At 40.4% G+C, this 64,391-nt stretch overlaps 1 long non-coding RNA gene and 1 pseudogene across 1 annotated transcript; both read right to left on the bottom strand.

Annotated features, from left to right (window-relative positions):
* Nucleotides 1-39,315: 39,315 nt before the first annotated feature.
* On the bottom strand, nt 39,316-47,716 carry LOC134735159 (uncharacterized). Its single transcript, XR_010117944.1, has 3 exons — nt 46,478-47,716; nt 45,028-45,149; nt 39,316-44,852 (listed from the first exon to the last, which is right to left on the bottom strand). It is a non-coding gene; the product is annotated as an uncharacterized lncRNA (long non-coding RNA).
* Nucleotides 47,717-54,501: 6,785 nt separating this feature from the next.
* LOC129470656 (carboxy-terminal domain RNA polymerase II polypeptide A small phosphatase 2-like) lies at nt 54,502-58,810 on the bottom strand (annotated as a pseudogene).
* Nucleotides 58,811-64,391: the final 5,581 nt, after the last annotated feature.

Raw genomic sequence — 64,391 nt, forward strand, 5'->3', positions numbered from 1 at the left:
TTTGTGTGCATGCCTGCACAGCTATGTGAGAATATGGAATAGTAGAGAGCCCAGGTAGAAAGTAGAGCTCACGGTTTTCCAGGACTTAGGGGCTCTCATTTCCAAAGCAAACCTGATGGGTGGGGTGCATGCAAGGTCTAGGAACTGGCTCCTTCCCTAATACTCTGTGTTCTGCCCAATTTTTGTGATCTGGACCAGTCTTTGGCTGTTTTGGGGCCTCAGTCTTCCTGTTGTAAAATGAGGAGTTGGACACAAAACTGTAGAAGCACATGTTCAGCAAGGAGAGGGTGTCATGCTCAATACCAGATAGAATATTGGCATGTGGTGAGTTTGGGCAGACTTAGGTGCCCATGGGCGTTCAGGCCTCCAGACATGGCCAATGCAGGTGAACACAGAGCACGGGGCGGCCAAGTTTTCTTTCCAGGGATACGGGATAAAACAATGAACCACGGGCTTTGCTCTTGAGGCTGGTCCCACAAGATTTGCCCACCTTCAGCCACCAATTGTTTGTTGAATTTCATGTCCTGTTAAGCCCATGCCCACCCCCATTACAATGAGTGGCTCAGGCCACTGGATCTGTAGGATAATGTCTTTTGCCTTTTTAAAAATTTTGACTGACTGGATGTTTCTTTTTTCTCTTTTTCTGTTTTGTTTTGTTTCTAATTTTTAAGAGGTCTTTACAGGTCGGGCGTGGTGGCCCATGCCTTTAACTTCAGCACCTTGGGAGGCTGAGGCAGGTGGATCATTTGAGGTCAGGAGTTCAAGACCAGCCTGTCCAACATGGTGAAACTCCGTCTTTACTAAAAATAAAAAAAAAAAATTAGCCGGGCGTGGTGGCACAGGCCTGTAGTCCCAGCTACTCAGGAGGCTGTGGCAGAAGAATTGCTGAAACTCAGAAGGTAGAGGTTGCAGTGAGCTGAGATCAGGCCACTGCACTACAGCCTAGGTGACAGAGCAAGACTCTGTATCAAAAAACAAACAAACAAACAAAAAACAGAACAAAAACTCTTTATATAGCGGAAATGTGAGCCCCTTTGTAATTTCATGAATTGCAAAAATTTATTCTAATTTTGGAAATTCTTTTCTTATTGTTGTGCTCTCTTTAAGTTTGATTTAGAGGTTATTGTTGTATTGTTTTGCTTTGTTTCTATGTAACTTCTTTCCAAATTGATTTGCAGATTTCTATTTTCACAATACAATATTTTGGCAGAAATCTTCTAAAAACTGTCTAATCAATTTAAAAATTTAAACACATATATAAAAGCCAAGAACTATAAAAACTATCCTGAAGAATAACAAGGTTTGTGAACTTAAAATGCCAGATATTCAGACTTAGATTAGAGCTATAGTAATAAAAGCTATGAATGGTAGTAATGCAAAAATAGGCACAAAGAAAACTAGAAAAACTCGAGAGTCCAACTCAGACCTGCACATTTGGACATTTTGTATATTACAAAAGCGGCACAGAAGAGCAGTGGAGAGAAGACAGTCATGTCGGTAAATAGCCCTGGGTCACCTGGTTACTTACGTGAGAAAGAAATACTCCTATCTTACATTATAACAAATTTCAATGACAGGTGGATTTTAAATTTTAAGGTGAAAGTTGAAAACAATATTTCTAGTAGATAACACAGATAAATATGTTCACGACCTTGGCACAGGCCACGACTTCTTAGGACACAAAGTGCATTAACCATCAAGATAAAAATATAACAAATTGGATCTTATTAGATTTAAAACCTTCTCTTCATAAAAAAAACCTTCAAGAGAGTAGAAAGGAAAAAACACAGTGGAAATCAATATTTGCCATATATTTATGTGGCAAAAGCCTCATATCTAGATTATTTAACTAAATCCCATTAATTAATAAACAAAGATGTAATACATTGAAGAAAATTGGCAAACATGTGACTAGGAGTTCCACATATAGAACCAAAGGGCCAAAACATAGATAAACATATCCACATCCTTATGCATCCGAAAAATGCATATTACAACTACAATTCAATACCACCATGCAATTGTTAACATTTTTGAAAACTGACAAAATTAAGTACTAGTGATGATGTCAAGCAACTGGAACTTTCTTACACCGCTCTGTGTGTAAACTGTTATAACCGTATTCAAAACCTCTTGAGTAGTATCTCCTTACTTACACGATGTGCATAAGTGCGCTCTAGGACCCAGCAACTCCACTGTTAGGTATATACACCCAACAGAAATGCCAGCATCTTGCGCAATGCAGAAAAGCTCGAGGCAGCATTATTTGGTAATTTTCCAAACTGAAAACAACTCAAATGTGCATCAATAATAAAATAAATAAATAAAACAACTGCATATTCCCTTATAAGGGGACATTATACTGATATAAAATTAATTACAGACATATTAAAATATATAAAAATCTCACAAACACAATTTAATTAGATTTAAAAGTCCTAGACAGAGCAATCAGACAATAGAAAAAATAAAAAAGTCATCCAAATAGAAAAACAAAGCTGAATTCTCTCTCTTCACTTGCAATATGAGTCTACGTAGTGAATGCTGAAGTGTCTCCAAAACTGCTTTTGGAGAAAACTTGAAAAGCCTCCTGAAATGGAAAAACAAGTAAAGTTTTAGGACACAAAATCAATGTACAAAAATCAGTAGCATTTCTGTGCACCAATAACATTGAATTCCTGAACATTTTCTATTTTTATTACATTTTCAATTTCTTCCCTCAGTTGCCCATATATTTTTTGATTTTTTAGCTAAAATAATTTATTCTTCTGTGCAATTTCACCTGGTTAATAGGCCCCAGGGCCAAAAAGTGAGAATAAAGTATTTGTCTGCATCCTGTTTCCTCATTTTGAAAACTAGTCTAGATGAAACCTGTACTTGTTCTAGGGAGTTGGCATGGAGACAATTTATTTCCATTCTCAGCAGAGATGCCTGCCAGAAAGAGGGAGTTCCTGAGAGTGAGCCAGTTGTCCCATACATACGGGGAATTCTCAGCCATGTTCGGTGACAACCACAAGCATTTTCACTCTGGTTAGACAGGACTCTGGATGGGTGTATGGGAAAAGAGCCAAACTAAAGGAGTCAAATACGACATTGCAAAGATTTGTGCATTTACGCAGGGAACATTTATTGTGTTAAATTATGTGCAAAACACTGTGCAAAGAGCAATTAAAATGAAAATTATTAAGGCATTACCTTTACTTCGGGAAGCTCACATTAATCAGATTCTCTGAACCCCAGAATTTAACAATAACCTAGTAAAACCTTGTTCAGAGGGGATAGAGGGTGGGGGCAGGAAAGTAAGATTAAAAATCAGGCTGGGTGGATGAGAAAATTACCCCTGGTAATGCACTGGAAGTATGGATGAGTTTGGGATGGGTGAAGACAAACGAGTCTCAGCAGAGGGTGCAGAAAAAAAAGGCAGAAACCCAGGAGGCTTATGCAGGAAGAAGAAGGAGTTTGCTGGACTGGGGAGAGTGACAGTAAAAAGCAGAGGATAATAGGCCTCTGTGATCATCTAGGGACTATGGGATGTGTTAGTTGGGGGTTACAGAACCAGAGAGGTACTTTTGAACAGTAGGGTGGGTAAATAAGAGCTATATTTTGGAATAATTATGTAGCAGTGATGGTTAGGAGCAATAGAAACTCAAAGTATTACATAAATATGCTTTTTTCTTATTATTCCACACAAGACTTTAGCCTTTCCTCTTAAACTGAGAAAGGAGTGGTTTTCTATGATGTTTTTAAATTCTTACAGGCAAGCATTACTCTTTGCTGCCTTTAGTAAAACTTTGTTTTAACCAAATCAAAGAAGACTGAATGGATTTTCTTGCTCACAATGGTTCAGTGCAACATCTCATACCTTCTACTAGTTTTCAGAACATTTGACATGATGCTTCTGACAGCCCAAAAGTATCCACTTGTGCAGAAAGAAACCAGCATTGATGGAAATAATTGGCTGAGTGTCAATACTCCATGGAGGGGTGCTCTGCTTGCTAAGACTCCCTCCTCTGGGCTGGGCCTACTACACCATGGGTGTCCTGCTGCAGCAGGAGCTGGAGCTTGAAAGGACCTCTATGGGTCTTCCCAGCACACAATATGTGCCCAGTTAGCGTGGCAGAATCCAGCTGCTCCCTCTCACCATTTTTTCTCCATTTGTCCCTTGTTGGGAATGGAGAGTTTTGCAACTGAGCTCAGCACAGGGTTGAAGTTCAAATCTCAGCTGATACTTGGTGCATGTGACTTTTTTGAGAGCAACTTGGGAGAATAAAACATTAAAAAGGTCCTGGCCAGGCAAGGTGGCTCATACCTGTGTTCCTGGCATATCGATAGGCTGAGGAGATAGAATTGCTTGAGGACAGGAATTTGATACCAGTCTTGTCAACATAGTGAGACCGCATTTATACAAAAAATTTTAAACATTAAAAAAGCTTGGCCAGGTGTGATGGTTCCCAACTGTAGTCCCAGCTATGTGGGAGACTGAGGCAGAGGATCACTTGAGCCCAGGGATTCTAGGCTGCAGTGAGCAATGATCATGCTACTGCACTCCAACCTGGGCAACCAGGCAAGATGTTTCAAAAATAAAATCTTTTATTATTCTCCACCCCTATAATCTCTCCAGATCTTGTGCACTATGTGGCAGAAAGAACCAAACTCCCCCAAGAGTTTGGTTCTTGCTTAAGATTTGGTTTACTGCTGCTCGGCTGCCCCCTAGTGTCCTCATTTTGTATAAAATAAGAACCCCCGGGTGAAATGGAGTTTCTCCCCAGCAGAGGGTCTCACCAAGTCCCCAGGATTGGCACTTTAGGTGGAGGCTTGCTTTTCAACCTCTGGGTAATAATTGACACTAAAATTGAGAAAAGATTTCCAGACACCAACTCCCTGAAAAGGGCATCCGGTCAGAAGACAAGATGTGGTCAGTGGCGAAGGTGATCCAAGCTTAGTGGGGAAGTCCACCAGCACATCTGAAGACTGAGCTAGGGGAGGGTTGCCCTGATGTTCACCCCTTCTGCCGTCCATACCTTCCTCTACTTTGCCCAAACTTCCCTCTAGCCTCCCAGGGCTTTCTTGCCAGGAGTCTAATGAAGTAAAACTTTAAAATTCCTTTGATTATAAAAAATAATTTTATCAATTCTCAAAATGTACTGATATGAAATTAGAATATCCATTCTTGAAATGTTTAAAAAGTAAATTAAGTGTAAGTTTATATTTAACTTGTTTGATTCCTAATTAAAATAAAAAAATTTGAAACAAGGTCTTGCTCTGTCACCAAGGCTGGAGTGCAGTGGTGAGATCTTGGGTTATTGCAACCTCTAACCTCTAGGTTCAAGCGATTCTCATGCCTAAGCCTCCCAAGTAGCTGGGACTACAAGTACACATCACCAAGTGGCTAATTTTTGTGATTTTAGTAGATATAGGGTTTTGCCATGGTGCCCATACTGGTCTCAAACTCCTGGTCTCAATTTATTCACCCGCCTCGGCCTCCCAAAGTGCTGGGATTACAGGCGTGAGTCACCGCACCTGACCTTGACATTTTTTTAAACTATAGGCAAATTTAAATTACTCAGAAATAGCCAGAATTAACAGTTGAATACCCTGAATCTATTTCTCATGCATAAGCCTTTCTAATCTTCCTATCTAAATTTAAGATTTGACTCAGTTCTAGTGTTTTAAAACCTGCTTTTTTCTTTCAAAGAAATGCAGACCATCTCACAGGCCAAAGGACATCACGGACTCTCTGATGTTTAGTGGCTGCCTGGTTGTTTATCTATGGCCTCCCATAATGTACTTAAGTAACACCCTCTTGATGATGGGGTTAAGTTGTTGAAATTACCGTGTCCTTTCTGAAGCACTGCATGCACAAAATTAGATCCTGAAAGAAATACACAGACCCATAGCACACCCTTCCTTTGAACTTCTCTACTGCTTATTTAAAGAGATGTTTACTCCTGACTAAGGTCCTATATTGCACTCTCTGTAGAACTTTTGGAAATTATAAAAGTACAAGAGAATCAATAAAGCAATTTAATTTCTCACGGGATCCTGCTTCTTATAAGCAACACCTCAATTCTTATAATTTGGCATATTTCCTCTCAGTCATTTTTCTACACATTTTAAATTTTGAGCTCTAATGTATAATTTTGGTTATGCATTTTAATGTATGCCTTTAATTAATATGTTTAATGGTATATCATGTCATAAGCACTTCCCCATGTCATAAAAAAATTCTTTTTACATCCCATTTTTAACACATATCTGTAGCTCCAAAGAAGGGATATGCCTTGTTTATTTTCTAATCCCCTATTATTAGAAAATTTTGTTTTTCCAATTCTTTGAGATAATAAAGTCGTTAAGGTTAGTATTTTGGTCCTCATTTAAATTTTCTAAGAGTTGCCTTTCTATCAGTGGCTAAATGACTGTTACAAGGAGAAGAGCCCTCCTGCAGCAGTGTGCCTGGGGTTGAGGTTTCCCTGCAAAGTGCCTTCCTTGTGGCAGGTCCCCAAGTGTCTTTCTAAAATCAGCACAGTTAGTCTGAGCGTGCTTGGAATTCTGCAGCTGTGACCCCTCTCGAATCTTCCTTGAATTCAAGTGCAACTAATCTCCTCCATGGTGGACACCAGGAAGTAGGCTGTAGGGAATTCTGTGACCCTGAAGAAGGAGACGTTGTCCTTGATAAAGAAGGTGGAAATTCCTGAAGGAGAAATAATGTTTCCTCAACAGTAGAAGTAGATGAAGGGTCTATTCAATGACTGGGTCATGGAAAACCCTGTTCTCTACCGGTAGATGCTGCCTTCCAGGCAAACCCACAGCCTAGGTGCATGCCAGAGGCTTCAGAAACACAAAGGAGCTCATGCAACATAAGTGCCAGGTAGTAATGGAGCCTCAAGAACTTCCACTGGAATAGGAGGTAACAACTTACTGTCCAGAATTGTTTGCATCTCCCTGCCCACCCCCTAACCACTGAGTGCAACTATGCAACTCAGTTACATGCAACTATATATAGCTGCAACTATGAAAAGAGCTGAGATTGTAAATCACAAATACAGACAACTATGAATATAGATGAGATCAAAAACCACAAGTCTTCTAAAGGGTGTGCAACATGTAACAACAGCTTTCATTAACTCATGTTTGGGTACCAAGGAAATAATAGCAGTAATATTTTATGTTCACATTACAATGAAAACCTATTATCATTCATCATCAATTCATTTAGTCCTACTTTACTAATACTTGTTTTACTCTATCTTGTAAGCACATATGCTTCTCTGCTAGAATTAGAGAAATAACTTAGCCCACTGATAGTGTCTCAAGATTATTTAAGTCATTCTATCAGAAGCCTGTTTATAAGAGTACTTGGCACAGTTATTTCTGTGGGTCTCTGAGACATCCTTATTTTGTTGAAGACAAAGCCCTGTGGCCTTGCGCTGATTTGCAAGCACTTTTAGAAAAACAGCAGAGTACAACCAAAATTATATACTAATGAAAAAGTGAGCCATGCCTACAGGGATGTAGATAGTTGATATCACTAAAATGTTGTTTTATATAATGCAAACAGCACTAATACGTTGACAAATAGATCTATATTATAAACAGTGAGGGCACTGGCAAATTTTTTAAAAAAACTTTAAATAATTTCTGGATTATTTATGTTAATAACAATTAAGTAAAAAATTTAACCTAGGGGAAGATAAGAGTATGTCTGATTATTTAATATAACAAAATGCAAAATAAGCAAATTTCCATTTATGATAGTAGGACAGAAACACTTTCTTTAGATACAAATATCAAACAGAAAATGTAAGTAAGGGCCGGGCACGGTGGCTCACGCCTGTAATCCCAGCACTTTGGGAGGCCAAGGGGGGTGGAACACGAGGTCAGAGATTGAGACCATCCTGGCTAATACAGTGAAACCCCGTCTCTACTAAAAACACAAAAAATTAGCCGGGCGTGGTGATGGGCGCCTGTAGTCCCAGCTACTCAGGAGGCTGAGGCAGGAGAATGGCTTGAACCTGGGAGGCGGAACTTGCAGTGAGCAGAGATCGCACCACTGCACTCCAGCCTGGGCAAGAGAGCGAAACTCTGTCTCAAAAAAAAAAAAATAGAAAATGTAAGTAAGAAATAGAAAAAAAATGACCTGTGTATGTTGATTATTTATATGTGTGTATATTATTATGCAAAATTATATTATTTTTAGTAATTTAGATTATGTAAATATTTATTATATTTTAGGCAGGAGCAAGTATTAACACATTTTTAAATGTGCAGCTTAGATAATAGTTGATTAGAATTTATTAATATTAGCTCTTCACAACACATGGTTACTCAAAAATAAATTCTAAAAATAATTTAATATTAACTTTGAAAATTTTGAACTCTTTTCTACAGAAGTTTCTAAATTACAGATAATAAAATAGAAAGTTCATAAAAAAGGAAACGCTATTGAGAGATATTTGGATTTTGATTCCTTAATTTTTCTGAATTATTAGTACATGGAGCTTCACATGTATCAGCAACTTTTCTAAACATATAACTCAAATAATGACAGAATTAAAAGGAGAAATAGGCTGAATACAGTGGCTCACGCCTGCTTGTAATCCCTGCATGTTGGCGGGGGCTGAAGCAGAAGGAGAGCTTGAGCCCAGCAGTTGAGATTAACCTGGGCAAGATAGCAACACTTCGTCTGTATAAAAAAGAAAAAAATATATATTTTACATATATTTTATATATTTCTATATATTATATATAATATCCATATATATATATATGGAGGAATGGACACCACCACCAAAATGATAGGAAATTTTAATAATGGAGAGGACAACCTGGCAGACCAACATGAAGAGTGATTCAACGAAATCCAACAGACATACGGAAACGGTCTTCTCAACAACAGAATGTACAGGCTTCTGGTGAACACATGGAACACTCTTCAGAGTGTATCACAAATCAGACCACAAAGAAATCAATTCAAGAAAATTAAAATAATACAAAGTATCATTTGCAACTAAAATGGAATGGAACTAGAAATGAATACCAGAAGAAAAATTTAAAAAATTGCGAATTCATAAAAATCAAGTAATATGCTCCTAAACAACATTATGGATTAAAGAAGAAATCACAGTGAAAATTTCAACATAACTGGAGACAAAAAGCATAACAAAATTATTCAGTGCATCTAAAGCTTGTATTCAATTGTAGTAGTAAATACGTACATTTAAAAAATCTATCTAAATCAACTACTAAATATAACCAAACATAAGTAAAGAATAAAAATTTCAGCAGTTATAAATAAATAACAATTAAAAGCCATAGAAAAACCAGTTAAAGTTTGGCTTCATTGAAAAGATTAAGAAAACTGACAAACAGATTAAAAGAAAAAAGATATCTCAAATAATTAAATTCAGAAATAAAAGAGGAGCTATTACTACTGATGCCACAAAAGTAGGAAAAGAAGAGATTATAAAAGTTTAAGTCCAAGTATAGGCCAAAAAATGTGACAAGCTAAAAGAAATAGACAAATGTCTAGAAATATAGATTATACCAAAGATAAACCATAAAAAATTCTGAATAGGCATATAACTAGTGACAACAACCTCCCCTCCAAAAGCCCAGGCTGGTCTCAAGCTCCTGACCTCTGGTGATCCGCCCACCTTGGCATCCCAAAGTGTTGGGATTACAGGCGTGAGCCACTGAGCCCGGCCTCTCCTCCCTCTCTGTATTATGACCATGCACACACAGTATTTAGTTCCCACTTATTAGTGAGAACATGCGGTATCTGGTTTTGTTGCTTTTGCATTACTTTGCTGGAAACAATGCATCCATGTTGCTTAAAATGACATAATTTTGAGGTTTTTTAATGGCTGTATAGTATTCCATGAGTATCCAGACCACCATTGATGGACACCTGGGTTGTCTATGTCTTTGTTATTGTGAATACTGCTGTGATAAAAATATGACAACATATGTCTCTTTGGTAGGATATTTAATTTCTTTCGGGTATATACCCAGTAATGGGGTTACTGGGTTGAATGGTAGTTCAACTCTCAGTTCTTTAAGAAATCCCCAACTTGCTTTCCACAGTGGCTAAACTAATTTACATTCCTTCAGAAAGTGTATATGTGTTCTCTATTCTCTACAGCCTCACCAATATGTGTTTTCTTTTAACTTTTCAACAAAAGCCATTCTGACTGCTGTAAAATGATATTTCATTTCAGTTTTGATTTGCATTTCTCTAATAAATAATCTTGATGAGCACTTTTACATATGCTTGTTGGGTGCTTGTATGTATGTCTTCTTTTGAGAAGTGTCTGTTCATGTCCATTTGCCCATTTTTTAATGGAGTTACTGGCTGCTTGCTTTTTGATTTGTTTCAGTTCCATATAGACTCTGAATAATAGACCTCTGTCAGATGCCTAGTTTGGGATCAGGAGATTTTCCTTTCCTAGCCAAGGGAAGCCATGACAGACTGTGCCTGGAAAACTAGGACACTCTTGCCAAAATACTGCACTTTTCCCAGAGTCTTAGCAACTGGCAGACCAGGAAATTCTCTCCTTTGTCTGGTTTGGCAAGTCCCACACCTATAAAGCCTTGCTCACTGCTAACGCAGCAGTCTGAGATCAACCTGCGAGGCTGCAGCTGGGCAGGGGGCGGTTCATCTGCAATTTTTGAGGTTTGAGTAGGTAAACAAAGTGGCTAGGAAGCTTGAGATGGGTGGAGCCACCCACAGCTCAGCAAGGCCTACTGCATCTATAAACTCCACCTCTGTGGGCAGGGCATAGCTGAATAAAAGGCAGCAGAAACTTCTGCAGTCTCAAACCTCCCATCTGACAGCTCTGAAGGGAGCAGTGGTTCTCCCGGCATGGTGTTTGAGCTCTGAAAATGGACATACTGCCTCCTCAAGTGTATCCCTGAACCCCATAAAGCCTAACTGGGAGACACCTCCTAGTAAGGGCCAACAGACACCTCATACAGGCAGGAACCCCTCTTTGACAAAGCTTCCAGGGGAAGGATCAGGCAGAAATATTTGCTGTTCTGAAATATTTGCTGATCCGCAGCCTCCTCCCGTGATACTCATGCAAACAGGGTCTGGAGTGTACCTCCAGCAAACTTCAACAGACCTTCAGCTGAGGGACCTGACTGTTGAAAAGACAACTAACAAACAGAAAAGAATAGCATCAACATAAACAAAAAGGACATCCACACCAAAACCCCATCTGTAGGTTACCAACAACAAAGACCAAAGGTGGATACAACCACAAAGATAGGAAGAAACCAGAGCAGAAAAGCTGAAAATCCTATAAACCAGAGCACCTCTTTTCCTCTGAAGGATTGCGGATTCTCACCAGCAATGGAACAAAGCTGGACAGAGAATGACTTTGACGAGTTGACAGAAGGGGGCTTCAGAAGGTCGGTAATAGCAAACTTCACTGATCTAAAGGAGCATGTTGGAACATATCTCAAGGAAGCTAAAAACCTTGAAAAAAAGTTAGACGAATGGCTAACTAGAATAAGCAGTATAGAGAATACCTTAAACGACCTGATGGAACTGATAACCATGGTGCAAGAACTTTGTGACACATGCGCAAGCTTCAATAGCTGAGTCAATGAAGTGGAAGAAAAGATATCAGTGATTGAAGATCAAATTAATAAAATAAAGTGAGAAGACAAATTTAGAGTAAAAGGAGTGAAAAGAAATTAAAAAGCCTACAAGAAATATGGGACTATGTGAAAAGACCAAATCTACTTTTGCTTGGTGCACCTAAATGTGACAGGGAGAATGGAACCCAAGTTGGAAAACACTCCTCAGGATATTATCCAGGAGAACTTCCCCAACATACCAAGGCTGGCCAACATTGAAATTCAGGAAATACAGAGAACATCACAAAGATACTCCTCAAAAGAGCAACCCCAAGACACATAATTGTCAAAATCACCAAGGTTGAAATGAAAGAAAAAATGTTAAGGGCAGCCAGAGAGAAAGATCAGGTTACCCACAAGGGGAAGCCCATAAGACTAACAGTGGATCTCTCAGCAGAAACCCTACAAGCCAGAACAGAGTGGGGGCCAATATTCAACATTCTTAAAGAAAAGAATTTTCATCCCAGAATTTCATATCCAGCCAAACTAAGCTTTATAAGTGAAGGAGAAATAAGATCCTTTACAGACAAGCAAATACTGAAAGATTTTGTCACCACCAGGCCTGCCTTACAAGAGCTCCTGAAGGTAGTACTAAACATGAAAAGGAACAACCGGTACCAGCCACTGCAAAAATGTGTCAAATTGTAAAGACCATCAATGCTGTGAAGAAACTGCATCAACTTACGAGCAAAATCACCTGCTAACATCATAATGACAGGATTAAATTCACACATAACAATATAACCTTAAATGTAAATGGGCTAAATGCCCCAATTAAAAGACACAGACTGGCAAATTGCATACAGAGTCAAGACCAATCAGTGTGCTGTATACAGAAGATGCATCTCATGGGCAGAGACACACATTGGCTCAGAATAAAGCAATGGAGGAAGATCTACCCAGCAAATAGAAAGCCAAAAAAAAAAAAAAAAAAAACAGGGGTTGCAATCCTAGTCTCTGATAAAACAGACTTTAAACCAACAAATATCAAAAGAGACAAAAAAGGCCAATACATAATGGTAAAGGGATCAATTCAACAAGAAGAGCTAACTACCCTAAATATATATGCACCCAATAAAGGAGCACCCAGATTCGTAAAGTAAGCCCTTAGATACCTACAAATAGACTTACACTCCCACACAATAATAATGGGAGACTTTAAAACCCCACTGTCAATATTACACAGCTCAATGAGACAGGTTAACAAGGATATCCAGGACTTGAACTCAGCTCTGCACCAAGCAGACATAATAGACATCTAGAGTACTCTCCACCCCATATCAACAGAATATACATTCTTCTCAGCAACACATCGCACTTATTCTAAAATTTACCACATAATTGGAAGTAAAGCACTCCTCAGCAAATGTAAAATAACAGATATCACAACAAACTGTCTCTCAGATCACAGTGCAATCAAATTAGAACTCAGGATTAAGAAACTCACTCCAAACGGCACAAATACATGGAAACTGAACAACCTGCTCCTGAATGAATACTGGGTAAATAAGGAAATGAAGACAAAAATAAAGATGTTCTTTGAAACCAATGAAAACAAAGACACAAAATACCAGAATCTCTGGGACACATTTAAAGCAGTGTGTAGAGTCAATTTCACAGACGAATCCTACCAGAGGTACAAAAAGGAGCTGGTACCATTCCTTTTGAAACTATTCCAATTGATAGAAAAAGAAGAAATCATCCCTAACTCATCTTATGGGGCCAGTATCATCCTGATGCCAAAGCCTGGCAGAGATACAAAAAAAAAAAAAGAATTTTAGACCAACATCCCTGATAAACATCGATGTGAAAATCCTCAATAAAATACTGGCAAACGGAATCCAGCAGCACATCAAAAAGCTTATCCACCATGATCAAGTAGTCTTCATCCCTGGAATGCAAGGCTTGTTCAATGTACACAAATCAGTAAACAGAACTGACAACAAAGCCACTTGACTATCTCCATAGATGTAGAAAAGGCCTTTGACAAAACTCAACAGTTTTTCATGCTAAAAACTCTCAATAAACTATGTATTGATGAAATGTATCTCAAAATAATAAGAGCTATTTATGAAAAAACCACAGCCAATATCATACTAAATTAATAAAAACTGGAAGCATTCCCTTTGAAAACTGGCACAAGACCAGAATGCCCTCTCTCACCTCTCCTATTCAACATGGTTTTGGAACGTCTGGCAAGGACAATCAGGCAAGAGAAAGAAAAAAAGTTACTCAATTAGGAAAAGACGAAGTCAAGATGTCTCTGTTGGCAGATGACATGATGTATATTTAGAAAACCTCATCGTCTCAGGTCAAAATCTCCTTAAGCTGATAAGCAAATTTAGCAAAGTCTCAGGATATGAAATTGATGTGCAAAAACCACAAGCATTTCTATACACCAATAACAGAAAAACAGAGAGCCAAATCATGAGTGAACTCCCATTCACAATTGCTACAAAGAGAATAGAATACCTAGGAATACAACTTACAAGGGATGTGAAGGACCTCTTCAAGGAAAACTACAAACCACTGCTCAGTGAAATAAAAGAGGACGCAAACAAATGGAAGAACATCCCATGCTCATGGATAGGAAGAATCAATATTGTGAAAATGGTCATACTGCCCTAGGTAATTTATGGATTCAATGCCATCCCCATGAAGATACTAATGACTTTCTTCACAGAATTGGAAAAAACTACTTTAAAGTTCATATGGAACCAAAAAAGAGCCGAGCCCGTATAGCCAAGACAATCCTAAGCAAAAGGAACAAAGCTGGAGGCATCACGCTACCTGACTTCAATCTATACTACAAGGCTATAGTAACCAAACAGCATGGTACTGGTATCAAAACAGATATACAGACAAATGGAACAGAACAGAGCAGTCAGAAATAACACCACACATCTACAACCATCTGATCTTTGACAAACCTAACAAAAATAAGCAATGGAGAAAGGATTCTCTATTTAATAAATAGTGCTGTGAAAACTGGCTAGGCATATGCAGAAAGCTGAAACTGATCCCTTCCTTACACCTGATACAAAAATTAATTCAAGGTAGAATAAAGACTTATATGTTAGACCTACAACCATAAAAACCTTAGAAGAAACCTATGCAATACCATTCAGGACATAGGCATGGGCAAAGACTTCATGACTAAAACACCAAAAGCAATGGCAACAAAAGCCAAAATTGATAAATCAGATCTAATTAAACTAAAGCGTTTCTGCACAGCAAGAGAAACTACCATCAGCTTGAACAGACAACCTACAGAATGGGAGAATATTGTTTGTAATCTATCCATCTAACAAAGGGCTAATATCCAGAATCTACAAAAAGCGCAAAGAAATCTGCAAGAAAAAAACAACGCCATCAAAATGTGGGCAAAGGATATGGACAGACACTTCTGAAAAGAAGACATCTATGCAGCCAAGAGACAAATAAAAAAATGCTCATCATCACTGGTCATCAGGGAAATGCAAATCAAAACCACAATGAGATGCCATCTCACGCCAGTTAGAATGGCGATTATTTGAAAGTCAGGAAACAACAGATGTTGAAGAGGATGTGGAAAAATAGGAAGGATTTTACACTGTTGGTGGGAGTGTAAATTAGTTCCACCATTGTGGAAGATAGTGTGGCCATTGCTCTAGGATCTAGAACTAGAAATACCATTGACCCAGCAATCCCATTACTGGGATTATAAATCATGCCACTATAAAGACACAGACACACTTACGTTTATTGCAGCACTATTCACAGTAGCAAAGACTTGGAACCAACCCAAATGTCCATCAATGTTAGACTGGATTAAGAAAATGCAGCACATATACATCATGGAATACTATGCAGCCATAAGAAACGATGAGTTTTTGTCCTTTGCAGGGACATGGATGAAGCTGGAAACCATCACTCTCAGCAAACTATCTCAAGGACAGAAAACCAAATACCACATGTTCTGACTCATAGGTGGTAACTGAACAATAAGAACACTTAGACACAGGGCGGGGAACATCACCCAATGGGGCCTGTCGGGGGCTGGGGTGTGGAGGAGAGATAGCATTAAGAGAAATATGTAATGTAAATGACGAGTTGATGGGTGCAGCAAAACAACATGGCACATGTACACCTATGTAACAAACCTGCACATTGTCCAAATGTACCCTAGAACTTAAAGTATAATAAAAAAATTTAAAAAAAAATAGATAGATTTACATGTGTTGAACAATATTTATATTGGAGACATAACTCCCTCTTGGTCATGGTGTATAACCCTTGCAATATGTTATTGAATTTGGTGTTCTAATGTTCCGAGGAAAATTTTTATGTCAATAGTCATCAGGAAAATTGACTTGTAGTTGTATTTTTTTCTTAGTGTCTTTGTGGTGTTTGGTGTTGTGTTAATGCTGGGCTCATAGAATAAGTTGGAAATTGTTTTCTCTTTTTCATTTTTCTGAAGTAATTTAAGAATGGTTGGTGTTAACCCCGCTTTAACATTTTGAAAAAAATATTTAATGAAGTGATCCGGGACTGGGCTTTTTGAGGGGAGGTTGTTGTTACTAGTTATATGTCTATTCAGATTTTTTATGGTTTATTTTTAGTAAAAACTATATTTCTAGACATTTGTCTATTTCTTTTAGCTTATCACATTTTTTGGCATATACTTGGACTTACGCTTTTATAATCTCTTCTTTTCCTACTTTTGTGGCATCAGTAGTAATAGCTCCCCTTTTACTTCTGAATTTAATTGTTTGAGATATGTTCTTTTTTCTTTTAATCTGTTTGTCAGTTTTCTTAATCTTTTCAATAAAATCAAAATTTAATTGATATTTCTATGGTTTTTAATTGTTATTAATTTGTAACTGCTGAAATTTTTATTCTTTACTTATGTTTGGTTACATTTAGTAGTTGATTTAGATAGATTTTTTAAAAATGTACACATTTACTACTGCAATTGAATACAAGCTTTGGATGCATTCAATAATTTTGTTATGCTTTTTGTCTCCAGTTATGTTGAAATTTTCACTGTGATTTCTTCTTTAACCTATAATGTTTAGGATCATGTTACTTGAATTTTATGTATTTGCAAATTTTTAAATTTTTCTTCTGGTATTCATTTCTACTTCCATTCCATTTTAGTTGCAAATGATACTTTGTATGATTTTAATTTTCTTGAATTGTTGTCCGATTTGTGATATAGTCTCAAGAATGTTCCATTTGCGCACCAGAAGCATGTGCAGTCTGTTGAGAAGATCGTTTCTATATGTCTGTTGGATTTGGTTGAATCACTCCTTGCTCAATCCTCCGTATTCATGTTGGTCTGCCAGATTGTCCTCTCCATTATTTTAAAGTCTCCTATCATTTTGGTGGTTGTGTGCATTCCTCCCTTTATTTTTGTTTATAATTTCTTTTTTTATATACAGACGAAGTGTTGCGATCTTGCCCAGGTTAATCTCAACTCCTGGGCTCAAGGTATCCTCCTGCCTCAGCCCCCGCCAAGATGCAAGGATTACAAGCAGGCATAAGCCACTGTACTCAGCCTATTTCTCCTTTTAATTCTGTCATTATTTGTGTTAGATGTTTGGAATAGTTGCTGATACATGTGCATATTTTAATTATGATATCTTCTTGGAGATTTACTTTTATTATATAATGTCCTTGTTTGTCTTTATGACAGTTTTTTGCTTAAAGTCTAATCATCTAATGTAAATATGACCAACTTCGTTCTATTCTGGTCGCTATTTAGGATGATTTTGTTACCATATAGAATACAATTTTCCATCCCTGAACTTTTAGTCCGTGTTTGTTCTTAAATAAAAGGTGAGTCTCTTATAAACAGAATTTATTTGATTTTCTATTTTTATTTTTTCAGTGAGCTTGTGTCTGTTATTGGAGAATTTAACGTTGTTACATATAAGGTTATTATTTGCAGTTAAGGAGTTACTATTGCCATTTTGTTAATTGTATTGTGTTTCTTTTGTAATTCTTTTATTTATTTATTTTCTTTCTTGCTGTCTTCCTGTCTAATTAATTTTTGTGCTAATATGTTTTCATTTCTTTTTCTTTTGTGTATATTCTATGTGTATTATCTTCGTGGCTACTATACAGATTATCAAAATTACTTACCAACATCAAAATAATACAGGATGCTATATTTCTCTATATATTTACCTTACAACAGAGCTTTGTAGTTTTGTATTTTTTTTGGTACTCCCATTTTTTAATCTTAAGGGACTTTCTGGCATTTCTTGAAGAACAAACCTAGTGGTCATAAACTCTTTCAGCTTTAGTTTATCTGAAAAAAAAATCTTAATTTCACCTTCATGTTTCAGTGAGAGTTTTGCCATATATAATGTTCTTGGTTGGTAATTTTTCTTTTTTTTTGTACTTGAATATATCATCACACACTCTGAACTGCAAAACATCTTTAAACACATCTGTTGATAGTATTAATGGGACTAAATTGAATGTGTTTAAATTTTTTCTCTTGAAATTTTTGAAATTTTTTCTATGAGATATTTAACAGTTTTATGTTTTGTCTCACTTTGATTTTCTTTAAATTTATACCAGTCAAAGTCTATTAAAGTTATTGAGGTTTTTTGGCCATTTCTTTTTTCAAATTTGAGCAGTTTTTGTCCATTTTTAAAATTTATTTATGTATTTTAAGATGGATTCTCACTCTGTTGCCCAGGCTAGATTGCAGTGGTGTGATCTCATCTCATTGCAACCTCTGCCCCCAAGGCTACAGTGATTTTCTTGCTTCAGCCTCCCAAGAAACTGGGACCAAAGCTGCGTGCCACCACGCTTGGCTAATTTTTTTTTTTTTTTATAGAGACGGGGTTTCACTATATTGCCAGGCTGGCCTTGAACTCTTGACCTCAAGTGATGCAGCTGCCTTGGCCTCCCAAAGTGCAGGGATTACAGGTATGAGACACTGTGCATGGCCTTCCTTGTTAGTTTTTTTAATAACACATTTGGGACCTGTTATTTATCTCTTCTTGCCTTTTTCTCCCTTTGAAACAACAATGTCTGTCCTTTGCCTTTCATTGTATTTCAAAAACACATAACATGTTAGATTTCATAGATTCACAGCTAAAGAAAAATTTGCATTAGAATTAATTATACCTTGAATTTCATCCATATGAGGTTTGGACAAGACTTTGAACTTAGATTTTAACGTTGATTCTGGAATGAGCTAAGAATTATAGAAACTAGTAGATGGAATGATTCTATTTTCTGTGGAAGAAAAATCGGGGACATGAGGAATGGTTTTCTTGTTTTTGTTTCCCTTAAAAATTTGTGTTGAAACTTAATCCTCACAGCAACACTATTGAGAGGTGTGGTCTTTCGGGATGTGTTTAGGTCAGGGCTGCTCTATCCTCATAAATAGATTACTGCTCTTATTAAAACGTTTGATGAAGAAAGTGTGCTCAATTACACATTACAACTTCTCTCCATCTCATATCAATTAGTGGAGTGAAAAAAACTGACCAATGGATTCACTGCTTATCTCCAGTCATTCACCTTTTTGAAAAACATTAACCTAACACTGTACCAGGTATGCAGATAAAATGTTCATAAGTCATTGTCCATAATCTTGTGGAATTTAAGAAAAGACATACAAATAAACTAACAACTTCCGGGACACATGGCACTTATAATTGTTCAGGAAGTGTGAAGATAATAAAATCACAAAGAGAGGGGGCTTCAGTGGCATCATTGCAGATTTGATGGTTATGGGAATTAAAGGAAAGAGCAGGCTGGCTGGATGATGCCCATGGGGTTACTAGGGATGACTCAGGACTTTTTTATTGAGGTAACCATAATAGTCAACACTGAGGAGAGTGGTGGTCGTGGTTGAAATAATCACAGAGATTTCCTAAGAAGAGACTTTGTTTGTTCTCTTGTTTGTTTTTCCAGATATACATTTACTTTTCTGATGAAGAGCACATCTTCAAATAATAGTGCCATAAAATTGCTTTTTATTCCATAGCATTGGAACTTATGTCATCTTTCTTCCTGTCTTCTGGATTTTTGCATGCTTTTTGGTTGCAAGCCCAGGTCCTGTGACGAGGGCATCAGTAACTTGGTCTTCATCTACATAGTGATGCTCCAACCACAGCAAACTTGTTCTCTACAGACAGATTGGGAAGATGTTCTCTAGAGTGGCCTCAAATAGAAGCCTGCTCTCTACCTTAACATGGTAATGAGCAGCTTCTTCACATGCACCACCTGCTCTTTGGGCATACTACAAGCCATTGCCATTAATCCCAGAACCTACTGGTTGGCCAGTTTCAAACTCACCCATTTTAGTTATACACTGTTTTTTCTTCCTCTCATGGATGCTCAACTTCTGTATTAGCAGTGACTGGCTCTACCCCACTAAACCTAAATCAAATGTAACTTGGGCAAGAATTATTTTTCTTGTTTATTATTTTTTTTTCCCCAGGGGCTACGTGAACATAAGCTCGTTTTTCACACTAGCAACATTTAGAAATGTCTCTTCTGGAGGAACACTGATGCTCTCAAATCACACGTGGTAATTCCTCCAGGCACAAAAGGCAGTCTCAGCATCTCTATAGCAGGAACCACTCTCTAAGAGTCTCCCCAGAGAAATAAGCTACTCAGACCATCCAGCTGCTGGTGAGTTGCTTTGTGGTGATGAACCGGGTAGATTTCCTCATCTCATGCTCATTGGCCACATTCAGGATTAATGATTCAATGCTTTTGTTGTTCCAGAAGCTGTGGTCAGTGGCTTTGCAGGAGACAGTCTTTCAATGTTGATCTTTGCTGAGAAAATAATAGTATTGTTCAAACAGTATATAAGATTTGCACTCAATATTTAAGAATTAGTGACAGAAATCTCTTAAATACACATTATATTGATATAAAATAAGTTACTCATCTATTACCAAATTTACTCTTTTATTTAATATAACCCTTGGGATAACATTTTCTTTTATTCTTCCATAAATATGCTTCACATGGATATATCACACATTGTGTATAATTTGACACAGTGTTAATATAGTTTAGATCTATTTAGATGTTTGCATATTTATTTTATCTCAATGTTTGTTCTCGGGAAGAGTATTTGTCTTCATAAACTAAATTTTCAGAAAATTTTAAATGCATTTTACCTAGGTAAATATATTCAGTTTACATTGCTTTTGTGTATTAAGTTACATTTTGTCCTCAAACCTGAAAATAACTTTTCAAATATATGTAATTTTAAATTTACGTGTTTTTCCCTCAGAACTTTGAAGACCATAATCTATTGAATTCTTGATCTTATTCACATATTGAGAAATATGTTTCTTTTCATTGCTTTATAATTAATTTGAATTTTATCTTAGATGGCTTTACGTGATTTTCTCCATTTTGATATTATGCTTTCAACTATTGTTTTTCTTTTGATCAGTATGCATTTAAACTATTATAATTAATTATTTTAATAATTATATATTTGTATTCCCTATTTGACATTGACTCCATTTTATTTATTTAAACTTGGACTTAAACAACATGACTTATACTAGACTTTTACGTATTTTAATTTTTCATATTGTTTATTTGTTTCATCCCTATTGGGACTTCTAAATATTCACTTCATCCTATCTTCTAATTCATAACTTCTTTTTTCAATTATGTAATTTTTCTATGTATTCTGTCCTTCATATTTAAATTTTTTACCTAATTATTTTGATAATATACCTTATTTTGATCTTACTTTTAAACTTTTCCTCTAATATATTTAAACATTATAACTACTTATATTATTTCTACACTATATATACAATTTTGGGATTTATTAAGATCTAATGGCACAGCCATGTTTTTATTATAATTTTTTTTCTGAATAACTTTGATCTTGATTACTTTTACTTTGTATATTTTAAAAAGAATAGTAGACTTCATTTTATTATAAATGACTTACCTCAACTGATGCGGCCATTGAAGATTCTGGGTCGAGTTATTCTATTACAGTGAAAAGTTATCTGCAATGTTAATAATGCTCCCTTTACAGACACCTGAAAATGATTAAGTCAATGTATTTACCTAAATTGTCCTGATTAAAACACATGGTGTACATACGAACCAGACACTAGTATGAGGATCGGTGTTAATTCCCAAATCAACCAAAGAGCAGAAATATCACCTCCACTAACTACTCTAACCTATTCTTTCTTTTTTTTATATATATATTTTTTTTCTTTTTCTTTTTCTTTTTTTTTTATTATACTTTAGGGTTTTAGGGTACATGTGCACAATGTGCAGGTTTGTTACATATGTATCCATGTGCCATGTTGATTTCCTGCACCCATTAACTCGTCATTTAGCATTAGGTGTATCTCCTAATGCTGTCCCTCCCCCATTCCCCCACCCCACAACAGTCCCCGGAGTGTGATGTTCCCCTTCCTGTGTCCATGAGTTCTCATTGTTCAATTCCCACCTATGAGTGAGAACATGCGGTGTTTGGTTTTTTGTCCTTGCGATAGTTTACTGAGAATGATGTTTTCCAGTTTCATCCATGTCCCTACAAAGGACAAGAACTCATCATTTTTTATGGCTGCATAGTATTCCATGGTGTATATGTGCCACATTTTCTTAATCCAGTCTATCGTTGTTGGACATTTGGGTTGGTTCCAACTCTTTGCTATTGTGAATAGTGCCGCAATAAACATACTTGTGCATGTGTCTTTATGGCAGCATGATTTATAGACCTTTGGCTATATACCCAGTAATGGGATGGCTGGGTCAAATGGTATTTCTAGTTCGAGATCCCTGAGGAATCGCCACACTGACTTCCACAATGGTTGAACTAGTTTACAGTCCCACCAACAGTGTAAAAGTGTTCCTATTTCTCCACATCCTCTCCAGCACCTGTTGTTTCCTGATTTTTTAATGATGGCCATTCTAACTGGTGTGAGATGGTATCTCACTGTGGTTTTGATTTGCATTTCTCTGATGGCCAGTGATTATGAGCATTTCCTCATGTGTTTTTTGGCTGCATAAATGTCTTCTTTTGAGAAGTGTCTGTTCATGTCCTTTGCCCACTTTTTGATGGGGTTGTTTGTTTTTTTCTTGTAAATTTGTTTGAGTTCATTGTAGATTCTGGATATTAGCCCTTTGTCAGATGAGTAGGTTGCAAAAATTTTCTCCCATTCTGTAGGTTGCCTGTTCACTCTGATGGTAGTTTCTTTTGCTGTGCAGAAGCTCTTTGGTTTAATGAGGTCCCAATTGTCAATTTTGGCTTTTGTTGCCATTGCTTTTGGTGTTTTAGACATGAAGTCCTTGCCCACACCTATGTCCTGAATGGTATTGCCTAGGTTTTCTTGTAGGATTTTAATGGTTTTAGGTCTAACATATAAGTCTTTAATCCATCTTGAATTAATTTTTGTATAAGGTGTAAGGAAGGGATCCAGTTTCAGCTTTCTACATATGGCTAGCCAGTTTTCCCAGCACCATTTATTCAATAGGGAATCCTTTCCCCATTTCTTGTTTTTGTCAGGTTTGTCAAAGATCAGATAGTTGTAGATATGTGGCATCATTTCTGAGGGCTCTGTTCTGTTCCATTGATCTATGTCTCTGTTGTGGTACCAGTACCATGCTGTTTTGGTTACTGTAGCCTTGTGGTATAGTTTAAAGTCAGCGTGATGCCTCCAGCTTTGTTCTTTTGGCTTAGGATTGACTTGGTGATGCGGGCTCTTTTTTGGTTCCATATGAACTTTAAAGTAGTTTTTTCCAATTGTGTGAAGAAAGTCATTGGTAGCTTGATGGGGATGGCATCGAATCTATAAATTACCTTGGGCAGTATGGCCATTTTCACGATATTGATTCTTCCAACCCATGAGCATGGAATGTTCTTCCATTTGTTTGTATCCTCTTTTATTTCATTGAGCAGTGGTTTGTAGTTCTCCTTGAAGAGGTCCTTCACATCCCTTGTAAGTTGGATTCCTAGGTATTTTATTCTCTTTGAAGCAATTGTGAATGGGAGTTCACTCATGATTTGGCTCTCTGTTTGTCTGTTATTGGTGTACAAGAATGCTTGTGATTTTTGTACATTAATTTTGTATCCTGAGACTTTGCTGAAGTTGCTAATCAGCTTAAGGAGATTTTGGGCTGAGACAATGGGGTTTTCTAGATATACAATCATGTCATCTGCAAACAGGGACAATTTGACTTCCTCTTTTCCTAATTGAATACCCTTTATTTCCTTCTCCTGCCTGATTGCTCTGGCCAGAACTTCCAGCACTATGTTGAATAGGAGCGGTGAGAGAGAGCATCCCTGTCTTGTGCCAGTTTTCAGAGGGAATGCTTCCAGTTTTTGCCCATTCAGTATGATATTGGCTGTGGGTTTGTCGTAGATAGCTCTTATTATTTTGAGATACATCCCATCAATACCTAATTTATTGAGAGTTTTTAGCATGAAGGGTTGTTGAATTTTGTCAAAGGCCTTTTCTTCATCTATTGAGATAATTATGTGGTTTTTGTCTTTGGTTCTGTTTATATGCTGGATTACATTTATTGATTTGCGTATGTTGAACCAGCCTTGCATCCCAGGGATGAAGCCCACTTGATTATGGTGGATAAGCTTTTTGATGTGCTGCTGGATTTGGTTTGCCAGTATTTTATTGAGGATTTTTGCATCAATGTTCATCAAGGATATTGGTCTGAAATTCTCTTTTTTGGTTATGTCTCTGCCAGGTTTTGGTATCAGGACGATACTGGCTTCGTAAAATGTGTTAGGGAGGATTCCCTCTTTTTCTATCGATTGGAATAGTTTCAGAAGGAATGGTACCACTTCCTCCTTGTACCTCTGGTAGAATTCAGCTGCGAATCCATCATGTCCTGGACTCTTTTTGGTTGGTAAGCTATTGATTATTGCCACAATTTCAGAACCTGTTATTGGTCTATTCAGAGATTCAACTTCTTCCTGTTTTAGTCTTGGGAGGGTGTGTTTGTCGAGGAATTTATCCATTTCTTCTAGATTTTCTAGTTTATTTGCATAGAGGTGTTTGTAGTATTCTCTGATGGTAGATTGTATTTCTGTGGGATCGGTGGTGATATCCCCTTTTTCGTTTTTTATTGCATCTATGTGATTCTTCTCTCTTTTCTTCTTTATTAGTCTTGCTAGCGGTCTATCAATTTTGTTGATCTTTTCAAAAAACCAGCTCCTGGATTCATTAATTTTTTGAAGGGTTTTTTGTGTCTCTATTTCCTTCAGTTCTGCTCTGATTTTAGTTATTTCTAGCCTTCTGCTAGCTTTTGAATGTGTTTGCTCTTGCTTTTCTAGTTCTTTTAATTGTGATGTTAGGGTGTCAATTTTGGATCTTTCCTGCTTTCTCTTGTGGGCATTTAGTGCTATAAATTTCCCTCTACACACTGCTTTGAACGTGTCCCAGAGATTCTGGTATGTTGTGTCTTTGTTCTCGTTGGTTTCAAAGAACATCTTTATTTCTGCCTTCATTTCATTATGTACCCAATAGTCATTCAGGAGCAGGTTGTTCAGTTTCCATGTAGTTGGGCGGTTTTGAGTGAGTTTCTTAATCCTGAGTTCTAGTTTGATTGCACTGTGGTCTGAGAGACAGGTTGTTATAATTTCTGTTCTTTTACATTTGCTGAGGAGAGCTTTACTTCTAACTATGTGGTCAATTTTGGAATAGGTGTGGTGTGGTGCTGAAAAAAATGTATATTCTGTTGATTTGGGGTGGAGAGTTCTGTAGATGTGTATTAGGTCCACTTTGTGCAGAGCTGAGTTCAATTCCTGGATATCCTTGTTAACTTTCTGTCTCATCGATCTGTCTAATGTTGACAGTGGCATGCTAAAATCTCCCATTATTATTGTGTGGGAGTTTAAGTCCCTTTGTAGGTCACTGAGGACTTGCTTTATGAATCTGGGTGCTCCTGTGTTGGGTGCATATATATTTAGGATAGTTAGCTCTTCTTGTTGAATTGATCCCTTTACCATTATGTAATGGCCTTCTTTGTCTCTTTTGATCTTTGTTGGTTTAAAGTCTATTTTATCAGAGACTAGGATTGCAACCCCTGCCTTTTTTTGTTTTCCATTTGCTTGATAGATCTTCCTCCATCCCTTTATTTTGAGTCTATGTGTGTCTCTGCACGTGAGATGGGTTTCCTGAATACAGCACACTGATGGGTCCTGACTCCTTATTCAGTTTGCCAGTCTGTGTCTTTTGATTGGAGCATTTAGCCCATTTACATTTAACGTTAATATTGTTGTGTGTGAATCTGATCCTGTCATTATGATGTTAGTTGGTTATTTTGCTCGTTAGTTGCTATAATTTCTTCCTAGCCTCGATGGTCTTTACAATTTGGCGTTTTTGCAGTGCCTGGTACCGGTTGTTCCTTTCCATGTTTAGTGCATCCTTCAGGAGCTCTTTTAGGGCAGGCCTGGTGGTGACAAAATCACTCAGCGTTTGCTTGTCTGTAAAGGATTTTATTTCTCCCTCACTTATGAAGCTTAGTTTGGCGGGATAGGAAATTCTGGGTTGAAAATTCTTTTCTTTAAGAATGTTGAATATTGGCCCCCACTCTCTTCTGGCTTGTAGAGTTTCTGCTGAGAGATCAGCTGTTAGTCTGTTGGGCTTCCCTTTGTGGGTAACCCGACCTTTCTCTCTGGCTGCCCTTAACATTTTTTCCTTCATTTCAACTTTGGTGAATCTGACAATTATGTGTCTTGGAGTTGCTCTTCTCAAGGAGTATCTTTGTGGCATTCTCTGTATTTCCTGAATCTGAATGCTGGCCTGCCTTGCTAGATTGGGGAAGTTCTCCTGGATAATATCTTGCAGAGTGTTTTCCAACTTGGTTCCATTCTCCCCATCATTTTCAGGTACACCAATCAGACGTAGGTTTGGTCTTTTCACATAGTCCCAAATTTCTTGGAGGCTTTGTTCGTTTCTTTTTATTCTTTTTTCTCTAAACTTCCCTTCTCTCTTCATTTCATTCATTTCATCTTCTATCAGCGATACCCTTTCTTCCAGTTGATCACATCTGCTACTGAGGCTTCTGCATTCTTCGCGTAGTTCTCGAAACTTGGCTTTCAGCTCCATCATCTCCTTTAAGCCCTTCTCTCCATTGGTTATTCTAGTTATCCATTCTTCTAATTTTTTTTCAAAGTTTTTAACTTCTTTGCTATTGTTTTGAATTTCCTCTCGTAGCTCAGAGTAGTTTGATCATCTGAAGACTTCTTCTCTCAACTCGTCAAAGTCATCCTCCATCCAGCTTTGTTCCGTTGCTGGTGAGGAACTGCGTTCCTTTGGAGGAGGAGAGGTGCTCTGTTTTTTAGAGTTTCCAGTTTTTTTGCTCTGTTTTTTCCCCATCTTTGTGGTTTTATCTACTTTTTGTCTTTGATGATGGTGATGTACAGATGGGTTTTTGGTGTGGATGTCCTTTCTGTTTGTTAGTTTTCCTTCTACCAGACAGGACCCTCAGCTGCAGGTCTGTTGGAGTTTACTAGAGGTCCCCTCCAGACCCTGTTTGGCTGGGTGTCAGCAGCGTTGGCTGCAGAACAGCGGATTTTCATGAGACCACAAATTCAGCTGTCTGATAGTTCCTCTGAAAGTTTTGTCTCAGAGGAGTACCCGGCTGAATGAGATGTCAGTCTGTCCCTACTGGGGGGGTGCCTCCCTGTTAGGCTGCTCAGGAGTGAGGGACCCACTTTAGGAGGCAGTCTGTCCGTTCTCAGATCTCCAGCTGCGTGCTGGGAGAACCACTACTCTCTTCAAAGCTGTCAGTCAGACAGGGACATTTAAGTCTGTGGAGATTCTTGCTGAGTTTTTGTTTGTCTGTGCCCTGCCCCCACAGGTGGAGCCTACAGAGGCAGGCAGGCCTCCTTGAGCTGTGGTGGTCTCCACCCTGTTCGAGCTTCCTGGCTGCTTTGTTTACCTAAGCAAGCCTGGGCAATGGCGGGCGCCCCTCCCCCAGCCTCGCTGCCGCCTTGCAGCTTGATCTCAGACTGCTGTGCTAGCAATCAGGGAGACTCCGTGGGCATAGGACCCTCCGAGCCAGGTGCGGGACACAGTCTCCTAGTGTGCCGTTTTCCAGGCCCGTTGGAAAAGCGCAGTATTAGGATGGGACTGACCCGATATTCCAGGTGCCATCTGTTACCCCTTTCTTTGACTAGGAAAGGGAACTCCCTGACCCCTTGCACTTCCCGAGTGAGGCAATGCCTCGCCCTGCTTCGGCTCCCGCACAGTGCACTTCACCGACTGTCCTGCACCCACTGTTTGGCACTCCCTAGTGAGATGAAACCGGTACCTCAAGCAGAAATGCAGAAATCACCCGTCTTCTGTGTTGCTGCGGCTGGGAGCTGGAGACCGGAGCTGTTCCTATTCGGCCGTCTTGGCTCCACCCTCACTCTAACCTATTCTTTCTAAACTTTTGAAAATGTAAGGATTCTAGCTTTAGATGGCATAGTCAGATCCAAATACTCCTGTATCTATGCTGCTGTGACATTATATTCACCAATCAGACATGTTAAATTCTAACAACCTGTGCTTCCATTATTAGCAATTCCCACAGGTAGCATCAACTTACAGTCTAATTTTTATTCTACAGCTGTGCTTCTTTAGTTCTTTCCTGGAAAATTATTTGTGGAGGTACATACCTTTGAAGTTTCTCAGCATATATGGTTATTTGAGGTTGAAAAGATAAGATTATTCAAATTTTGGCCAGAAATTCTGATACCCACATTATACCTTTGAAATCACTGGTTGTCACACTCCTGCTGACATGTGCATTTAGGAGAAGCATATAAATGTCTGTGCTTTTCAGTCTCTGAGGGGTTGAAATAAACAATACCAGCCATCTTGGCCACTGAGGCTCACAGGTAGATTTTCATTCCCAGTCCAGGCATCTAGATTCAGGGGCACCTTCCTGAGGGGCTTTTGGTTGAGGCCTTCTTCAGAAACTTTTGTTCAGATCCCTGTTTCTGGAGAAGAAATTGAACTTTGATAATAATTTTTATTCATTCCTATTAATAATTCTTTTTAATCTTGCTCATACATTCTCCTCTATGCTCTCCTGCCCCCTTTTCTACAAAATTGCAGGCCTGTTTTTTATGAGGGGAACACCTCGGCAGTGAGACAGTGTCCCATGTTTGTGCTGATCCATCTGACCCTTTCCTGATGCTTTTCCATGAGGAAAAAATGGAACAATGAGGAGTCGGTGCTTCATCTGATATTGCCTGTTGCTTACCACAATCACAGAAAGGAAGACAAAAAAGCCTAACTATTACTTGGATGTGGGCCTCTTGCTTTAATTTAAAACTCTGATATTAAGCAGTTTAGCTCTTCCCAGCTCAGCTCAGCTCTTGAAATTTCATGGAAGAAATTCTGTTTTTATTGGTCTAAATTTTGTGTCATTTGTATAGAAAAAACGGTAATAAAATTGCATCATGTATTTAAAAATTGAATGCCTTCTGTTTTACCATTTTACTGAAGAGAAAATTTGTGTAGTCTGCTGGAATTGTTAACAGTGAAGCTCCAAGTACTAATATTCAGAAAAAATAATGAATCAAAATCCAACTATTTCTCAGTAGCATTTTATTTTTATAAACTTTCTATTTTATTATCTGTAATTTAAAAACTTCTGTGGAAAAGAGCTTAAAATTTTCAAAGTTAATACAAAATAATTTTTAGTATTTCTTTTTGCATAACGTTTGTTGTAAGTAGCTAATATTAATAAATTGTAATCATCAACTCTTATCTAAGCTGCACATTAAAAAAGTGTTAATATTTGCTGCTGCCTAAAATATAATGCATATTTACATAATCTAAGTTACTAAAAATATATAATTTTGCATAGTAATATACACATATAAATAATCAACATACACAGGTCATTTTTTTCTGTTTCTTACTTACATTTTATGTTTTATATTTGTATCAGAACAAACTCTTTATGTCCTACTATCATAAATGGAAATTTACCTATTTTGCATCTTGTTATATTAAATAATCAGACATATGCTTAGCTTCTCCTAGGTTAAATTTTTTACATAATTGTTATTAACATAAATAATCTAGAAATTATTTAAAGTTTTTTTAAAAAATTGCCAGTGCCCTCGCTGTGCATAATATAAATCTATTTTTTAAAGTGTTAGTGCTGTTTGCATTATATAAAAGAACATTTTAGGGTATCAAATAACTACATCCCTGCAGGCATGGCTTACTTTTTCATTAGTATATACTTTTGGTTGTACTCCGCTATTTTTCTAAAAGTGCTTGCAAATCAGTTCCAGGCCACAGGGCTTTGTCTTCAACAAAATAAGAATGTCTCAGAGACCCACAGAAATAACTGCGCCAAGTACTCTTATAAACAGGCTTCTGATAGAATGACTTACATAACTTTGAGACGCTATCAGTGGAGTAAGTTATTTCACTAATTCTAGCAGAGAAGCCTATGTGCTTATAAGATAGAGTAAAACAAATATGAGTAAAATAGGACTAAATGAACTGATGATGAATGATAATAGGTTTTGTTTGGAATGTGAACATAAGACATTCCTGCTATTATTTCCTTGGTACCCAAACATGAGCTAATGGGAGACGTTGTTACATGTTGTACACCCTTAAGAAGGTTTACAGTTTTTCATCTCATCCATATTCATAGTTGTCTGTATTTGTGGTTTAGAATCTAAACTCTTTTCACAGTTGCAGCTATATTTATAGTTGCATGCAATTGAGTTGCATAGTTGCACTCAGTATCTAGGGGATGGGCAGGGAGATGCAAACAATTCTTTAGAGTAAGTTATTATCTTCTGTTCCAGTGGAAGTTCTTGAGGCTTCATTGCTACCTGGCACTCATCTTGTATGAGCTCCTTTGTGTTTCTGAAGCCTCTGGCATACACCAAGCGTGTGGGTTTGCCTGGAATGTAGCATCAACCTGTAGAGAACAGGATTTTCCATGACCCAGTCATTGAATAGACTCGTTATCTACTAATGCTGTTGAGAAAACATTATTTCTCCTTCAGGAATATCCACCCTCTTCATCAAGAATATCGTGTCATTCTTCAGGGTCACAGAATGCTCTACAGCCTACTCCCTGGTGTCCACCATGGAGGAGATTTGTTCCACTTGAATTCAAGGAAGATTCAGAGGGGTCACAGCTGCAGAATTCCAAGCACGCTCAGACTGACTGTGCTGATTTTAGAAAGACACATGGAGACCTGCCACAAGGAAGGCACTTGGCAGGGAGGCCTCAAGCCCAGGGCACAACCCTGCAGGAGGGCTCTTCTCCTTGTAATAGTCACTTAGCCACTTATAGAAAGGCAAGTCTTAGAAAATTTAAATGGGGACCAAAATACTAACCCTAACCAGTTTATTCTCTCAAAGAATTGGAAAAGCAAAATTTTCCAATAATAGGTGATTAGAAGAGTAAACAAGGCATGCCTCTTCTTTGAAGCTACAGATATGTATTAAAAATGGGTGTACAGAGAAATTTTTTATGACATGGAGAAGTGCTTATGAGATGATATACCACTAAACATATTAATTAAAGGCCCACATTAAAAAGTATAACCAAACTTATACTTAGAGCTCAAAATTTAAAATGTGTAGAAAAATGACTGAGAGGAAATATGCCAAATTATAGGAATTGAGGAGTTTCTTATAGGAATCAGGATCCTGTGAGAAATTGAATGGCTTTATTTATTCTGTTGTACTTTTATAGTTTCCAAAAGTTCTATAGGGAGAGTAATGTAGGACTTTAGTCAGGAATAAACATCTCTTTAAATAAGCAGTAGAGAAGTTCAAAGGAAGGGTGTAGTATGGATCTATGTGTTTCTTTCAAGATCTAATATTTTCCACGTAGTGCTTCAGAAAAGACAAGATAATTTCAAAAACTTAACCCCATCATCAACAGGGTGTTACTTAAGTACATTATGGGAGGTCATAGATAAACAACCAGGCAGCCACTAAGCATCAGACAGTCCGTGATGCCCATTGGCCTGTGAGATGGTCTGCATTTCTTTGAAGGAAAAAAGCAGGTTTTAAAACACTTGAACTGAATAAAATCCTAAATTTGAACAGAAAGATTAGAAAGGCTTATGCATGAGAAAAAGATTCAGGATATTCAATCGTTAATTCTGGCTATTTCTGAGTAACTTAAATTTACCTATAATTCTAAAAAAATTTAAGGTCAGATGTGGTGACTCAAACCTGTAGTCCCAGCACTTTGGGAGGCTGAGGCGGGTGAATCACTTGAGACCAGGAGTTTGAGACCAGTATGGGCACCATGGCAAAACCTCATAACTACTAAAAACACAAAAATTAGCCACTTGGTGGTGTGTGCTTGTAGTCCCAGCTACTTGGGAGGCTGACGCATAAGAATCGCTTGAACCTAGGAGGTGGAGGTTGCAATAACCCAAGATCTCACCACTGCACTCCAGTCTGGGTGACCGAGCAAGACCTTGTTTCAAAAATTTATTTTTGTATTTCAATTAGGAATCAAATAAGTTAATTAAATGTAAACTTACACTTAATTTACTTTTTAAACATTTTAAGAATTGATATTCTAATTTTGTGTCAGTACATTTTAAGAATCAATAAAATTATTTTTTAAATCAAAGCAATTTTAAAGCTTTTACTTCATTAGACTCCCTGTCAAGAAAGCCCTGGGAAGATAGAAAGTTTGGAGGATGTCAGAGGGAAGTTTGGGAAAAGTAGAGGAATTTATGGAGGGCAGAAGGAGTGAACATCAGGGAAACCCTTCCCTAGCTCAGTCTTCCGGAGTGCTGGTGGATTTCCCCACTCAGCCTGGGTCATCTTCGCTACTGACCTCATCTTGTCTTCTGATTGGATGCTCCTTTCAGGAAGCTGGCGTCTGGAAAACTTCTCAATTTTAGTGTCAATTATTATTCAGAGGTTGGAAGGCAAGCCTCCCCCTAAAGTGCCAGTCCTGGCGCCTTGGTGAGACCCTCTGCTGGGAAGAAACTCCACTTCACCCGGGGGTGGAGTTTGATTCTTTCTGCTACACAGTGCACAAGTTCTGGAGAGATTATAGGGGTGAAGGATAATAAAAGATTTTATTTTTGAAACATCTTGCTTGGTTGCCTAGGTTGGAGTGCAGTAGCATGATCATAGCTAGAACTATGCAGCCTAGAACTCCTGGCTCAAGTGATCCTCTGCCTCAATCTCCAACATAGCTGAGACTACAGTTTGGAACTATCACACCTGGCTAAATTTTTTAAATGCTTCCAGTTTTTTGTGAACATGGGGTCTCAATATGTCGATAAGGCTGGTATCAAATTCCTGGCCTCAAGCAATTCTATCTCCTCAGCCAATCAATATGCCAGGAATACAGGCATGAGTCACCGTGCCTGGCCAGGGCCTTTATAATGTTTTATTCTCCCAAGTTCTTCTCAAAAAAGTCAGCATGCACCAAGTATCAGCTGAGATTTGAACTTCAACCCTGAGCTGAACTCAGCTGCAGGACTCTCCATTCCCAAAAAGGGACAAATGGAGAAATAAATGGTGAGAGGGAAGAGCTTGATTCTGGCCATGCCAACTGGGCACCTATTGTGTGCTAGGAAGACCCACAGAGGTCAATCCAAATTCCAGCTACAGCCACAGCAGGACACCCATGGTGTAGAAGGCCCAGCCCAGAGGAGGGAGTCTTAGCAAGCGGAGCACCCTCCATGGAGTACTGACGCTCAGTTATTTCAGTTACACTGAAAACTAGTAGAAGGTATGAGATGTTGCACTGAACCATTTTGAGCCTGAAAATCCATTTGATCTTCTTCAATTTGGTTAAAACTAACCTTTACTAAAAGGCAGCAAAGAGTAATGCTTGCCTGTGAGAATTTAAAAACATCATAGCAAACCACTCCTTTCTCAGTTTAAGAGGAAAGGCGAAAGACTTGTGTGGGAGAATAAGAAAAAAACATATTTATGTAATACTTTGAGTTTCTATTTCTCCTAACCGACATTGCTACATAATTATTCCAAAATGTAGCTCTTATTTACCCATCCTACTGTTCAAAAGTACCTCGCTGATTCTGTAACCCCCAACTAACACACCCCACTGTCCCTAGATGATCACAGATGCCCATTATCCTCTGCTTTTGACTGTCACTCTCCCCAGCCCAGCAAACTCATTCCCTTCCTGCGTAAGCCTCCTGGGTTTCTGCCCTTTTTTATCTGCACCTTCTGCTCAGATTCTTTTGTCTTCATCCATCCCAAACCCTTCCATACTTCCACTGCATTACTAGGGGTAATTATCTCATTCACCCAGCCTAATTTTTAAACTTACCTTCCTGCCCCCACCCTCTCTTCACTCTGAACAAGATTTTACTAGGTTGTTGTTAAGTTCTGGGGTTCAGAGAATCTGACTAGTGTGAGTTTCCCAAGGTAAAGTTAATGCCTGAATAATTTTCACTTTAATTGCTCTTTGTGCAGTGTTTTGCACAAAATTTAACACAATAATTGCTCCCAGAGTAAACGCATAAATCTTTGCAATGTCCTATTTGACTCTCTTAGAGTTTGGATCTTTTCCCATACAACCATCCAGAGTCCTGTCTAACCAAAATGAAAATGCGGAACTCCCTCTTTCTGGCTGGCATCCCTGCTGAGAACGGAAATAAATGCTGTCTATGCCAACTGCCTAGAACAAACATAGGTTTCATCTAGACTAATTTTCAAAATGAGGAAAGAGGATGCAGACAAATACTTTATTCTCACTTTTTGGCCTGGGGTTTATTAACAAGGTGAAATTATACAGAAGAATAAATTAGTTTAGCTGAAAAAAGAAAAAACATATAGTTAACTGAGGGAAGAAATTGAAAATGCAATAAAACCAGAAGATGTTCAGGAATTCAAAGTTGTGGGTGCATAGAAATGCTACTGATTTTTGTACATTGGTTTTGAGTCCTAAAACTTTACTTGCTTATCAATTTCAGGAGGCTTTTCAAGTTTTCTCCAAAAGGAGTTTTGAAAAGGCTTTAGCATTCTCTATGTAGTGACTCATATTGCAAATGGAGAAAGAGAATTCAATTTTTTTTTCTATTTCTATGCCTTTTCTTTTTCAGTGGCTGATGGCTCTGGCTAGGACTTTTAAATCTAATTAAATTGTGTTTGTTAGATTTTTGTATATTTTAATATATCTCCAATTAATTTTATATCTGTATAATGTCCCCTTATAAAGGAATATGTAGCTGTTTTATTTATTTATTTTATTATTGATGCACATTTGAGTTTTTTCAGTTTGGAAAAGTACCAAATAATGCTGCTACGAGCACTTTTCTGCATTGGAAAATATGCTGGCATTTCTATTGGGTGTATATACCTAGTAGCAGAGTTGCTGGATCCTAGAGTGCGCTTCCGTACATCGTGTATGCAAGGAGATACTACTCAAGAGGCTTTGCATGCGGTTATAACAGTTCACACAGAATGGTATAAGAAAGTTCCAGTTGCTTGACATCATCACTAGTACTTAATTTTGTCAGTTTTCAAAAATGTTAATTATTGCATAGTGGTATTAAATGGTAGTTGTAATATGCATTGCTCGGATGCATAATAAGGATCTGGATATGTTTATCTACTTGTTGGCCCTTTGGTTCTGTATGTGGAACCCCTAGTCACATGTTTGCCAATTTTGTTCAATGTATTGCATCTTTGTTTGTTGATTGATGGGACTTAAAAATTAGTTAAATAACAAACAAAACAGAAAAAGAGAAAGAAGGAACATCCACTCAGTTTAAAAAAAAAGAAAAAGAAAAGAAAAGAAAAAAAGGCAAAAGACATGATTTTACAGGTCTAGTACCCTGTGCCCCTCACTGTAATGGGGGTGGACATGGGCTTCACGGGACATAAAATGCATCAAACAGTTGCTGGTTGAAGGTGCGGAAATCTTGTGGGACCAGCCTCAAGAGCAGAGCCTGTGGTGCATTGTTTCATCCCGTAGCCCTGGAAAGAAAACCTGGCTGTGCCGTGCTTTATGTTCGCCTGCATTGGCCCTGTCCAGAGGCCTGAACACCCATGGAAACCTGTCTGCCCAAACTCACCCCACCCCAATATTTTATCTGGTATTGAGCATGACACCCTCTCCTCACTGAACATGTGCTTATACAGTTTTGTGACCAACTCTTCATTTTACAACAGGAAGACTGAGGCCCCAAAAAAGCCAAAAACTGGTCCAGATCCCAGAAACTGGGCAGAGCACCGAGTATTAGGGAGGGAGCCAGCTTCCTAGGCCTTGCATGCACCCCACCCATCAGGTTTGCTTTGGAAATGAGCGCTGCTAAGTCCTGGAAAACCGTGTGCTCTACTTTCTACCTGGGCTCTCTACTATTCCATATTCTCCCATAGCTGTGCAGGCATGCACACAAAAACACACCACACACACACACACACAAACACAGGCTTCTAAAGTGGAGATCATTGAGGTGAGGTTAGGGAAGAGGAAACCAAAGAAGTGACAAAAGGGGAAGAAACAGTAGAGGCAGCTTTGCCATGAGACAGAGGCATCCACTCCCTCAGCTACATGTCCAGGAGCTGACAGCATGGGCTGAAGGATCCTCCAGGTTCCCTGGCTTCTGCCAGGCCTGTGGACCTCCCCAGCTGTTTCAACAGGACAGGACTGGGGTTGTGACTCCCACCTCTGTGGACACCTGGAACTAAAATGAGCTATGCCCTCCCCCAACCACCCCGTGTGATATGAAGAGATGCTAAGGGAAAGAAAGCCTCCGTTTTCTCCCTCATAAATAGGGGTACTCGAAAGGAATAATACCAAGGATTCCAGATACTCATAAGTGTCTGCTCCCCTTGGCTCTTCGTTGGTAACTCACTGTGCTTTGAGACTCTGGGAAGAGGCTTTTCAGTTTCTAGAGTCCTTCAGAGAAGAGAGAGGCCTGGAGACTTGGGCAGATGAGGACTTGGAATAAAGCAGAATGTGACAATGCACTGGGCTCTGGAGTGTGTGGCCCAGAAAAAAATACTAGTTTTTTGGGGTGTCCTTGAGGTCCTCATTCGGAAGTGGAAGAAAATATTGTCTCTGAATGCTGTTAAGGTGTTTAATGAGTGCACAGCACACCCAAAGAGGCTGAGGAAAATAGGAATCAAGGGAGGCGTCCGAGGTCACTTTTAAGGTCCTTGGAGCCTTCAGATACTGCTCCTTTTCCCCAGGGGTCCCTGAAGAGCCACTGCCTGGAGAATCCCCCAATACAGGTACCTGTTTTGTGATGCTTCTGGCTGGGACCGCAGTGCTAGTGGGGGCCTCTAGGTGGCGGCAGACCCTGTGTTTCTTATGCCTGCTGGGCTTTACTGGAGCAGCTAGAGCCCGGGGGAGAGTCACGCTGAGGTCCTGCATCTCCTGTTATTATTCTTGATCTCCACATTATTGGGTGGCCAAAAGCAGGGAGAAGGGCTTTGTGATTTTCCATGTTATTTTACTCAGCGACTCTTTCCCTAGCACTCACCCTGTGGCAGCTACCTTTGTAGGTTCACCATGTGGTACCAAAAATGATTATGTTATCCCTGCATCCCCGCGGGGAGCCCACAGTCTGAGGACTGCTGGACAAAAACACTAAAGCAAGTACATGGGGAAAAAAAAGAGCATTTTATAATGGAAATAAATTAGAATGTTGGGAGGGAGGGTTGAGGAGAGGTTGCCTGGAGGGGACATGAATGCCTCGCTGAGGTGACATTATGTTGTGACCAGAATGACAACAGACAGCCAGTCCTTGGCAGGTGTTGAAAGTGTGTCAGGGAGAAGCCACTCTTTGTGAAGAGACTCACAGGCACAGGTGAGTTCAGAAGAGGAGGTTAGAAAGGGACAAGTGTGGCTGCACGCAGCCTGAGAAAGAAAGGAACAGAGGGGAGGGAGGATCCTGGGGCCTGAAAGAGGAGGTTAGTCATTTGCTCCTCTCTGACATCATTGCCCTGAATTTTAGCACGCTTTGACAACAAATACTGTCTCTCAATTTTTGTGAACCAGAATCTCAACATAGCTTAGTTGGGTGCCTCTGCCTCAAGGTCTCTTACGAGGCTGGGGCTGTGATTTCAAATGAAGCTGGATTTGGGGAGACATCAGCCTCCACTCTGCCTCATGGAAATTGGCACAATTCAGTGTGAACTGAGAGCCCCAGTTCCTTCCTCTCGATTGGCCTGGGCATCTCCTCAGTTCTCTATCATGTGGGTCTGTACCTAGAGCATCTTAAGACACGGAGATCGCTTCCTCAGCTTGAGGAATACAATAGAGGGATGGAAAATGAAAGAGATAGACAGACATACGCACAGAAAAAGAGAGAAAGGGAGACAGAGAGATTGAGAGAGGAAGCACAGGACAGAGCAAGTAGGAGGAAAATAATAGCTGTTTTAGAAATATAACTTTGGAAGTTGCAATAGACTATGTGATTCCCCACCATATTCACATTCCAGAACCTTAATACCCAGTGTAATGGCCTTAGCAAGTCAGAGGGAATTAAATCCTAAGAATGAGGCCCTCATGATAGAGATTACTGGCTTTGTAGAAGAAACCTCAGAAGGCTGTCTCTCCCTCTCTCTGCTAAATGAGAATACAACCTGAAGTCTGGAGTTTGAAACTCAGCAGTGAGTCCTCACCAGACCCCAACTATGCTGGAAGCCCAATCTCAAATTTCTAGCCTCCAGAACTAAAGTCTTTTGTTTATAAGTTGCCTAGTCTATGTTTTTTGGTATAGAAGCCTGAACTAAGTCAGAAGTGATAACCTATCACATTTGTTGTATTCTCTTTGACAGAAACTAGAACCAGGTCCCCAAAGAGTTAAACCAATAACTAGCAGAAATTCTTCAGTTTGCAGAATGACAGATAAGAAAAGATACAACTTGTTGAAAGACTGAAATTTATTCCACTTATGAGACTTCTAAAAACTGGCTAAAATTGGTCGGAACCAATATGGTCAACTGGAGTCTGTGTGAAATAAGCTCACTGATGTAACAGCCCAAATCTCTGTCACATGTTTTACACTAACTCTCCCCAAGTTTGCACGTGAGCTGTGTGTAGCAAGAAAAGATGGCTGTTCATGCCCAATGACTTTCCAAACATTTTTCCTTTCAGCAATTTCCTACTAATCCAGAACCCACCTCCTAAACCTTTCTGAGAATATTACTACCTTTAAGTAAGCACAGGGAAACAGGCTTGAGCTGGAATCCCATCTCTTTGTTGGAAACCCGGTGTTATAGTACCGGCTTCTGAGGCACTGAGCTGTGAGCTGCGTTTTTAAATAACAGAGTCACTCACAACTTAGTGCTGCTGTGAGACTTTGTTGAGGGTGCCCACCACAAAGGCTGAGATGAGGCATATAGATACGATTCCAAATATAATGGACAGCTCTGGAATACTTAAGGCCAGAAGACAGTATCTGATTTTCTTTTGATTTCAACCTCTTCTGCTGTAGAATGGAAAAATAAGGCCATATATATAAAATATATATCTCTTATATATAAAGATATATATGTATAAGTTTATATATTATATATAGTTATATATAATATATAAATATAAATATGTATACATAATATATATATATTTTTTGAGACAGAGTCTCGCTCTGTCACCCAGGCTGGAGTGCAGTGGCACGATCATGGCTCACTGTAACCTCTGCTTCCTGGGCTCAAGTGATTCTTACACCTCAGCCTTCTGAGTGGCTGGGATTACAAGCATGCATCACCACATCTGGCTAATTTTTGCATTTTTAGTAGAGAAGGGTTTTTGCCATGCTGGCCATGGCTGGTTTCAAACCCCTGGCCTTAAGTGTTCCACCTGCCTTGGTCTACCAATCTGCTAAGATTACAGGCAAGAGTCACTGCATCCAACCGATTTTTATTTATTCTATCTCGTATATCGCCAATGACTGTTTTTGGAAGTTGATGCTGGCATAATCCTATTATGCAAACTTCAGGGCTGGGGAGACCTAAAGCACACAGTGATTTTGATATGGTCACAGAAATGAAAAGCAAAAGAGGATTTTAACCCAACTCTGTTCTCTCAAACCTGGGGCCCTGGCTGCATTCAGATCTTTTTGGAGAGTAAGGGGCATAATTGTGTTTGCATAACTCTTTACAGGTAAAGGGTTGACATGGGATAAGAGGGTGAGTAATCAGCAGCCCAGCAGGGCCTTTGCATAGATTTATGGAGGAAAAGGGCTCAGGGGATAAAACCTTGAAGAAGTTAACAGACTTCCCTTGTGACAGAACCTAACAGAATTTAGAACTTTGGGAACCAGACACCCACATTCTAGAGACAGCCCTGTATCTAGCTCATTTCACGGGAGTTGCTTGAGAGAGCAGTGTGTTCTCATTGTGTGCTACATTCCTAAGTTGTTGCCTTAGAAAGGCTCAAAGTGAGAGCCTTTTCTGACAATATACATATTGGCTCAGCCCGCATCCTTGATACTACTGGCCATTCGACAAGAGGCAACCACAGGTAACACTGTGTAGCCCAGGGCAGGTCCGTCCATACCAGGCCACCCTCGTCATCTAATCTGGGCAACCCCACCCTGCCTACCATTACCATGTGTTGTAGGAGTAGCAGGAAAGGAGGGGGCTCTTCCTCACAGGGGCAGGTTGTAAGGCATTGGAACCCTGATGGGTCTGTCATATTCAAACCCAGGTCATGGCTGGTGGAATAAAAAGTTGAGCGTTGCGGGCCAAGTGTGTCTATTCAGATGTGAATCCCAAGGCCTTAAGCTGTCCTCTGGTTTCCTCATTGGCTGGGGGTCTATGCGGATGCTCCTATGCGGGTCTATGTGGATGCTTCCTGATCTAGGAAACAGAATTGCTAATGGAGATGTTATCTGGTGGTAAAAATAAAGCAGAGAGTTAACTTCTTTTTTTTTTTTCTTTTTCTTTTTTTCAGCTTCGCTGCTGGGAACACTCTTTATAGACTGCATTAAAATCAGTGAGCAGATATTTTATGGGTTTAACTCCCCCATCTCCTTGGACAACTGGCAGGTTCACCACAACCCCAAGCATGGCATACAGTCAGTTACGGTGAGAGCAGGCACATGGGGGTCTCTACAGACAGGGGCCTGACAAAACCAGGATGGGCCCAGGATCCAGACCCAAATATGGAATTTCTCTGGGCTCTCTCTTAGGGGGTTTCCATAAGTGACCCAAAGTTCTGCCCCCAAAAAATCTAGCCTTAACTAATCCCAATGGCAACTTGGTTAAGTGTAAAGTCCCTTTATACATACTTGTAGAAATATCAGAGAAGGCCTTTGTGTTCTTTTTACTTTACACTAGGCTGTATTTATTCATGTTGCTACAGTTTGTATAGTTTTAATTATTCATCCCGGTATCGTCTGTAGCAGGCAGCTTCACGGTACTGCCAGACCCTCTCCAAGACTTAAAAACCACCACTATCACTAATACTCTACAAAAATAGGAAAGAGTTTACATGAAAAAGGGGCTATATTGTTCCCTGCATTTGTCTGCAATGTGTCATCTCAGAGAACTCATCCCTGTAGCCCATCAGGGCAGAAGTGGTGCCCTCACATATCTTTGTAATGTTCTATAATGGAGGTCACTTCCCAGAGTGGTTTAGCCTTTCAATGACTATTATTTCTAATCAAAATGGAATAAAACTAGAAATCAATAATAGAAGAGACAAAATATAGCAACATATATACGGAAATTAAACAACTCACTTTTGAGCATGCTCATGTTTAAGGGTTGTAAGACAATATTATGAAGAATGCTCATGATGCCTAAAGCGAGTTACAGATTCAATGCAATTCCTTTTAAATTAACATTTTTTTTTTAGAAATAGAAAAAGGAACAAACAAATTATATGGAATCTCAAGCGACCATAAAGAGCCCAAAAATGTTTAAACAAACAACAATGTTAGTGACCTCACCTTTTCTGATTTCAAAGCACATTACAAAGCAACAGTAATGAAAACAGTTTGTTTCTGGCATAAAGACAGACAATTTTTCCAATAAAACAGAAGGTAGCACAGACGTAAACCTCGCACATATAAGCAGATAGTTATTTGCACACCCATATTCTTTGCAGCATTACTCACAAAGGCCAATAGGTGAAAGCAACACAAACTTTCCTCAAAGAATGAATAAATAAACATAATTTGTAATATAAAAGTAATGGAATATTACTGAGCTTTTAAAGGCAGAAAATCTTGTACCATCCACAATAAAGAGAAATCTAGAGAACATGATGCTAAGTAAAATTAGTCACAATAAAACAGATACTCTGATTCTACTTATATGTAATATCTAAAGTATTGAAACTTAGAAACAGAAAATAGAACGATTTTTATCAGGAGCCAGGTGGTAAGAAAAATGGGTAGTTGTCATTTCGTGTGTACTGAGTTTTAGTTTTGCAAAAGAAAAAAGTTTTACAAATATGTTGCATAACAATGTAAATACACTTAACATGACTGAACTGTATAAGAAAAAATATTAAAGATTCTAAATTTTGTGTTATGCATTTTTACCACAATCGAAATTAAAAATGACACCCAAGGGCCAAAAGCAATGGCTCATGCCTGTAATCCTAGCACTCTGGGAGGCTGAGACATTCAGATTACTTGAGGCCATGAGTTCAAGACCAGCCTGGCCAACATGGTGAAACCCCAGCTCTATGAAAAATACAAAAATTAACCAGACGTGGTGGTGCACACCTTTAATGCCAGTTACTCAAGAGGCAGCAGCAGGAGAATTGCTTTAACCTGGGAGGGGGAGGTTGCAGTAATCCAAGATTGTGCCACTGCACTTTGGTGACAGGGTGAGATTCTGTCAAAAAAAATAAATAAATAAATAAAAAACACCCAAAGAGACAGAGTTACAAAGTTTTTGAAAAATTATCTTCAAATCGCACAAATCTTTCTTTCACACTAAGATAATATAAACAATAGATGTTGAAATTAAGACAATTTCCATGATTACTCACTTAGACAGAATCAATTATTGGCCATCAAACAAGAAGAAAATATACAAGTCATAAACAAAATAGGAGCAATATTTATACAAGCAAACAAACACTTAAATCGTTATATTAACAAAAGACATAGGGATGGTTCATATTTGACTTTTGCCCCACACTGTCTTAAGGTGTACAGAGAAATTATATTATATAAATTAAAATTTAAAACAATAAACTGATGTAAGGTGCCCTACCCTAAAACATGAAACACAGAAACGTAAAATTGCAAAACAAAGTTAAAAGAAACATTAACCCCCAAATTCTTATTTGAATAATGTAAATCAAAATCATAATAAATAAGTAGAAACTAAAAACACAATTAACTGATGTGAGACAGCCTACTCTAAAAAATACAGAAACATAAAATTATAAAACATAATTAAGAGAAACTTTAATCCACAAAATCCTGACTAAACATAGTTTCCTACTGAAAAAGAATCCTAGGTAACTACAATTTTCAACTCTTCTTGTGAATCCATGAAAAGTATAAATTTTGAATTATTTGGATACAGTTAGGGCAACAACATTTTAGAGAAAACAGTATATTTATTACAAATAGCTGTGATGAGAAAGTTTTAAGGAATAAGCATCTAAGTAATACTACAGAAAGTTTTAAATTATGCTACTGATGCATTGCTGCTTTTCTTACACAAAATGGTAAGGCTGTAATCAGGCCTTTAATAGAAAAGTCTTACATTTTTATATACGGCACCAATATAAATATTGTAAATACAGTGTAAAACATTGATATATAAAATAAAAATTGGAAATATATTGCACTATTAGTCAAATAAAAGATGGGAAAACTGGAAGAAAATGCTAATAGTAACATTGTGCCTAGAGTCAATTAAACATACAAGCCAAATATTTTAATAAATTATTAATTATATAATTTATACATAATATATACATTTGAGCATGCTATTTTAGAACTTCTGAAACTGAAATTACAGGCAAATGTGACACATGATAATTCATAAAGTGAAAACACAGTCATAGTAATCTTCATATTAAAGAAGGCAGAATCATAAAATAATAAATGAGAAATAAGGTAATAATTGGGAATTCAATATATGTTGAACAATATTCTAATTTCCCTTATGGAAAAAGTTTTTGTAAGAAATCTGTAAAATGAGTACATACAATAAACGATCCTACAGTAGAGGTTGTTGGCATACAGAGTTTAAATTTCTATGATTAGGTCCTACTAAGAAAAAGAAAATTTTAAAACAAAATAATTAGTTTTTCCTATTTAATTTTTGCCTATAAAGTTTTTCAGTCTAATTTTTTTGTTGAAGTAGGTTTTAGCCTTCATAAGACTTGACATTATAAAGAAGAAAACAGCTGTCATCTGTCTCTGCTGTTCCTGGAATTTCTAAACCAAATGCCAATTCCTCCACAACTCCCCTCACACGCTTCTGAATTGAAGCACAACAGATTTATTAAAAACGGCATAACAGCGGTCTCCAGAAATATGCAGAGATTTTCCCAGATTCCCAAAAGCAATGACAAACTATTCAGATCATTTAGGTTCTCACAAGATTCTGGGAGGACTTTGGCTTTCAGTGTGAATGCACTGGAAGATTCTAAGAGAGAGGGAGAGAGAGAGAGAGTGTGTGTGTGTGTGTGTGTGTGTGTGTGTGTGTGTGTGTGTTGAAATCAGAACCCCACCTTATGTGTTTTTTGTGGAATTTGAAAATGAAAGCCTAAAGTTGAAAATTAAAATCACACATGATAGCACCTTGCAAACTATTTACTGTCCTAGATGGGTCGTTCTAGGGTGTAGGACCCGGGTAACACCCTTTTCCCCTCCTTCCGGAAAGAGCTAAACACACTGCTCAAAGCCTGCATCCACATGTACCATGTCCAAGACCAGCTCAAGAATCTGGACCCATCTGCCACCTTCAGCAGGGTTGACTGCAGCTGCTTGTTCTTCCTGAGCATCTTCTCCAATGGTGACCTGAGAGTTGCGGGAGGCATTGGGGCCAGGATTGAACAGAGGAAAAAGGAGCATGGAAGCCAGGTGCTGAGGACCAGCCATCTCACCTGGAGGGTTCTGGCCCTGAGACATCCAGAACAGCATCACATTTAGGTGCAGACAGCTGGCCCTGGGTGGTCCTGTGCTGATCACTGGCCTCGGCCCCTCAAACAGTGGGAAATGGAAGAATGGCTTGGAAATGGGCCCTGTCGACTGTGTGTCACCTGAGCACATTCTCCCAGGGTTCCAAGAGGGGCCATCTTGTCTCCAGAACCAGAACTGGAAGGTGAAACTGCCAGGGGGAACAAGGAAGAGGGTCCTCAGCTGGGTGGAGGGTCTCACAGCAAGAGGCCTGGCTTAATCAAGCTTGGCCATTCCTGAAGCATGATCAGTGACTAACAGTGCCTACCATGAGCAGCTGGAACCCACTCTCTGGGAGCTGCAAGATGCATGGGGGCCTCACGTACCTGTTTGTAATTACAGCCAAGGATCCGCAGGCAGCGTTACTACATCCACATGGGGCTTTTCCTGGAACCAGTAAGTCTCTGCCAGCCCCTCACAGGCTCCTGGGATGCCACTTGTTCTCGGTCTGTGGACAGATAACCAGGACACTTGCTCAGTGTTCAACGACTCCTTGTGGCCCACAGCCTATCGCTCAACCCCAGCCCCGCCAGCCCCTGCTTCCTAAGCCATTCCTCATGCCAGAAGAAAAGGCAATGCCTTTGTCCCACAGCCCCTGCCTTGTGTCATGTCATGTCGGGATATGGAATGAACCGGTCAGCCTAAACTCCAGTGCTTCTGCCTGAAGAATCTGTCCCCGCTGTCCGAGTCCCCCTCTAGGGAGCTATCAGTGGGGGAGAGAGCAGCCCTGGAAGAGAGGCCCGCCTGCTTCTGTTTGACTTCAGGGCAGCCTCTCAGGGCAAGAACCCAGAGCAGGTGGAGGCCTCGCAGAAGCCTGTGGCAGGGCTCTGGGCTTGGTGGTTGAGCATCTCCCTCTCTGCTGCCTGTCATGGGGCCCAGAACCACCCATTCAAGAGGGTCACCACCACATTGCAGGTGTGCAGCTGGACGGTTCCCCAGGCAGAGCCTGCCATGGACTGCATGCACACAGAGGATGTACACCTTGAAGTTCAACCATGAGGAGAACTTTCCTGAAGAGCTACATGCAGCCTGGCCTTGCCCTCACTGGGAACCCCCTTCCATCTGGGTACTAGACAGAATTCTGTGCACTTTCCTGGAGGCTCCATGCTGGTCTGTTCATTTGGAAGTTTGATGCTGTCCGGGAGGAAGTAATAAAAGAGAGATCTCAGAGCAGGTAGTGGGGCACAGGCTGAGCCCTTGTCTCCCTCCCTAGTCCCTCTGCAGACAAGAGGCTGGAACAAGGACCTGTGCATAATAAGGGAACTGCTTTGCAAGAACCGGCCTGAGCAGCTGCTTCAAGAAAGAGCCATATTAAACGTGCCTATAGCCCCTCATGAGTGAATGGCAGCCTCAGGTCTGCCTGCCATTTTTGAGTAGGTTTTCTTGCTAACAGGATGAAAGCAAAGAAAGCTGGAATGAACCCAGCCCTCTTAGGCACCTTGAAGGCTGTTGGGGTTCCTTCCAGGCCTTCTAGCCTTCTGCTTCTTGGCAGGCCACCCAAGCACCTTTTTCCAGCCTCTCAGACTTTCATGCTCTGGAAGGAGAGGGTCCTACTTTTCACTAGGCTATGGGGCCAGGCCCATCCAGCTCCCCGCTTCCACTAACAACCATGGAGATCTCACCTAGGCACACACTGCCCAAACATGGCCCTTCTAAGGCAGAAGATCATGTGTCTTGCGGTTTCAGCTTGCTAAGGCTTAAAAGTTATCAGTGCTGTTATTAAGATAGGGAAGTGAGAGAAGAAAACTTGCTTTAAAAAATTTCCCATAATCTTACCACGGAGATCCTCAGCACAGATGACAGCACAGGCGGGGCTTCTGGGGAGGCTGAGGGAGAGTGTCCAGCCTGTTCTGCCAGCTGGTCCTTGCCAGGGGTGCCTCGTGACCCAGTCCCTTAGAGAAGCATGCAGACATCTCAGCAAGGAGCTGGAAGGTGCAGATCACGGCAGCCCAGCACCACTGATGGTGGAGTCGGGCGACCTCCCATCAAGCTGTGTCTCTACAGCCGACCCTTGGAGCCAGGAGGTGATTTACAACATGTGCAAGGCAGTCAGCTCCATCAGCTCTGTGGCCTTCAACATTCACTTCAACTGGGACATCTCAACAGAAAGCAGTGGCCACTGGCCAATGCAGAAACCCTGCAAAGTGGAAAAGAGTGTCATGGGGTGGGGGATGTGGGGCCTGCATGCTCATCTGAGCACTGCTCTCTGGGGCTGTGCTCCACAGGCTTCCTGAAGGAGGGCCGTGAGCTCATCAGGGAGGCCCTGAGCCTGTGGAACGTGCCTGAGGCCGTGTCCATGGGGATTTGTGTCTACTTGCACCTCCTTGCCCTTCTCACTGATTGCACTGAGGTGGGCCTCGAGCATCCCCTGGGCTGTGTCAGCAAAGGGCTCTGGGCCTGGCCTGGCATTGAGAGATGGCAAATAAGGGGCCTGGGGTTGCACTGTCACCCCCTAAGGTAGCATAAAATGACAGAGTCCAGACCTACAGGACTGGAACCCTATCAATGGGGACATGAGGCTGCTCATTTTCCCTCAGGGACCCATGTGGAGAAGCTGAGGAAGGTTAAGGAGATCCTAGGGACTCACTTGTTCTGTCTGGGCTTCCCCTAGCTCCACCCTTTGATGACCATTTTCTGGGAGGAGCTCAGGAACCTCCTGTGCTCTAGTGAGGCGGGGCCTCCCCTCACAGGGTATTGGTGAGGAGGCATCTGAGACTGTGAGTGAGAAGCGAACACAGTGCCTAATACTCATGGGAGCTGTCATCCTCTGTGACCATTACGTGGCCTTGTAGTGTTCAGACTGCCTGGCCTGCCTGGGGTTTTGTGAGGCTGTTTTGGGGCCAGCTGCTTTAGAATCTCACTTTCTCTGCAATCAAACAGTGACTGTTTTCATGTCTGTTTATGGGTTTAAAAAATCCTAATATTTCCTTTATAGTAGTTTAGCTTATATGTGCTTATCTCTGTAAATTTTATTAGAATAAAGAGGGCTTAAGACAACAGCATTTTAAGGTCTTAACAGGGCATAGACTTTCATGTCACAACAGCTAATGTTGACCTCTTTATGCTACCTTTGTGTAAGGTATACATATAAAGTGCAGCCAGAGGTGGCTAGAGCTGAGCTGCTTGGGCTTGCTTGCTGGCCTGCAGTCAGGTGGACTCTGGCTGTGAGTCCGTGACCACCCTGGATCTACATCCCCCACCCCCTCTCCTTAGTCCCTCAATAACCAACAAGGCCGTGCTAATGAGCAGGTGAGTGATGGGCATTGGGAACCTCAATACTATCCGGGAAGATTTGAATGCCATCTGGGCTGGGGCTGTTGGGGGTAGGGGCTGCGGCTGCCTTGGCTTGTCATGGTGCCACCCACAGATGTGCCTGCCCTGTGCTGCTTCTCCAGCAGCCAGCTGTCCATGGCCCTGAGCCTGTCACACCATGCTTGCTACCTCATGCTGCTTGTGTTTGAAAAACCCATCGAGAGATGGCGCTGCTGGATGTAAGTCGTGAAAAAGGGGCATCACCTTTGTCCTGGGGGATTAGGAGCTGACCAGATTCCTCCTGACTCTTTCACAGAACAAGTGGGTCTGGTGCTGCAATTAATGATGCCCCCCAGAAGATGTGTTTGCACTGGCTGAGCGAATATACGATGCAGAGACCTGAATGGAGACACGTGAATGGAGTGTGTGGACATCAGTTAGCAGCTGGGAAACAGCTGCCTCTCAGGCCCCTTGTGCTCCAGCAAGCATGGAATGTGCCTGTGCCCATGAGTGTAGACATCTGGAGTGTAAACATTTGGCTGCTGCTTTTGCTGCCACTATTCCCAGGCCTAACCTGGCTTAAAGTCCAGGTTTTAAGTAAAAAAGTAGGAGGCTTTTTACCACACAGCTACTTGACAGGCTGAGGTGAAAGCATCACTGGAGCCTAAGAGTTTGAGGCTGCAGTGACCCATGATTCAGCCACTGCACTGACAGAGTGAGACGTGTGTGCGCCCTTCTACAGAGAATAGCTCTGGGGCAATTTGGGATCCCTACAGTCCCAGGCCTCTCCCTGTCCCCTGCTTCCTGTGCTCCTTCCCTTGCTTGCTGTCACAGCCTAACATGGAGGAGGAGGTTGCCGACCTGTGAGCCTGAGGGAGCTGTGTCTGACTGGGACTTCTGTCTGGGGTTTTGCGAAGAGCTACTTATGAATATGGTCTGTCCAGATACCATGTTTCAAAGGAAATGAGCATGAGCTAGCAAGTGTAGCAACCCCACAGCTGATAAACAGCTTTGTCTTGTTTCTAAGTCATCAATCTTCATTTCACATTGGAATAAAGTAAGTGAAACCTGCTACCCCAGCCTCGCCCATGTGTTCTGTAACCCAGACTCATTTGGTTGTGAGGGCTATTGTTAGAAATGTTATAAAAAAATTATGCATAAATTAGATCAAATGTAAAATTATGCTTATAATGTCACTTGAGTGGGAGGTAAAAGGTTAGAGTCACAGGAAATCTGTTGGGGTTTACACCCCTGCTACTTACCAAGCTCATGAGAGTGTGGCACAAGTGACCATCACCTGACATTAGTGACAGAAGAGAAAAGGCCGGCATGAAGGCCAGGTAGGGGAGAGGTGCCAGGCTATGAGGCCAGGCCCTGCACATGCTGGGCCTGTTAGGTCACTGAACATCTAACTGCCTGGGAACTGGCTCTTTTCACATCAGTTGTGTTAAGAGGATGGAGGAGCACTCTCCAGATGTCACACTGCGCTAGGAGAATGGAGGAGAGTCTACAACTCGCCTTCCTAGGGTCGGTTTTAGATTAAGCTGGACTCTCTTGGAGAGCCAATGAGATGGGAGGAAGACAGTCCCCAGGTGCACCTGACAGCCAGAGCCTATGAAGTTAGGGGGGTTGTGTGGGGGTGGCCTGTCCCTATGAGAGGAGGAGCTTAAAGCTACTAAAGCTAGTGGCTTCTGCTCTGCCATCCCTCTACAGAGCAGCCAGATCCTCAGGTGCATGTATAGCTGAATGTCTTTTGGAGTGTTAGAGAGTCCTCTATGTCTTAGAAATTTCATAAAGAAAAACAAATCTCAATTTTAATGTTTATTAGTTTCTCTGAGCCAATTGGGAAAAAAAAGTCCTTCACCTTGAAGGTTTAAGTGACACCCAAGGGTAGCCACCAGTGTCTCGGCCACTGAAGCCTCATTCATGCTCCCACTACCAGTTTGATTTGCAGCCTCATAGTTGTGTTGTACTGAACATTCTTTCCTCTGGCGTTGTCCAGTGAACACGGTTCACATGGCTAACACCACTTCTTGGGATGCAAGCACCATGCAAAGCTGAGAATGGATTGGGTTTTTTTACTATTGTGCCTCCTCCTCACCTGAGAGGCCCATTTTTCCTGGTTGATTCATTAAGTGTATTAGTGCTGTCAGTCGCCTTTGGACAACTCAAATGACAAGTGGCTGTTGATTCATAAAGAAAATGAAGGCTTTAGATGTGAAACCCTCCTTTTCTCTTGTCCTTCTCTTAGGTGAAAGATTTTATTTTTTTCAAAAGGCTACATACTGGTGGTATCCCAGCAAGTGTAGTGTGGGAACTGGCATTTGTTAGGCTACGGTTTCAGTGTGGATGGGCAATTCTTCAAGATGGAAAACCAAGTCTCACTGAGTTGCTGGAGCCATACTCACGTTTCTCCACATCCCCCACCATGGGCTTTCACTTTTCTCCCAGGAGGGGGTGGGTGCGTCCCGGAGTTTTAACCAATCAGTGACACTGATGTGGGAACCGCCCAATCAGGCGCGCAGTTGGAGAGGCGAGGGAAGGAGGGCGTGGCTTCCGGCATTTGGCGGGGTCTTTGTCTCTCGCTGGCGCTGGCACAGGAGCTTGGGTTCCGTCTCCTCTTTCGCCTCCTCCACTTTGGAAGCCCCGGGCTACTCTCTCCCAGCCCCTGTTGCCCTGTGATCTGTAGGTCCTTGGGGACGACGCATAGTTAAGGTGCCAGGACATCCTGGAAGCTGGGAAATGGTGAGTATGCGGGGTTCGGCATCCAGAGAAAGGAGAGCAGGCTGTGAAACCGGCAGGACCGGCCTCCCCACGGTTAGCTCCGAGTCTCCCGAGGCTTGGCCCTCAGTCCCCTGTGGCTGCAAGATGGCCGCTGAGCCAGCAGCGGGGACCCCCCACGTCCCGCCCCTCCCGTCCGGTCCTGTCCCTGGGCAGCGCCCTGCTCTGGGCCCACAGCCCTGAGTATTTCCCAGATTGTTCAGGGATGCCAGGTGGGTCATCAGGGAAAAACCGCCACTGGGTGTTTGCGTGAGAGGAGCTGCGGCCCGTGAGGTCCCCAGTCTCTCTTGTTAAAAATTAACGGGGGTCTATGTTAAAAAGTTAACCAGTTTATGTGAACAAACAGTGATTGGTGAAATGGAAAGCACCCAGCCATGATTTGTGGTCCACCAGAGGGGCATAAAGGAAAGGCTTTTATAAGATGAATGAGAAAGCAACCCAAATTCAAGAATTGGTTCCAGTTACGTAGTCGCCTTATTTGAACTATCCAGATGGAAATTTTCTGATTACATATTCAGAGGTTAATTGCATGTTTATCATTGGTTAAACCTGCATTTTGTTTCAGGCTAAGATAGTGATTTATAGGAAATGTATTTGAGTTAGGTTTTAGATTTTTTTTTTTTTTAACCTATGAACAAAGTGCACTAGAGCCACTTTAGACTAATTTTCTGCTCTTTAATTATTTTAAAACTCCAGAGGAGGACTGGTTTTCTCCTGTGTTTTTTTAATGTATGGCAAGTGGAACCTCTAATCGACCACCCTGTTTTTCAGCCTAACTGAGGCTTGCCGTAAAATTATCATTTCCCACTTTCTTTGCTGTATTCTCAAATGCAACACATGAGACCAGTTTTCCCTTGCCAATTTACAATGCTGTTAACTATTTGCCCTTTATTATACATTTCATTAAAGTTTTCTATTATTGGATTTCTACTTCTCCCTACAGTTCTGGCAATATTTGCTTTTTATATTTAGAAGCCTCCCTTTTGGATGCGTAAATATATATAGCTATATTTTCTTGACAAATTAACCTCTATTATTATTGTATGGTAAACTCATGCTTGTGAGAGACATTGCTAGAATGTCTATTTTGTCTAATTTAAGCATAACTACCATTACACTCCTTTGATTATTATTTGCATGGAATATCATTTTCTATCCTTTCACTTTTAGCCCATGCTCTTAATTCATAATTGAGTCTCCTGTAAGCAGCATATTATGAGGTTTAAAAGATTCATTTATCCACTCTGTCTGCTTTAGTCTCTTTTGGCTGCTATAACAGAAGTATCACAGACTGGTAATTAATAAAGCATAGAATTTTATTTGACTCATGATTCTGGAGGCTGGGAAGGCAAAACAACATGATACTGGTAGCTGTTGAAGGTTTAGTTGCTGGATAATAACATGGCCAAAGATGTGAGGGAGAGAGAGCTTTTTTTTTAATGTATAACAGATCCATTCTTGTTATAATTAGCCCATCCCCATAATAAGAACATTAATCCATTCATGAGGGCAGAGTTCTTATAGCTAAATTAATTTTTAAATGTTCCACCTCTTAATTCTAACACAGTGGCTATTAAATTTTATCCTAAATTTTGGAGATGACATTCAGTCTACAGCAGTATCTCTTTAGTAGATAATTTAATCTTTTTATTTGTAAGGTAGTGATAGGTAAGCAGTTACTATTGTAAATTTGTAGTTTTCTGTCCATTTTAAATTTGCTTCTTTTTTTTTCTGGTTCTGTCCTTCCTGTGGTATTGTTAATTTTTGTTGAGACAAAGTTATGCTTTCTTGCTCAGACTGAAGTGCGGTGGCATATCACAGCTCACTGTAGCCTCAACCTCCTGGGCTTAAGCAATCCTCCCACCTTAGCCACACAAGTAGCTTGGACTACAGACACATACCACAACACCCAAGGAGCTTATGATTCTTCCACCTTGGCCTCCCAAAGTGTTGGAATTATAAGCAGGAGCCGCCATATCCAACGTTTAATTTTTGTGGTTTGTGTATGCTTTAATTACTTTCTCTTTTTCTTTACTACATTTTTTTTCCTAGTGGTTATCATGAGACTTATGTAAAACATCTTGTATTTTAATTGTTTACTTTAACATGATAACAATTTAAAGTATTCTGAATTTCAGTATGTATTTACCATTTTTAGTGACATTAATACTTTAGTATTTTTCATATTGTTAGTTAGCATTTCATCATAGCAATGTGAAGATTTCTTCCAGATCATGGCTGGAGAAGGAAAGAAGGTGTGTTTTGCCTGATTCAGGGACTACAGAGAGAACCAAGTTCTGCAGGCCTGTCACCTAAGTCTCAGGTGAGTATGAATTCTCTTTTTTTTTTTTTTTTGAGACAGAGTCTTGCTCTGTCACCCAGGCTGGGGTGTAGTGGCGCAATCTCGGCTCACTGCAAGCTCCGCCTCCCAGGTTCACGCCATTCTCCTGCCTCAGCCTCTCTGAGTAGCTGGGACTACAGGCTCCTGCCACCACGCCCAGCTAATTTTTTGTATTTTTAGTAGAGACGGGATTTCACCGTGGTCTCGATCTCCTGACCTTGTGACCCGCCCGCCTCAGCCTCCCAAAGTGCTGGGATTACAAGCATGAGCCACCGCACCCGGCCGAGTATGAATTCTCTTGTGTTTCTGGCAGATTGTTGCAGTGTCAGGACCAAGGTCAAATGAGTTATAGCCAAGTCTACAGTAAGATGTGGTTGTATTCTCTTTTGAAGCCGAGACCATGATTGGCAAGCTTGCCTCTTGGTCAAGTGCTCACCCTCTGAAGATGTCTTCCTTGGTCTTTGCCTCCAGCTGGGTGTCACAAACTCTGAAATGGATTCCAAGGCTTTCATGAATGCACTTATGTTTGCTGTGGCAGCTGCATTATGTTGTGGGGGATGTGGATGCGGAACCTCCCATTCTGTCATCTTGCTTATGTTACTCTCCTTTACCTTTCACTTTCTGAAGTGAATGTCAAGCTGGTGATTTTTAGCTTCAAAAATTCTAAAATAAATTACTCAAATTTACACATTATGTAAGCTATTAATAAAATTTCTTGGAGGTGCTACATATTTATTAAAATTTTTGGTTATAATTTTAAGCTCACTGTAGGCAGAAAGGAATCATTAACATTTATATTCTTTTTCTTAGTCTGTATCTAAGTGATGGTATATGTTAATTCCAGATATTTACTTTATAATTCAGTAATGCTCATCGTATTTTGCAAAATTCATATTGTTCTTTTATTTGAAACTAGAAGGTTTTTTTAGCTCCTGAAAGCTATATTGTAGTCATATGGTTTTATTATATTTTGTGGTAAGAAGAGCAGCAACATATTGAGAACAAAATAAAATTCTCCTGTCTTTTTAGTGATTATTTATTAAATTCTTCTCATTAGAGCCTATTATTAATGATTGAAATCTATTTTCTGTATAATTTTACTGCAATTTATTAAATTCCAATGACTTTAAATGTCTGCTTTTCATGAGTGCACACAGTTGAATGCTGTAGATATCTAAAGAGTTATTTTTCGGCCGGGTGTGGTGGCTCATGCCTGTAATCCCAGCACTTTGGGAGGCCAAGGCGGGTGGATCACGAGATCAGGAGATCGAGACCATCCTGACTAACATGGTGAAACCCCGTCTTTACTGAATATACAAAACATTAGCCAGGCATAGTGGCGGGAGCCTGTATTCCCAGCTACTCTGAAGGCTGAGAAAGGAGAATGGCGTGAACACACTAGGTAGAGCCGAGATCGTGCCACTGCACTCCAGCCTGGGTGACAGGGCAAGACTCTGTCTCAAAAAAAAAAGAGTTATTTTTCATTGTAAATCTATGTTGTATTCAGGATTTTATGCATTAAAATCTCTCTTCTGATTTTGAGTTCCTTGTTATTGTGTTTATTTTCTTGGGGGTTATGTTTTCTCAGATTAGTTAACTGTATTTTTGCTTTTAAAGCTTGATATGAGTTGAGTGATAATTTTTAGCTCGGTACACTTTATCTCAATGTGATGTTTAATATATGTGTGAATTAGCTGTGTTTGTTGCTTATAGATGTATCTATATGTTTTTGACCTATGTAAGTATGATATCTTTTTTCTTGTTTTTTTTTTTTTCAGTTTCAGATAGGCTATTTTTTTTTTAAGAGAATTTTAAAACAGAGTCAAAAGAACAGAAATCAGTTATTTGTCCTCTTGCAGGACAGGGAGACAACTTCCTTCCCCACAGGTTTGGGGCTATGGCTAAGTGGTGAGCCTTGGGGAGATGCAGAAAGTATCCATCCCAAGCACTTGGCTGGACTTAAGCAAGCATAGTCTTTGGGCCACAAGACCTGATGGCTTGGCTACTGGTCTGGACATAAGTCCCCATCTTCCCAGAAATGTCGTCTTTTGTCTGTAACAACTGGCTGGAGAAATATTTCAGAAAGATGTGTGCCTGGAACACGCAAAGGCATACCCTTCCTTTCTCCTTGGCATAGGCCTTGCAGCACTGAAGAAAGACCAGGTTTGCAATGGAGCCTTCAATCGTCTTCATCCCTATGGAGCTCAGGGGCTCATAGGGTGACAGGAGAGGAGACAAGCTAGCTTGGGAAGAGTCGTTGTCTTTCAGCTTCTCCCCCACTGAAACACTATATACTTGGGGCCACAGTTCATGGCAAAACACACATGCTCTCTTTCTTTCTCTCACAATCACATCTCGGGAACCCAACAACTTGATGGCAGGTAGCTCTGGGTGTCCTTGGTCTGGCATTCACCCACTCAGCATCAAAGCTGTCCTAAAGCTCTTTTCAATCATTTCTCACTCTTTCCAGGCTTATATGGGTATGTGTTCCAGCCTTCACTCTTTCAGGCTGATCATAAAGGAACAGTGTGGGAAAGTCCCCTACTGTGATGGCCATTGCTGGGAAGCAGGGAAGGCTAAGGGCCCACTGCTGCCCAAGGCTAGTGTAGACACCCTCTGCTCCACTCATCTCCTCAAAGATTGATATCAGGTGCAGCAGGTGCTGTCTGGAATGTTATCAAACCAGGACTGCACAGGCTCTGCATTCTCTGGGTGGAAGATGTAAGAAGCAGGCGAGTTGTCCAGGATAAGAGTTTTCCTCAGATCCCTCCCCAGATGGCTGTGGTCATTGACATAGCAGCCCTGGTGGAACAAACACGACTCATGGCCCTCACTGACTTCAAGAATGAAGCCGCGGACCCTCGCAGTGAGTGCTACAGTTCTTAAAGGCAGCGTGTCTGGAGTTTGTTCCTTCTGACATTCGGATGTGTTCGGAGTTTCTTCCTTCTGGTGGGTTTGTGGTCTTGCTGGCTCAGGAGTGAAGCTGCATACGTTCACAGTGAGTGTTACAGCTCTTAAGGCAGTGCATCTGGAGTTGTTCGTTCCTCCCGGTGGGTTTGTGGTCTCGCTGGCTTCAGGAGTGAAGCTACAGACCTTCACGGTGAGTGTTACAGCTCATAAAGGCAGGGTGCACCCAAAGAGTGAGCAGCAGCAAGATTTATTGCAAACAGCAAAAGAACAAAGCTTCCACAGTGTGGAAGGGGACCCGAGTGGGTTGCCACTGCTGGCTTGGACAGCCTGCTTTTATTCTCTTATCTGGCTCCACCCACATCCTGCTGATTGGCAGAGCCAAATGGTCTGTTTTAACAGGGCGCTGATTGGTGCATTTACAATCCCTGAGCTAGACACAAAGGTTCTCCATGTCCCCACCAGAGTAGCTAGATACAGAGTGTTGATTGGTGCATTCACAAACCCTGAGCTAGACACAGGGTGCTGATTGGTGTGTTTACAAACCTTGAGCTAGATACAGAGTGCTGATTGGTGTACTTACAATCCCTTAGCTAGACATAAAGGTTCTCCATGTCCCCACAAGACTCAGGAGCCCAGCTGGCTTCACCCAGTGGATCCCACACAGGGTCTGCAGGTGGAGCTGCCTGCCAGTCCCGTGCCGTGCTCCCGCACTCCTCAGCCCTTGGGTGGTTGATGGGACTGGGTGCCCTGGAGCAGGGGGTGGTGCTTGTTGGGGAGGCTCAGGCATGGCAGGCTGCAGGTCCCAAGCCCTGCCCCGCGGGAAGGCAGCTAAGGCCCAGCAAGGAATTGAGCACAGCAGCTGCTGGCCCAGGTGCTAAGCCTCTCACCACCCAGGGCCAGTGGGGCCAGCTGGCCACTCCAAGTGCAGGGTCCACTGAGCCCATGCCCACCTGGAACTCCAGCTGGCCTGCAAGCATCACGTGCAGCCCCGGTTCCCGACCATGCCTCTCCCTCCACACCTCCTCGCAAGCTGAGGGAGCTGGCTCCAGCCTTGGCCAGCCCAGAAAGTGGCTCCCACAGTGCAGCGGCAGGCTGAAGGGCTCCTCAAGAGCCGCCAAAGTGGGAGTCCAGGCAGAGGAGGCCCCAAGAGCAAGCGTGGGCTGCGAGGACTGCCAGCACACTGTCACCTCTCAACAGGATCTGCATACTTGTTCAGGCAGGAATGAAGACAGCAATGAAGAAAACACATTTAAACAGTTCCTTCAGTCATCTCAGGAACTCATCCATATAAGGCCTCGTGAGCAAATGGATCTGGCACGTGGTCCCCTCAATCTCTACAGGCAGGCAGTAGGCAGTCAGCATTGCTGATTGGCTTAAAGGAGCTATGCACAAGGGTTTCATCCAGGTCAGTGACCATACAAATCCTTCCTTGATTTTTCTGTCACCTCTGGGAGCAGGCAGGTTCCTGGGATCTGATAAAACTGGGATCTAATACTGGAGACCCTGGATCTGATCCGACTTAGCAATGGTGTTGACGTCCTCCTTATGTGTGGAGAGCTCAGCAGGGGAACTTGACTGGCCAACATGCTGGGTGCAAGAACAGCAGAAAGGAACTTAGTCAGCAGCATGACTGGCCAACATGCTGGGTGCAAGAACAGCAGAAAGGAATCTTAGTTCTAAGATGTGACAAACATGAGGCCTCTTCAGAGAGCACTTTGGAAACCAGGCCTTGCTTGGTAAGGACCAGGGCATCTTCCCTCCATGCCTGGGTGATGATGGAGCCATGTTCCATCTAACAATCCTGAGGGCTGGGCTGGCTGGGTGGGAAGACTGGCGGGCATGCCGGCTAGACTGGGCTGGAGGGCATGGGCTGGGGCCTGATTCAGTTCCCAAGAGTCTGACTTCCACAGCTGTTCACATTCCCCCTCTCCTTTCCATCACCGGGCGGGAAGGGAGGCAGCCTGTAGGGAGGGTGGATGGCCTTGGCAGCAGCTCCCCAGGGTGCCCCCAGCCCTGATTCCCCCAGCAGGGGCTTCAGGATCTTCAGTTTGGGTCTAACATAGAGAATCCACCAGATTCTCATTTTTTTTCAACTTTTAAGTTCAGAGGTCCATATGTGATAAATATTTTTTCAACTTTTATTTTAAGTTTAGCGGTCCATGTGCAGGATATGCAGTTCTCTTACATAGATAAATATGTGCCACTGTGCTTTACTGCACAGATCATCTCATCACCCAGGTACTAAGCCCAGCATCTGCAGCTATTCTTCCTGATGCTCTCCTTCCCCTCCCCCATGCCATGAAACAGGTGTCCAGTGTGTATTGTTCTTCTTGATGTGTCCATGTGTTCTCATTGATCTGCTTCAGCTAATAAGTTAGAATAATAAGTGGTGTTTGGTTTTCTGTTCCTGCGTTAGTTTGCTGGGAGTAATGGCTTCAAACTCCACATATGTTCCTAAAAGGGACATCATCTCATTACATTTTATGGCTTCATAGTATTCCATGGTGCATGTGTACCACATTTTCTTTATCCAGTCTATCATTGATGGGCATGTAGATTGATTACATGACATTGCTATTGTAAATAGTGCTGCAATGAACATATGTATACATGTATATTTAAAATAGATTTATATTCCTTTGAGTGTATAACCAGTAATAGTACTGCTGGGTCAAACGGTATTTCTGCTTCTAGGTCTTTGATGAATCTCCACACTCTTCTACAATGCTTGAAATAATTTACACTCCCACCAACAGTGTAAAAGTGTTCCGTTTTCTCCACAACCTCACTAGCATCTTTTTTTTTTTTACCTTTTATTAATAGCCATTGTAATTGGTGTGAGATGGTATCTCATTGTGGTTTTGATTTGTATTTATCCAGTTATCAGTGATGTTGAGCTTTTCATGTTTGTTGGGCACATGTATGTCTACTTTTGAGATATGTCTGTTCATGTCCTTTGACCACTTTTTAATGGGGTTGTTTGATTTTCTCTTGTAAATTTTAAGTCCCTCCTAGATTCTGGGTAGTAGACATTTGTCAGATGGATAGGTTGAAAATTTTTCTCCCATTCTCTAGGTTCTCTGCTCTGATGATAGTTTCTTTGACTCTGCGGAAGCTGTTTAGTTTAATTAGACCCCATTAGTCAATTTTTGCTTTTGTTGCTATTGTTTTTGGCCTTTTTGTCATCAAACCTTTCCTCATGCCTATATCCTGAATGGTACTATCTAGATTTTTTCTTCTAAGGTTTTTATAGTTTTGGCTTTTACATTTACGTCTTTAATCCATCTTGAGTTAATTTTTGTATATGGTGTTAGGAAGGGTTCCAGTTTTAAATCTCTGCACATGGCTAGCCAGTTCTCCTAGCACCATTTATTGAACAGGGAGACATTTCCCTAATTCCTTGTTTTTGTTGACTTTGTCAAAGATCAGGTTGTTGTAGGTTTGTGGCTTTATTTCTAGGCTCTCTATTTTGTTTCATTTGTCTATGTGTCTGTTTCTATACCAGTACCATGCTGTTTTGGTTACTGTACTCTTCTAGTATGGTCTGAAGTTAGGTAGGGTGACACTTCCAGCTTTTTTTTTTTTTTTCTTAAGGTTGGCTTGGATATTTGGGCTCTTTTTTGGTTCCATATGAATTTTAAATGTTTTTTTTTTCTTATTCTCTGAAGAATGTCAGTAGTTCAATGGGAATAGCATTGAATCTATAAATTACTTAGGAAAATATGTTCATATTCATGATACTGATTCTTCCTCTCCATGAGCATGGAATGTTTCTACATTTGTTTTGTGTTCACTCTGATTTCTCTAAGCAGTTGTTTGTAGTTATCCTTGAAGAGGTCCTTCACTTTCCTTCTTAGCTGTATTCCTAGGTATTTTTTTCTCTTTGTAGCAAATGTGAATGAAAGTTCATTCATGATTTGTCTCCCTGCTTGCTTGTTGTTTGTGTATGGGAACGCTAGCTACTTTTGCACATTGATTTTATATCGTGAGATTTAGCTACTGTTGCTTATCACCTTAAGAATCTTTGGGGCTGAGACGATGAGACTCTCTAGATATAGGATCAGGTCATCTACAAACAATGATAATTTGGCTTCCTCTCTTTCTATTAGAATACTCTTTATTTCTTCCTCTGGCCTGATTTTCCTGGCCAAGTTTTCCAATACTATGTCGAATGGGAGTGGGGAGAGCGGGTATCCTTTTCTTGTGCCAGTTTTCAGGGGGAATGTTTCCAGCTTCTGCACATTCAGTATGACATTGGCTGTGGGTTTGTTGTATATGGCTCTTATTATTTTGAGGTATGTTTCTTCACTTCCTAGTTTATTGAGAATTTTAAACGTGAAGGAATGTTGAATTTTATTGGATGCTTTTTCTGCATCTGTTGAGATAATCATGTGGTTTTTTAATTTAGTTCTCTTTATGTGATGAGTCACATTTATTGATTTGCATGTGTTGAACAAACCTTGCATCCTCGGGACAAAGCCAATTCCATAGTGGTGGATGCACTTTTTTTTTTTTTTTTTTTTTTTGAGACGGAGTCTCGCTCTGTCGCCCAGGCTGGAGTGCAGTGGCACAATCTCGGCTCACTGCAAGCTCTGCCTCCCGGGTTCACGCCATTCTCCTGCCTCAGCCTCTCCGAGTAGCTGGGACTACAGACGCCTGCCACCACGCCCGGCTAATTTTTTGTATTTTTTAGTAGAGACGGGGTTTCACTGTGTTAACCAGGATGGCCTCGATCTCCTGACCTCGTGATCCGCCCGCCTCGGCCTCCCAAAGTGCTGGGATTACAAGCGTGAGCCACTGCGCCTGGCTGTGGATGCACTTTTTAATGTGCTGCTGGATTTGGTTTGCCAGTATTTTATTGAAGATTTTTGCACGGTGTTCATCAAAGGTATTGGCATGATGTTTTGTTGTTGTTGTTGTTGTAGTATCTATGTTAGGTTTTGGTATCAGGATGATGCTGGCCTGATAGAATGAGTTAGAGAGAACTTCTTTGTCTTCAATTTTTTTTGCATAGTTTTAGGAGAAAAGGTACCATCTCCTCTTTGTACCTCTGGTCAAATTCAGCTTGCTTGATAGGCTAGTTATTACTGCCTCAATTTCAGAACACATTATTGATCTATTCAGGGTTCAGTCTTGTGAGGGTTTATTTTGCAAAGAAATTGTCTATTTCTTCTAGATTTTCTGGTTTATGTGCATAGAGGTGTTTATATTATTCTCTGATGGTTTTTCGTATTTCCATGGGATCAGTGATGATATCTCACTTATTGTTTCTAATTGTGTTTGGTTCTTCTTTCTTTTCTTATGTATTTCCCTAGCTAGTGTTCCATCTTGTTTATTAATTTTTTTTTCATAAAAACAGCTCCTGGATTGGTTGAGTTTTTTGTTTGTTGTTTTTTATTTTTATTTTTATTTTTTTTTTGGAAGAGTTTTCAGTGTCTCTATCTCCTTCAGCTCTACTCTGATCTTGGTTATTTCTTGTTTTCTGCTAGCTTTCAGGTTCATTTTCACTTGGTTTTCCTGTTCTTTTAATCAAGATGTTAGTCTGTTAACTTTAGATTTTTCTAGTTTTTCTTTTTTTTTCCTTGTGGCAGAGTCTCACTCTGTTGCCCACCTGGAGTACAGTGGCATGATCTCGGCTCACTGCAACCTCCACTTCTCGGTTTTAAGTCATTTCTGCTGTCTCAGCCTCCTGAGTAGCTGGGATTACAGATGTGCATCACCACACCCAGCTAATTTTTGTATTTTTTTGTAGAGATAGGGTTTTGCTTTGTTGGCCAGGCTGGTCTTGAACACTGGGCCTCGAGTGATCTGCCTGCCCCAGCCTCCCAAAGTGCTGAAATTACAGGCATGAGCCACCATGCCCGGCCCTTTCTAGCTTTTTGATGTGGACATTAGTGCTATAAATTTTCCTCTTTTCTTGATTTCTAGTGATTATTTTATTCTATCTTGGTGAATATTCAGGGAAATAATCTTAAATTGACAATCAACTTATAGTTTAATTCTAAATAATTATGTGAGAAGAACCCTTTGTTACTTGATTTATAGTCCTTTGGGTATATACCCAGTAATGGGATGGCTGGGTCAAACGGTATTTCTAGTTCTAGATCCCTGAGGAATTGCCACACTGACTTCCACAATAGTTGAACCAGTTTACAGTCCCACCAACAGTGTAAAAGTGTTCCTATTTCTCCACATCCTCTCCAGCACCTGTTGTTTCCTGACTTTTTAATGATGGCCATTCTAACTGGTGTGAGATGGTATCTCACTGTGGTTTTGATTTGCATTTCTCTGATGGCCAGTGATGATGAGCATTTTTTCATGTGTTTTTTGGCTGCATAAATGTCTTCTTTTGAGAAGTGTCTGTTCATGTCCTTCGCCCACTTTTTGATGGGGTTGTTTGATTTTTTCTTGTAAATTTGTTTGAGTTCATTGTAGATTCTGGATATTAGCCCTTTGTCAGATGAGTAGGTTGCAAAAATTTTCTCCCATTCTGTAGGTTGTCTGTTCACTCTGATGGTAGTTTCTTTTGCTGTGCAGAAGCTCTTTAGTTTAATTAGATCCCATTTGTCAATTTTGGCTTTTGTTGCCATTGCTTTTGGTGTTTTAGACATGAAGTCCTTGCCCACGCCTATGTCCTGAATGGTATTGCCTAGGTTTTCTTGTAGGATTTTAATGGTTTTAGGTCTAACATTTAAGTCTTTAATCCATCTTGAATTAATTTTTGTATAAGGTGTAAGGAAGGGATCCAGTTTCAGCTTTCTACATATGGCTAGCCAGTTTTCCCAGCACCATTTATTAAATATGGAATCCTTTCCCCATTTCTTGTTTTTGTCAGGTTTGTCAAAGATCAGATAGTTGTAGATATGTGGCATCATTTCTGAGGGCTCTGTTCTGTTCCATTGATCTACATCTCTGTTGTGGTACCAGTACCATGCTGTTTTGGTTACTGTAGCCTTGTAGTGTAGTTTGAAGTCAGGTAGTGTGATGCGTCCAGCTTTGTTCTTTTGGCTTAGGATTGACTTGGTGATGCGGGCTCTTTTTTGGTTCCATATGAACTTTAAAGTAGTTTTTTCCAATTCTGTGAAGAAAGTCATTGGTAGCTTGATGGGGATGGCATTGAATCTATAAATTACCTTGGGCAGTATGGCCATTTTCACGATATTGATTCTTCCAACCCATGAGCATGGAATGTTCTTCCATTTGTTTGTATCCTCTTTTATTTCATTGAGCAGTGGTTTGTAGTTCTCCTTGAAGAGGTCCTTCACATCCCTTGTAAGTTGGATTCCTAGGTATTTTATTCTCTTTGAAGCAATTGTGAATGGGAGTTCACTTATGATTTGGCTCTCTGTTTGTCTGTTATTGGTGTACAAGAATGCTTGTGATTTTTGTACATTGATTTTGTATCCTGAGACTTTGCTGAAGTTGCTAATCAGCTTAAGGAGATTTTGGGCTGAGACGATGGGGTTTTCTAGATATACAATCATGTCATCTGCAAACAGGGACAATTTGACTTCCTCTTTTCCTAACTGAATACCCTTTACTTCCTTCTCCTGCCTGATTGCCCTAGCCAGAACTTCCAGCACTATGTTGAATAGGAGTGGTGAGAGAGGGCATCCCTGTCTTGTGCCAGTTTTCAAAGGGAATGCTTCCAGTTTTTGCCCATTCAGTATGATATTCGCTATGGGCTTGTCATAGATAGCTCTTATTATTTTGAGATATGTCCCATCAATACCTAATTTATTGAGAGTTTTTAGCATGAAGCGTTGTTGAATTCTGTCAAAGGCCTTTTCTGCATCTATTGAGATAATCATGTGGTTTTTGTCTTTGGTTCTGTTTATATGCTGGATTACATTTATTGATTTGCGTATGTTGAACCAGCCTTGTATCCCAGGGATGAAGCCCACTTGATCATGGTGTATAAGCTTTTTGATGTGCTGCTGGATTCGGTTTGCCAGTATTTTATTGAGGATTTTTGCATCAATGTTCATCAATGATATTGGTCTGAAATTATCTTTTTTGGTTATGTCTCTGCCAGACTTTGGTATCAGGACGATGCTGGCCTCATAAAATGTATTAGGGAGGATTCCCTCTTTTTCTACCGATTGGAATAGTTTCAGAAGGAATGGTACCAGTTCCTCCTTCTACCTCTGGTAGAATTCGGCTGTGAATCCGTCAGGTCCTGGACTCTTTTTGGTTGGTAAGCTATTGATTATTGCCACAATTTCAGAGCCTGTTATTGGTCTATTCAGAGATTCAACTTCTTCCTGGTTTAGTCTTGGGAGGGTGTGTTTGTCGAGGAATTTATCCATTTCTTCTAGATTTTCTAGTTTATTTGCATAGAGGTGTTTGTAATATTCTCTGAAGGTAGATTGTATTTCTGTGGGATCGGTGGTGATATCCCCTTTT

The sequence above is a fragment of the Symphalangus syndactylus genome, chromosome 20 (genome assembly GCF_028878055.3).
Source record: "Symphalangus syndactylus isolate Jambi chromosome 20, NHGRI_mSymSyn1-v2.1_pri, whole genome shotgun sequence".
Taxonomy (NCBI): domain Eukaryota; kingdom Metazoa; phylum Chordata; class Mammalia; order Primates; family Hylobatidae; genus Symphalangus; species Symphalangus syndactylus.